Raw genomic sequence first — 69,497 nt, 5'->3', positions numbered from 1 at the left:
GACATGGTCATCTTTGTCCAATGCTAACAATTGGGTTTACAACCATTGAAAAAGTTAGCAGAACTGTTAACCTTCATTTAGGATGGCTATGAGAAAACCTTAAGCTCCTTTTGAGAAACAAGCAGCTAAAAAATAGTAGCCACCAAATGTCACATGCAGGGCTTGTCTACACAAGATGCTTTACTCAGAATTAGAACTAATTACTGCACACTCAGGATCACTGTCTACAAGTGCAGATACTTACTGTGCAGTAATTTGTTTGCATCCTGAGTAAATTTGCTACTTGTATTTACAAGAAGAAAATTTACACCCTATTGCTTAGTGCTCAGTAGCACACACAAACATCTGACAAGAAGAAAAAATGCTCTCAGTCTAGTGGGAGCTGCCTGCCCCAGGGATCTGCCTGCTGCCAGGTTGGGCTCTGACACCAGAAGCTAGGTGGAGACAATGTCCCCCTGCCCCAGCAGCAGGGAGCTCCTAGCCACTGCTTCAGGATCTTGATTGGAGGGAGGCTGGGAGATTCTTATCTCTCAGCTCTAGCCACACGATCACAGGGCTGGTGTTAGGAGATTCTGCTCTCTGAGTCCTAGCCCTGTGACTGCACAGCTGGTACTGAGAGAGAAGAATCTACCAACTCTAACCCTGCAACCACAGAGCTGTGCAGGTCCTGGGACTCTGTGGGAAAGCAGGAGATAAGTCTCCCCTCCACTTCCTGTGGAGTCTCAGGACGTGCACAGCAGGGGGTGGGGAAGGTAGCCAGCTCCATTGCATGGGGCTTCCTCTAGTGGTGTGCAAGTGCCAGGAGCTCCATGTGTGCCGCAGGGAGCCCCATGTGGTAGACATGGGCTGACCTGGCTGCACTTCTTGCCCTCGTGAAGCCCTTGCTGGAGCTGTGCACAGCTGGGTAGCAGCACCTGTGCAGGGCACAGGTTCCCTGAGTGCCCACCACCTGCTGTTGCCAGCAGCAGGGGCTGTGTAGCACAGGGGAGAGTGTGTGGGGGTTCCCCACATCCCCCACCCTCCCTCATGCCCCACAAATGCTGCACACCCACACCTTGCCCCAACCCCACAAGATATACACCCCAACATACCCTATTGCCCCCCCCACAGAGCCAGACACCTTCACAACCCCCCACACCCTACCAGACACACACATCAACCCCCAACCACATCCCACAAAATATACAAGAGTAAGATCTTATTTTTTACTTACTATGCTATCACAATCGCTGAATCTTTCCAAATCTTGGAATTGATTCGGATGGTTCTGATTTGATTCATGGAGATTAAAGGGTCCTCTGATTTCATTTGGATTTGGACACTCAGCCACTGAATCGGGCTGAATCTCCAACGAATTGAATGTTTCCATTAGGAACAGCACATTCTTAGCACTCATAAATTTGAGGGAGTTCTGTATGCACCAGAACTGTTATTATCACAATCCATGTGGAAAATCCAGCTGGGTACGCATATCAAGGACAATAAAAAGGTCCTTTTTCAGATATGTGGGGAGTCAAAAAAAAAAAAAAGCAAGGGTAACATTGGATCCCTGCTAAAGCAAATAGGACAACAAACAACTGACACCCAAGAAAAATTGAAAATTCAAATCAGCTGGTCTGGGTGATCTCCACCCTAGATTACTGAGGGAATTAGCTGAGGTCATTGCGGGACCCCTGGAACGGCTTTATGAGCACTCGTGGTGCTCTGGTGTGGTGCCAGAGGACTGGAAGAGGGCCAATGTGGTTCCCATATTCAAAAAGGGGAGGAAGGAGGACCCAGGAAACTATAGGTCAGTTAGTCTTACCTCAATCCTGGGTAAGCTTTTGCGAAAATTATTCTGGCACATATCCATGAGGGGCCAACAGGGGAGGTCATGCTTAGGGGCAAACAACATGGGTTCATTAGCGGCAGGTCCTGTCAGACCAACCTGGTGGCCTTCTATGATCAGATCACCAAATCATTAGATGCAGGGGTAGCAGTGCACATAGTCTTCTTGGACGTTTGGAAGGCCTTCGACACTGTCTCTCACCCTGTTCTCATTAAGAAACTGGGGGACTGTGGTGCCGACACCTACAGAGTCAATTGGGTTGCCAACTGGCTGGAGGACTGCACCCAGAGAGTGGTGGTGGATGGGTCATTTTCAACCTGGAGGGATGCGGGCAGTAGGGTTCTGCAGGGCTCGGTCCTGCACTGTTCAACATCTTCATGAGCGACCTGGATGAGGGAGTAAAAAGCACCCTGTTCAAATTTGCTGATGACTAAGATGTAGGGGGGATGTGGGCACACTAAAAGGGAGGAATAAGCTGCAATCAGACCTAGACAGGTTACAGGGGTGGGCAGATGAGAATAGGATGGGATTCAACACTGACAATTGCAAAGCGATGCACCTGGGGAGTAACAACTGCCACCATACCTACAGGCTGGGGAACTCCCTTCTCATCAGTACAGAGGCGGAAAAGGATCGTGGAATCATCATTGATGCCAAGATGAACATGGGCCGGCAGTGTGGGGATACAGTCAGGAAGGTCAACCTTACCTTGTCATGCATCCACAGATGCATCTCAAGCAGGTCCAAGGAGGTGATCCTCCCCCTCTATGCGGCACTGGTCAGGCCGCAGCTGGAGTACTGCACTCAGTTTTGGGCGCCACACTTCAAGAGGGATGTGGACAGCATGGAGAGGGTCCAGAGGAGGGCCACTTGCACAATCAGGGGACATCAGGGCAGGCCCTATGAGGAGAGGCTACAGGACCTGAACCTGTTCAGCCTCCAAAAGAGAAGGCTGAGGGGGGATCTTGTGGCCTGTTACAAACTAGTCAGGGGGGATCCGCAGGCATTGGGGGAGTCACTGTTCCCCTGAGCACTGCCAGGAGTGACCAGGAATAACGGTCACAAGCTGGCAGAGGGTAAATTCAGATTAGATATCAGGAGGCCCTACTTCATGGTCAGGGAGGCTAGGATCTGGAACCAACTTCCAAGAGAAGTGGTGCTGGCTCCTACCCTGGGGGTCTTTAAGAGGAGGCTAGATCTACACCTTGCTGGGGTCATTTGACCCCAGTACTTTTACCTGCCATGGCAGGGGGTTCGACTAGATGATCTGCTCAGGTCCCTTCTGACTCTATAAACTATGAAACTGTAGGGGTCGGACTTGATGATCTGCTCAGGTCCCTTCCAAACAAATTAACTATGAATCTATGAAAAAACCAACCTACTTAATGGGTGCTGTAACAGAGGGCCTGCTCAGGGCTGATCTCTGTCTGGCCCACCCACCACACCTTGATCTTAATGAATTAATTAGTTGTTAATTAAGTGGGAGGCTTCCCATTTTCTGCCCCCATGCCAGGGGGCACTATCTCCTCCCCTACACTGCAGCCCAAGCCTCACAGATGGCATCTAGTTGTTCTCATTATCACCAGCCATACACTGGGCCACAGAATCCTTCTGATTGAACCCCAAACTGGAGTCCTCTTATCAGGCTGCCTCATCCACCTTCATACAGGCTATGTGGCTCCCTGAAGCCATTTTTCCCTCTCAGGTGTGGTCCCCCCGGGTCCTTTGGTTACCAGCCCTGGCCCACCTCCAGGCCAGTCAGAACCTCTGGCTCTCAGCTCTCGGGTGTCCCTTGAGGCAGGCCCCTGGCCCTTTTGACCGGTTTGGTCCTGGCCCCAGCATGGGTCAGTCAAGGGTACTCTCTTGATCAGTATTGAGCCTCTAGCCCCTCACTCTCTCTAGGGTTCCACCCCCTGGGCCCTATGCATAAAGGAGTAACCCACCTGGTGGTGGGGGCTAGGGGTTAAGGTGCCCCAACCTGACTTTCACCGGGGTGATCACTGGCCTGGCATTTCCTGGGGGCTCCTGTGCCACTAAGAGCCCCACCAGGCCACCCACGCCTGGCAGGGTACAGGTTTAGGTCATGCCCAGGACCAGAAGCCTCCTACCATCCCCTACAGCTCCTCACTTACCCCCCAGATAAAGCTCAGCAGTCTTCTAGCCAGGCAGTATTATTACCTGACCTCCAGCAGCCAAACTGCCTTGTTTATATAGGCAGCCCTGAACCTAAAATGGCTGCCCTCATTAGGCACCTGGAGGCTCCAGGGCCTTAAAGTGGCAGGCACACATTGTGTCCTGCCACAGGTACTTTGCATTGGTTTTTTATCAGCTCAAAGGGACTGCCCTGCCTAGCATGATGGGGTACAGCCAGGATGAGGGTGAATTTATACCCAGCATTGATGTAGACCTTGTAAAGGAACACCTTGAGAGGCTGGACACCTTCAAGTCATCTGGTCCTAACAGATTGCACCCCAGCATACTTAAGGAGCTGGCAGGCATCACAGATTAGCCATTGGCAAAGATATTAAAAAACTCATGGTGCTCAGAAATACCTGAAGATTGGAAGAAGGCCAATGTGGTGCTCATCTTCAAGAAAGGGAGTAAAGTAGATCCTGGGAACTACTGGCCAATCACCTTGACCTCAATCCCTGGAAAGATTCTGGAAAAAAATCATCAAAGAAACCATTCTTGACAAGTTGGATGATGGTAACATCCTGAGGGACAGCCGACACAGGTTTATTGCGGGTAGGTCTTGCCTGACCCATCTCATCTCTTTCCATGACCATGTGACATATCAGCTGGACAAGGGACAAGAGATTGTAATCATATATTTGGACTTTAAAAAAGCTTTTGATCTGGTTTCCCATGATCTCCATGGAAAAATTGGCCAACTGTGGCCCCGGCTACATCACAGTCTGATGGCTGGAGAATTAACTCCGAGGCCAGACCCAGTGGTAGTTAATGGAACTGAATCATCATAGTGCTCTGTGACCAGTGGTGTCCTCCAAGGCTCCATCCTTGGAATTGTTTTCTTTAACATCTTTATTAATGATGTGAACACTGGTGTCAGAAGTGGACTGGCCAAGTTTGCTGATGACAATAAACTTTGGGGTAGAGCATCCACACCTGAGGATAGGCTGGTGATCCAGGCTGACCTGGATAGGCTTAGAAAGTGGGTGGATATAAACCTGATGACCTAAATACTGACAAATGCAAGGTGCTCCACGTTGGGGGGAAAAAAACCCCACAGCACCCTTATAGGCTTGGCAGTGCTAGCACTTGCTAGCACCACAGCCGAAAAAGACTCGGGGGTCATGATTAACCACAAGATGAACATGAGCCACAAATGTGATGTCGCAACTGGTAAAGCAAACAAAACTCTGGCTTGCATCCGTAGATGCTTCTGAAGTAAATCTCAGGATGTAATCCTCTCGCTGTATGCAGCCTTGGTGAGTCCAGAGCTGGAGTACTGCATCCAATTCTGGGCTCCACAATTCAAGAAGGATGCAGAGAAGTTTGAGAAAGTCCAGAGGATAGCCACGCACGTGGTCAGAGGGCAAGAGAACAGGCCATATGAAGAGAGACTGAGAGCCATGGGACGATTCAACCTGCAAAAGTGCAGGCTTGGGGGTAACCTGGTGGCAGCCTATAAGTACACAAGGGGTGTGCATCAAGATCTGGGAGAACACCTGTTCACTACAGTGCCCCAAGACATGACAAGGTCATAGAATCATAGAATCATAGAAGTAGGTTTGGAAGGGACCTTATAGATCTTCAAATCCGACCCCCTGCCACGGCAGGAAAAAAACCAAAAACAAATTGGACTCAAATGATCCCAGCTAGGTAGGCATCAAGCCTCCTCTTAAAGACCCCCAGGGTAGGAGCCAGCACCACTTCCCTTGGAAGTTGGTTCCAGATCCTAGCCACCCTAACTGTGAAGTAGTTCTTGCGGATGTCTAATCTAAAGCTACTTTCCAACAACTTGTGGCCGTTATTCATTGTTATGCCAGGGGGCGCTAGGTGAAACAAGGTATCTCCCAAACCTTTCTGGTCCCCCCTAGTGAGTTTATAGACTGTCACCAGGTCCCCCTTCAGCCTTCTCTTGTGAAGGCTGAACAGGTTCAGGTTCCACAGTCTTTCATTGTAGGGTCTGCCCTGTTGTACCCGGATCATGCGGGTGGCCCTTCTCTGGACCCTCTCAATGTTGTCTACATCCCTCCTGAAGTGGGGCACACAGAACTGGACACAGTACTCCAGCTGTGGCCTGACCAGTGTTGCATAGAGGGGGAAGATCACCTCCTTGGACCTGCTTGTGATGCATCTGTGGATGCACGACAAGGTCCGGTTAGCCCTGTCAACCGTGACCTCGCATTGTCGGCCCATGTTCATCTTGGAGTCAATAATGACTCCAAGATCCCTTTCTGCCTCCGTGCTCTCAAGAAGGGAGTTTCCCATCTTATAAGTGTGCTGCTGGTTGCTACTACCCAAGTGCAGCACCCTGCACTTGTCAGTGTTGAAGTGCATCCTGTTTTTGCTAGTCCACCGCTGTAACCTATCCAAGTCTTGCTGCAGTCTTTCCCTCCCTACTCGTGTGCTCACCTCACCCCCAATTTTGGTATCATCAGCGAATTTAAACAGGGTGCTTTTCACCCCATCGTCCAAATTGCTGATAAAGAGATTGAATAGCGTGGGCCCAAGGACCGAGCCCTGGGGGACTCCGCTGCCCACTTCTCCCTAGGTTGAATATGACCCATCCACCACCACCCTCTGAGTATGACCCTTCAGCCAATCTGCAATCCATCTGACTGTGTAGGCATCAATGCCACAGTCACCCAATTTCTTAATGAGAATGGGGTGGGAGATGATGTCAAAGGCCTTGCTGAAATCCAGAAAGACTACTTCCACAGCAACACCTGCATCTAAGGCTTTTGTGACCTGAACATAAAAGGCAATCAGGTTGGTCTGACATGACCTCCCCCTAATGCTGGTTGCTCTCGAGCATCATCTCTGAGGCCAGCCCATCACAGATGTGCTCCATGATGATCTTCTCAAAGAGTTTCCCTAGGATTGAGGTAAGACTGATGGGCCTATAGTTGCCTGGGTCCTCCCTCTTCCCTTTTTTAAAGATGGGGACCACGTTGGCTACCTTCCAATCATTCGGCACCTGGCCCGAGCACCACGAGCGCTCGTAGAGCCGTGCCAGGGGCCCTGCAATAACCCCTGCTAGCTCCCTCAACACCCTGGGGTGGAGAGCATCTAGACCCACTGTTTTGAACACATCCAGCCCCTCCAGAAGCTCTCTAACCTGGTCCTCCCCAACCTGAGGTCTGGAGGCGTTCCCCTCGAGTCCGTCTTGCATCACGGTGGGGAAGTCCCAGTCCCTGCCCAAGAAAACAGAGGTGAAGAATTGGTTAACAAGGTCTGCTTTCTCCTCTGGCGCAACCACCAGATTGCCCAGAGGATCTGGCAGAGGCCCCACATTTCCCAGTGCTTTCTTCATTCTCCCTATGTATTTGAAAAAGGACTTTTTGTTATCTTTGATTTTGGACGCAAGTCCTAGCTGTATGTCTGCCTCAGCTTTCCTGACAGCCCCCCTACAGGCCCAAGCAGAGGAGGTATACTCCTCTTTGGAGATAGCACACCCCTTCCACTGGGTGTACACCACCTTTTTGGCGATCAGGCATTCCCAGACACCCTTGGTGAGCCAGGGGGGCTTTTGGGCACTCTGCCCCCCTTGCTTTTTGTTGGGATGGTTACCCCTTGGGCCCTGAGTATCGTCTCCTTAAGGAACGACCACTCAACTTGGGCACTGAGTTCCCCTGCTCTCGAGACCCCAGTGCCTCTCCCACTAATCTCAACTTGTTGAAGTTGGCCCTCTTGAAGTCTAGGGCTACTGCTTTGCTGCTAGCCCTTGACACCCTGCATTGGATGGTAAACTCCAGCAAGCAATGATCGTTATCACCCAGGTGGTCAAGAACCTGGAGGCCCCTTACCAGGTTGTCGCCTGTGGCCAGGACCAGGTCCAACAGAGCATTTCCTCTGGTGGGACTGTGTACCTCCTGAATTAAGTGGAGGTCCTGTAACTTAGCCAGGAACCTCCTGGAACAGTCTGACCTGGCTGATTGTTCTTCCCAGCAGATGTCCAGGTAATTGGAGTCACCCATGACAACTACATACCTTGCCTTAAGTGCCTCTGCAAGCTGGCCTGAAAATTCCCGGTCCAGCTCCTCCCCTTGGTTGGGGGGTCTGTAGTAGACCCCCACCGTTAAATCCCTCTCCCCATGGCACCCTTGTATCTTGACCCAGAGCACTTCAGCTTGCCCCTTCTCTGACCCCATTTTGCTGGCAGAGGATGTGTACTGCTCCTTGACATAGAGCACCACACCCCCGCCTTTCCTTCCTTCTCTATCCCACCCGTAAAGCCTATAGCCGCTAATGCTAACTTCCCAGTTGTGGGATGAATCCCACCAAGTTTCTGTTATCCCTATTATGTCTGGGTCTGAACTGGCTATTCTGAGGGCAAGTTCCTCCTGCTTATTCCCCATACTAGGAGCATTGGTATATAGGCATATAAGGCCCTGCCTAGCTGCATGTGCCACCCCCCAATTTGGGAGACTGTCTGGACCCCTGTTTCTTACCTGGGCACTCCTAGCATTTGTTACTCGTCTTGCTCGGGTGGTGTCGCCTCGTCTTCCTGTGGCCCCCTCCCCCAGTGATGGTAGTTTAAAGCTCGCTGTATGAGATCAGCCAACCTGGAAGAGAAGACACGCTTGCCTTTAGGAGAGAGATGAAGCCCATCCCACCCCAGCAAGCCCCCCCGCCTGAACACATGGGTCATTATCAAAGAACCCAAGGCCTGCCTGGCAGCACCAACTGTGTAAGTGCCGGTCGACCTCACCAATGCAGGCCTCATGTTGCCATCCCCACCTACGCACTGGAAGAAGAGAGGAGAATACCACTTGTGCCCCCGTCTCTTTAAGCTTGTCACCCAGAGCCTTGAAATCCTTCATAATGCGGTCAGGGTTACCCCTGGCTGCGGCATTCGTCCCCACATGGATGACAACCATGGGGTACTGGTCAAATGGTCATAACCTCCTCCAAGACCATTTTAGGCTGGACATAAGGAAAAACTTCTTTATTGTCCTAGCCTCCAAGACCTGCAATAGATTCCCTCTGGAGGTGGTGCAAGCACCTACTCTGGACTTGTTTAAGAAACGTTTTGTTGCTTATCTTGCTGGGATCCTTTGACCCTACCTGACTTCTTGCCCCTGGGGCAGGAGACTGGACTCAATGATCTTCTGAGGTCCCTTCTAGCCCTAATGTCTGTGCAATCTATAAGGCTTTTGTGACCTTCACTAACTTAACTGTTTTGTCACTTTCCTACAGCAATTTATCCCAAATGGCCCTCAATCTGCCTTCCTCTCTATGAGAACTTCATCTTGACTTTAATGTAACAGGGGCTTAGGCAGGAGCCATGTTACTAAGGCACAGTTGGACAGGGTTGACTTGACAATGCACCCTGCCAGGTGAGGGAAATTACACACCTGATACAGGATCAGGTGATTAGCCCACCAAAACTTGCATAAATCCAGCAGGGAGCATTTACTTGTTGCCTTCGGGCATGGAGACAGAAATGAGAAGCATTCAGAGACTCAGATGGATAAGAACCTGAGGAATCCACCTGATAGACAGAAAGAGGTGCTGGGACTGTGGGATCCTAGACAGAGAACTCATTCAGGCAAGTTACCTACCTTGAAGTTTCAGTGACTCCGGTGAGTGAGGGGAGAGTTGAGGCAAGACAGAAACACACAGAATAGTATCCCAGTGGGAAGAGGGTGGCCCACGGGTGGAAGACGATGGGTGAGCAAGAAGACCCTACACCAACAAGAATCCCCAGCCCCTAAAGGGACACAGCTGTTGAGAGGGGCAATATGAGAAGCAGGAAAGCCTCCGGGATGGTCCTGGTATGAGGCTTGCATCGAGAGATGCTAACAAGATAATTACTGCTCTGAATGCCGAGCGTTACATTGCTTCTTGAACACAGCCTGTGTTAAGAGGACTGCTTGGCATTACTGGGAGGCTTTGTCAATGAAGTAATTGGTGAGGCTACAGTTGTAGTAATCTCTTACTTTAAAAAAATAAACTAGTACTCTGAGCAAGTGACACCTGGGTAAGGCTTATTAATCACTAACATTTAAAGACCACTGATCTCCTTTATTTTCTTTCTAATCCAATCATGGCAGGCGAGTATAGAGGAGCAATGGAGTTAGGATCACCCAACCTGCTCACGTTTAACAAGATGAAGACCATCAGTCAATGGGATTTTAATAAACTAGTTAATCTGGAAATTCTTTACCTAAGTAGAAACTGTCCAAGACTAAGTACAAACATTCAAAAAGCCCAAAGTGGAATTGATTCAAGTTACACAGTTTTCTGCACCCTTTGTGAGGATGGGGTCCTGGACTGGGTTCCACTTGTGGCTGTGAGAAGCCCCCACAGGCACCAAGGAGGCTAGGGGAAGCCTCAAGAGCCCGTATGGGGAACAAACAGGCCCCTCACACCCCAGAAAACTTACCTTTTAGAGAGTGGCTGAAGCTGGAACCCGAGCTGTGGCTGTGTGAGCTGGCATTATGCTGGCTCTTTAATCAGCTGCTCCCGAGGCAGGGGAGTGCCAGGCTGATTGTGGCAGCTGGAGACACTGCTGTGGGAAACTTAAAAACCCTGCCAGAAGCTGGCAGGGGAGGAGAGCGGGAGAGAGAGCCAGTTGGGAGCATGCCAGGCAGGCAGTGATTCCTGAGGCTGGCAGGATCGTAGCTGCAGGCACTGCGCCTGCACTTGGGGCAGGGGGAGCAGCATCCCGGAATTAGGTTGGGGAAGACTGACCCCTGGATGCCTGAATTTCAGATTCCATAGGAACAACTCTCTCTCTGAGAGAAAGACACAAGACCATGGGAGCCCAGCCCTCTGGCACCAGGGTCTGGGGGTCCAGTTGCCCTAACATCCAGGCAACTGACTGGTGCTGAAGCTGACACCTGACCCCTTAGTAAAGGGGTTAACAGGGGATGGTGGAACAATGGAAGCAACACCCAAGCAGTTGGTGAGTGGATGGGGTGTAGGGGACGTGAAGCCCGGAAGAACTTTGCAGCACGAACGTGAGTACCCTCGACACTGGGTCACCTGAGAAGAACACCACTGAACCCCTCCTTTCACCCAGTAACAGCAAGTCATGGCAGGTGAGCTGAGGGGGTGCTCAGGTAAAGGGGGACAGGATGGTACTTACCATGCCCACTAGAGACACCATGCCACTATTTTTAAACCAGTCTATGTGTGCCGAACTTCTGTTCTGTTACAGGTATAGACTGGTTTTGTGTGCCAAACTTCTGTTCTGTTATTGGTATAGATAATTTTCTGATAACTTATACCATTTAAAAGTGAAATGTCTATACCTGGCCCAAGATAGTATAATGCTCCTTTTCCTGGAAACTCTTCCATTTAAAATAGACTTTACTGCTTTCAAGAATCTTTACAAATTAAAGACTTTGGTTTTTATTTTTACCAGCATCTCACTGACTAGTGTATCTGCCGTCTGGTTTTAAAAAAAACAGATTAGTTAAAGGCACTTCATGTTTCATTTAATCACTTATAGAATGAAAACTTCTGGGGAGTTCTTCCAGAATTTGATTTCTTCAGAACAACTTGAGTTATCCTTCAATTTTGAGAGAGAAAAATATTTAGACTATCTGAACCTCTGCTAATATTTTTCTTCATTAGTATCCTTAAAACAATTATATCTAAGAGACTAAGTTTTTAAGCACTTATGTGAACAGCACTGGAAACCCCTATTAGCTCTTGAGAAACTCAATCCTTAATTTTTGGGATAAATTTTATTAAACAAATTAATCTTGCTGCGCATGTCTACCAGAGATGCTGGCTGAGCAGTACCTGAATAATACTGTGCAGTAGCATACCACAGCACTAACAGTGCTAATATGCTACTGTGCTGTATTATTAAGATTCTGCAGAATAGTGTCACTTAAAAGGTGTTTGCTGGCACTACTGCACAGTAACTCTGGTTACTGCACATTTATTTAGTACTTGATTATACAAGTACTAAATAAATGCACAGTAACCACTGCACAGTAGCATCTCATGTCGATGCGTCCACTGTTAGGGGTATAGGTTGTAGCTATGTTAGTTTAAGGACATAGGCAGACAAGTTTCTTTGGGTAAATCTGGTAACTTTTATTGCGACAAATGAGTCAATAAATACACTGTCAAAGTAGGTGTGGCTTCTACTATTTTCCCATGAACTGGAGCAAACCACAAGCTGACTTCTCTTGTCACTGCAGTTGCCCATTTGGGGAAGTTAGTCAAAGATCTTTCACCATTTCTGCTGTCTGCTGCTTGCAGCTATTGATTCATTTTAAAAACACTTCAGTGGAATGGCATCGTTTATGGGGGAAGAATAAAGAAAGTGAGTGTTTTTATTTTCTAAAAGCATATTCCTACAGCCATGAATTTATGACATGGAAAAAAGATTCAGAACATGTTAATCTTATTTTTTTAAATAGGTATGCTTAATTAGAGAACTTATATTTTAATTAAATACTTATTTTTTCTGTGTTAGCAACATATTATAGAAATTTGTCTCCTTAGTTACAGATCATTCTTAGATGTGAATGCTTTTAGGCATAGAATCTTAAAAAAATGGGGTTGGAAGAGACCTTGGGAAGTCAGCTAGTCCAACCCCCTGCTCAAAGCAGCATTTTACTATGTTAAATATGCTTTTAGTAGGTCTTTGAACTTTTACTAGAACTTAAAATATGTGTTTATATAGAGAATGTGCTTATCATAAGTGCAGAGTCTTATCATATAAATGCCTCATATAATATAGTATTTAAACAATGAAGACTTTCTTATTATGGTCTCCTTGACTTATCTTCCTTCTTCCTTATGACAATTTCATTCTTCCTATTGATACTTTTATCTGAGTGTTTTGCTTTCACCTTTTCAGCAGCCTCCTCCTAGCATTTAATTTTTTTTCTATAAGTCTTTTTGCACTTCAGTTCTTTTTTTTCTAACTCCCTTCATATTTTATCCTAACCATTTTTTGATACTTTATCCCCCTTCCCATGCAGCATAAAAACCCCAAAAAATAAAGCTAGCTAATGGTTGATTTAATGATTCTGACCCAACAAACATTTGCATAGTGAGTGTTTTAATGTGCGCATGCAGTTCTACTGATTTTATTAAGATTATTATTGTGTGCACAAGTTATTCATTGGCTATTTATTTGCTGGATCTGGGCCTGAGTTTGCAGTAAGAACCTAAATCAGCTTGATAGATAATGTTCAATTAACTGTATTGAAAGCAAGGTTAACCAACTTTGGCTTGTAGGATTTTTACTAAACCACAGCTGGATTAGGCCTGTTCATGGATCCTGTAAAATAAAAGAGGATATTTACCTAGCAATATCACTAAGAGGGGGCAACCAGGACACCAACCCCACCTCCAGCCAGGATTGCCAAAATAGCACCCCACCACCCATGCTGCTGAACTAGCTGCCACTGGCAGCCCAGCTGCAGCTGCTGCCCCATGCACCATGTCTGTTCAGAGTCCAGAACTACCCAGTTACACCTGTTTTCACCACAGAGTCCAATGGGAGGAGGATCAGAGTTCAACATAAGTCTCTGAGGTCAAGAGTTTCTAACTGCTAAGAACAGCTTTCATGAGGGGATCTCACACCAAACCTCCTATTGAGACAATCACTCAGAAAAAATACAAAAGGATGTATCTTTTCAATAAAGGTATCGTCAAAAGAAGTCTTAAAGGTCCGATCCAAGCCTACTTAAGTAATTACGAACTTAAATAGGCTTTGGTTCATTTCTTGCATCCAGTATACCTGAAAAAGTAAAATATAGCAGTACAAAAGTAGCAAAATACAGTCTAGTTAACAGTTCTTTTCTGCTTTTCTGAAATTACAGAACTATTCTAAATGCTTGTTTTCTGCCTGCAATATACAACATTTCATGACTCCTGTACATGTAATTAGGCCCTATGAAAGGATTAGATGATAAAATGCATAGCAATGTCTTAGGAATGTGGTTGAGTTATTCCTTCTACCAAAGACACTTCCACTTCTTTTCAGAACTAAAAAGTTTAAGGAAACTGTGAAATTGGGCATCAACTTGGTTGCATAGAAAATTCACTTGCATTCTTTTCCCACCTGTATTTTTCTATACGAATTTACCAAGATTGATTGAAGCTGTCACATGTACATGGACTGTAGCTGTGGAATACGTGAGTGCCCCTTCATTGTAGTCTTACTCATCTATGTGAGGCATGAATTTGACCCCAAATCCTCTACCATCTTTTAAAACTGGAAAATGGGGAAAGGAATGAGAGGGCTTAATGAAACTGGTGCAATGAGAAGGAAAGCCCATGCCTTGATCCAGATCCTACACTTGTGGCCTGATGAAGTTGGTCTATACATCAGTGGTAGGTACCAGGCAGGATCAGGTCGACATGTGCCTGCAGGCATCCTCCAAACTTTGCAGGTAAGGCTGTTCAGGGGTCATCCCTAGCAGCCATTTTCAACAGCTTTTGCCAACTCTTCAGACAGAAGATCAGGGCCCTTGGCCTAGCCTCACCAGTGAACTTTCAGGACTATAATGCACCTAAGGGCTCAGGTAAACAGTGTGTGCGTGGGGCCTGGCTGGGCCATGCTGATGCTGTTGTGTAGATTAGCCAGTGACAGTCATGCTGCATTGATGGGAAGAAAATGATGGCAGTTTTTAAAACTGACTTCCTTCTTTCTTCTTCTTCCTCATCTCTTCCCCCCTCCCTCCTATTGCATTTGTTGAAATATATAGATATATATTTGCCATATTTCACTCTGTTACGCAATTTTAGGAATAAAATGTAGAACATTTTGAAAATGAAGTCCAGCTATTTAACTGTCAGAACTTTCAAAATTCCAGAAAAGAAATACAACTGAGAAAAGTGTTTTGTGTGAGATACTGAAATGGCTGGGGCTGCTTACTCCTCAGCAAGCTCTAGTTTTACAGCCTAAGCAGGTAGGTTTACAGCCTAAGCAGATCTTTCTCTTGCCCCTACCATGAGAACTGAAATCTGGTGCTGTGCAAGGGAGCTGATTGCATAATGACTCTCTCATGTCTCTGTAACAAGATGTTGGTTTACACAATACAGTCTTTTTATTTCCCTTTTATTTCTAAACTTGCCCCCTAGGACACAGCATAAACCAAACAGATACATAAACTGTTGTCTTAAACCTTATGATCTTTTACCAAACCCTGAGAAAGTACTTTGACTCAGTACCACAGTCTTCCTTCTCCCCTACCCCTGTCTTTCCCTTGGGAGCTATTAATTTCCTCTGGACCAGCCAGTTATTCTCCACAGCTGGCCCAGTCCTCATAGGCAAGCCTACAATCATATGCTTACCACCTGCATCTCGGCTGCAACCCCTGAAAGCATGCAGCCTGCTACAGTTTCACTATCATTCTGTTCCCCCTATCATCTCATTTTTCTGTAATGTTGCCTAGGCAGCATGGAAGAGAAGGAAGACTCCTCCTGATTTGAATCCAGAGGTACCAGGAGATGTGTGGGGCAGTGTTTGGAGAATATTACAAGTGTTGCGGAGGAGCAGGAATTGTGACTGATTGGAGAAGAAAGAAACAGGATAGATGGACAAGGGGACAAGTGAGAGTACAAAAGTAAGAAAGGGAGAATGCTGGAGAGAGAGAAGCAAAAGATTTTACCCTCCAGAACCTGCTTCCCAGATCAGGGATGGGACCCAAAGTTCCTGCATCCCAACTTTTTCCATTGTTTAACAAAGAGCTATAAAATGCACCAATGAAGGTATGTCATCATCTTGGAATGGTCATCTCGCCAGAGAGGAAAACACCCTACTGATGCTCCCACTTCATATGGTCATGCATGGACCATCAGGCAGAAAAGTAAATGATGCTCACAGAGTTCTTTATTTGCAAACCAATAAAAGCACTAGACATATGTACCTAGACTGTGCTTATTATGTACATTCAACAAACATGGCTATTTGGACCATATGGGGTTTTATGCAGTTTCTTCAAACTATTACTTTTGTGTAAAAGTTGTCTGCAAATGATAAAGCAGGGATCAGTGCTGTGGACCTAAAGTTTTTAACAATCTGATGACCCATGGAGCAGTTGATTTGGTTCTACAAGATGGAAAATTCCACTTTCCTGTTTCTGGTTTTTGTTTTTTGTTTTTTTTAGAACATAGAAAATTAAACACATAGAAATACAATATATTAAAAGGAGTGCCATAATTGTTGATCCATGCAATCTGAATTCAGTTCAACTTTGTATAAGTATTATGATGCAATTTTATCTCCAGGATACCTTTTTTAATGTGTGTACAAGCCAGAAGATGCCAAGACACTTGTAATGCTTTCATAAAGGATATCTATACATCATAGCAGCACTGAAACTAAATGTTCTGATTGGGTCTGCAATGAGCAGGGAGAAGAAAGCAAACAAAAAAATCTTTAAAACCATGGCTATGATGTATAAAAATCCATAGTGGTTTTTGGAAGCTTGGTTTTGAGGTGGTCAAGTTAAGAAAGCCTGATATTCAGAAACCGCTGAGCAACTTTCTTAGGAAGAATATATCATTTTCAAGGGTGTAGGTTGTAGCCGTGTTGGTCTAAGGACATAGGCAGACACGGTTCTTTGTGTGAATCTGATATCTTTTACAAAGCGCTTTACATGTAACATCCAGATCTCAGACACCCAAAATCATTGGTCTCTGTTGCAAATCTTGGCTCATGAATTAATGAACTTAAGATGTTGCTTTTAAGAATGCTATGCTGTTGCTGAGTATTTATTATTATTAAAAGCTTTCTCTTTCTCTCTTTTTTTTTTTTTGTAAGGGAAACATGAACCCCCCAATTCGAAGTTTGATATGCCTTCTTCTTCTGGTCTACAATATTTCAGGTGTCCTTGCTGAGACCAAGTACCCTAGAACACTGCCATGTGATATTACAAAGAATAATTCCTCTGTGATTTTTGACTGCAGTTCCCGTCGATTGAAATATGTGCCTGCTGGTACGTATAGTGATGTAACAGAAATCAAGCTCTCAGGCAACCTTATAAAGAAGATTTCTAAAGAATCTTTTCAGGGCCTGAATAACCTGATGAAAATAAATCTAAACAAGAATCATTATTCAAAGGCCATGGACAAGGCTGTTGACCCATGTGAAAAAGGAATGGTAATTGAAGATGGAGCTTTTGCTAACATGACCAAGCTGATAGAATTATTAGCAGATGAAACCCATTTATGTAAAATACCAGCTGGGATGCCATTGTCCTTAACCTCACTGAGTCTGAGATTTAATAGCTTTTTTTCTTTCAGCCAGCAAAATTTTTCAGAACTCACACAACTGAAAGAGCTCTACTTGGATAGAAACTGTTTTTCCGGCAATCCCTGTGACAGAATTTTCCACATAGAGCCCAGGGCTTTTTCAGACCTCTCTGCTTTGACTGTGCTGTCACTCTCTCTCAACAACCTATCCCAAGTTCCAAGCCAGCTACCCTCATCACTAAAAGAACTTTATCTCAGCAGCAATAAGATACAAACCATTAAGTATTATGATTTTCAAAACCTGTCCAATATAGAAGTCCTTGACCTAAGTGGAAACTGCCCAAGGTGCTTCAATGCCCCCTTTCCATGTGACCCTTGCCCTGGAGATTCCTCCATTCAAATACACCCTCTTGCTTTCCAGTACCTGGTAAACTTACAGAACCTAAGTCTCTCCTGCACCTCCCTCACTCATATACCCGCCAGCTGGTTTTATAACACGTCACAGTTAAAGGTTTTGAATCTTGGTTTTAACTACTTGCTAAAGGAAATAGCTTTAGGAGAATTTTTAGTCCAACTACCTCACTTGGAGGTGCTTGACTTATCCTTTAATTATGCAAGACAAGCATACCCCAAGTATCTAAATATTTCTGACAATTTTGCTAACTTGGTCCGTCTCCAACAACTGCATATACGAGGTTATGTATTCCAGGTCCTTACACGTGAACACCTGCAGCCTCTTACAAAACTTACAAATCTACACACCCTCAATTTTGGGGTCAACTTTATCAAGCAGATTGACCTCAGGGTATTCCAGCTCTTTATTAATCTGACTTTGATTTCTTTATCTGACAACAGAATATCACCATTATCAGACAGCAGCAACAACAGTGACATTCATGGGACATCATTAGGAAATCATGTACTTCGACGTCGTTCAACAGATACTTATCTTGACCCATCAGCAAATAACATGCTAGAATCTGGAGATACATCCAGTAGTCATATGTCTGCTCCTATTTTTCCTTTAATCAAACCTCAGTGCAGCATGTATGGTAAAGCACTAGATTTAAGTTTGAACAGTGTTTTCTTCATTGCCCAACAACAATTTAAAGGTTTCCATGATGTAGCCTGTTTGAATTTGTCTTCAAATGGCATTGGCCAAGCTTTGAATGGCACGGAATTTATTTTCCTCCCTAATCTCAGATATTTAGATTTGTCTTTTAATAAACTTGATTTGGCTTATAGTTATGCATTTAATGAATTACATAATTTAGAGGTACTGGACCTCAGCTATAATAAACACTATTTTATTGTGTCAGGGATAACCCATAGACTGGTATTTCTTCAAAATCTTATGCATCTAAAAGTTTTAAACTTAAGTTACAATGAAATTTCCACACTAACAGAACCTAATCTAATCAGCAGTTCATTGGAAGAATTGGTGTTCAAAGGAAATCGCCTTGATATTTTATGGAAAAATGGAGACAATAGATATATACACTTTTTTAAAGAACTTAGCAAACTGACTCATCTTGATATATCCCACAACAGACTTAAAGGTATTCCTATCAAAGCATTCCTTTGCCTTCCACAGAGCCTAATTGAACTACGCATAAACAATAATGGATTACAGCGCTTTGACTGGAAAGCCCTGAAACAATTTCCAAATCTCAAATTACTAGATTTGAGCAAAAACTTATTGTCTTTTATAACTGACAGCCTTGCCAACCTCACATCCTCTCTTCAGACACTTCTGCTTCGATATAATAAGATTGCTCATCTAGCTGATGGATTTCTTTATAAAGCCAGCAGCCTTTTACATCTGGATTTAAGTTACAACAGACTTCATTCCATAAACCAATCAACATTTCTGTCAAATGATTTAAATTATTTAGTCTTGTTGAACTTACAGGGGAACCCTTTTGAATGCACTTGTGCAATTGTTGGTTTCACTAACTGGATACATTTAAATATTAATGTCAGTATACCACGACTGGCAACAGACGTCATTTGTGCAACACCTGGAGATCAAACAGGAAACAGCATTATAAGTTTAGATCAACATGCCTGTACTTTGGATATAGCTGCACTAATATGCTTTTCATTATCGTTCATTATTATTTTCACTGTTATGATAATGGCTATTACAAAACATTTATTTTATTGGGATGCTTGGTACACATACTATTATTGTGCTGCCAGACTAAAAGGGTACAGGTCCATAATCACAGAAAAAGCTCTTTATGATGCTTACATTGCCTATGATACTAAGGATGTAGCAGTAACTGACTGGGTAATAAATGAATTACGAGTTCACTTAGAAGAAAGTAAGGACAAGCAAGTTCTGCTTTGTTTGGAGGAAAGAGACTGGGAGCCAGGAAAAGCTGTCATTGACAACCTTGCACAGAGCATCCAGTGCAGCAGGAAGACAATATTTGTCCTGACAGAAAGGTATGTAAAGAATGGGAACTTCAGAACAGCTTTTTACATTGCCCTGCAGAGACTAATGGATGAGAACCTGGACGTGATTGTGTTTATTCTGCTAGAGCCAGTGTTACAGCACTCCCAGTACCTGCGGCTGAGGAGGAGGATTTGCAGGAGTTCAGTTCTTGAGTGGCCAAAGAATCCACAAGCTCAATGCCTTTTCTGGCAGAGCCTAAAAAATGTGTTGCTCACAGAAAATTATAACCGGTATAACAGACTGTACACAGACTCCATTAAATGATAGCATAGAGAAAAAAATATGCAAATATCTGTGTCTTTATCCAGAAATAATCAGTTTTCGAATCCAGTCAAAATAGCGCCATTGAAAGTGTTGGCTTTGAACTGAAGTGTCTGAGAAAGTTTGAAGACAGATGTTACCTACTTTAGCCTGGTTTACAAAAGGTATGGTATTACTAGACTCGGGGAAGATCATATAAAGAGAGTAATAATAATTTGCAGAAATGTTGTCTTCATATCTGTAAGTTGTTATCAAAAAAGTAGTTAGCTGCTATAGATTCTCTTTTTTACCTAACCGTGCTCGAATTTTCTACTGGGAACATGATTAATTAAAAACTATGATGTTCAAATTAGAATCCATAGTATCTAACTAGTTTAGTGATGCAAACTGACAAATATTGGGAGGCAATGAACATGCTTACCTCTGGCTACCTTTTGATGATTTTTTTTTTTTGTATTTAATTATTGATTTTGAGATGTTTGTTGAAAACTCAGTTACACTCCAGCTCAACAAACTACTGAGGCCTGTGCTTAACTGTAAGTATATCCTGAAACTGCTGTGTTCTCCTTTTTTGATTCATGAAGTATCTAACCAGTGGTCTAATTCTAGATTTTCACGAGTCATATTATTAGTCATATATTATATATTGTGAGTGACCTATGTTAAAACGAGAAAGATATAAATAACCCAAAGGAATGTTAGAGGGGGTGAAACCCTAGCTCTTTAAATGTTTCCTCTTTAATTTTCTGCTTCATTATATGAAGTATATAAACATAATATAAACTACATAAAAGAAGTACTAGCAAGCAGGATATTCATTTGCCTCCTCCACCAGATGGTGTTTGAACTCCTAAAATTAATCTTTCCTTTTTCCCTTGTTAGTACTAGAGCTAAACTCATGAGAAAATATTTCCAGGATAGATCAACTTGATTTATATTTGTCCTTTTAAACTTATTTGAGATCCTGCCACAGTTATGGTTGTACAGATAACTTAACCAAGGCATACTTTGTTAACTGGAATGTGTTTTGGGAGTCAAATTTAAATCCCATAATAACGTACTTAATAAAACTGGTTGCTTCTCAAGGGGCATACTTTTAAGTGTTCTTCTTTATGCATTTTGTTTTTGTGTTGAATTAGACTGCATGCTGCTTTAAAGGGTTGAAGTGATGCTGTTGCTGTGATGGTTCAGGAAATATGTGAACAAATTCTTGTGGATGATATCTTTTATTAACCAACTGCATGGTTGGGATAGATGCAAAGAAGCTTTCAGGTATCACTGTAACCTTTCTCAGGTCTCTGAGCAGTGAGAGCTGAAGAAAGCACAGAGATATACTTGAAAGTTTCTTTGTTTATCCCAACCATGCTGTTGGTTCAATAAAAATATCAACCACAAGAATTCTTGCTGATTTAAAATATTTTGTTTGGTTCCTCCATACTTGCTATACATCAGGAAATTGTATATGTTACAACCTCCCTGCCACTTACAGCTGTTAGTTTCCCCCACACACCAGAAAGCACTTTGTAGCCAGACACCCTGTAGTTTTCCTGGTTAAAAATACCAGGCAGGTGCAGACTCCAACCAACATGGACTTTTTGTAATATCTGGTCAGCTTTGTGCTTTTAAAATGTTAAACCAGAATTCCTCTGACTGGGTAAAAATGACCACTTACCACAGGCAATAAGATGTTTCTACTAGAAATTGCTCTAATAAACTGATTCACTAATAAGCTTCAGTGGAATCTGTTATAAAGGTAGAGATTTTCAAAGTTACCTAAAAGAGTTAGATGTCCAGTTCTCATGAAGGCTTGATTGCTTAAGTTCTGTAATAAAGTCAGAAGAAAAAAATGATGCAATAATAATATAATTAAGTTTGTACTAATAAACTTGTGAAAATGTAAAATTAGGACATGTGCAGCTCCAGTGAAGCCAAGGCATCAAAGAATGTGCTTTGCCCTACTAACTGAAAAGCACACACTGGGCAATAATTATTTTCCATTAGCGTCCTCCTGATAATTAGAGCTAGAAAGGAAATAGCTTTCTCGTGCTTTGAAAGTGTTCAAATTATCTAAAAAAAAAAAAAAATCTCAAACCAAATTGATCCAAAAAGTCAGAAACTTCCTGTGAACTGAAAATAACAACAAAAAAAGTTTTAGTCATGTAGTGCTTTGTTTTGATTTCAGTCTTTCAAAACCTCTTTTTAATCAACATTCTTTATATTTTAAAATGAAAAGAATTCCTGATTTAATAAATTATTTTGGTTTGAACATATAAAAAATGTACCATAATGAAATTTCAAACTCTTTTGCCAGTATATTTTTAGTTTAGGGCATTTATCAAAACTAACCCTATTTCACAAACAGTTTTTGTTTTAACAAGTTCCCATTTTTGGCATGCTATAGTTCACTGTGAAGTTCCTTACCAACTCTATTTTCTCCATCTCTTGACATTTGCAGAACAGCTTTGCCACCACTGATGATGGAAGCTGAGGGATAGATATATAGGTGGGTAATCAAATCAGGTGGTCACCTCAGACTAGTTTTTACTAACCTTCTAAGCTTAATGAAAAGCAAGTTTGAAATAGTACATGAAACTGACTTTTCTTAATTGAGGGAATTTCCATGAGCAGTTTCACATTTTACTTTCTTTTCTTTGCTATTGCAAAGATACCGAGAATATCATTACCAAGACACTCCCCGTTTATTCTAACATAGTTATGTTTTCTTCAGTCAGAAGACTAGGCACATCTGTTCTGAACTGTTGCTATCAATAACTGGAGGGGAGAGAGATTTTACTAAGGGGAAGTGGATGTGTATGTATATAGTTACAAATATTTTCACATCCAGATTGTGATCAGTGGGGTGTGGTAGCAAAGGACTGAAGGAGTTTTGTTTTGACTCTCAAGTCATAAATTTGAGCATCACTTTGGACTTGTGCTGAAGGTTAGTTCCATTCAAACATGCCAAAAATGTGTATGTGATCATTCAGGCTGAGAAGTCAGAGGTGACTGGGTACATTGCTCTCTTGTGTTCATTTGTCTATAGGAGCAAGTGAGACTGAATTGTACATGTTCAACAGGCCTTCTTGGCTAAACTGGGCCATGACAAAAAACTGCAACTCAATTCAACATCTAATGGGTTAGAATAATCAACACCACCCTCTACATTTGTTTAACTATTGACTTGGACCCATTACAAAGATTTGAAAAATTAAGATTACTGCCTAAAAAGTTGAAAAACAACACTCCATAAGAGATTTTTAGTTTTTTGTTTTTAAATGACAATATAATAATTGTTCTCACTTCTAAGGCAATAACAATTCACTTTATTACTAGCAGGAGCACTTCTAATCCCCAGTTTTACTGCAAGGACATATCTACTTTTGCCAAGTCATGCAAGGCTAGACATTGAATTGAATCCCACTCATTTAGTCATGTTAGTTGACCTTACTTGGAAAGTGTGGGCAGCATTTGTCCCATGGTGCCATTTAATCATAGAATCCAAAAAAATCAGAAATGACAGTAACTTGTTACATCATTTTGCCAATGCCTCAACCCCTTTGCCAACACAAGGTTTTTGCAGGGATTGCCCAGTCTTTCAACTTTCACAAACTATTCACCATCTTTCTTATGAAAATGAGCCACCTACCCTTGACAGTTTAATTCTCAGAAATTTCTTCCATACTTTCATACTAGATTTACCTTTCTTAAAGTCTTCTCAGAATTACTAATTATACAAGGCCCTATTAAGCAAAACATGCTACTTAAAGCACGGGTGGTCCCAGGTTACTTGTTTGACTGGAACATGAAATACCATAAACCGATCATCTTCATAAGCCCTACTTATTCCTAAGAACTGATGTAAAGAGTTGCACAGAAGACATTTGCAGGTTGGAACATTTTTTTTTTATTAGTCGGAAAAGTAAAGAAACTCTGTTACATACTCCTAAGCACCATCAATGATAACAGGTATGCACTATGCTTACATGAGATTTTTTCAAAACAGCAGCAAAAATAGCTGTCCTTTCAATATTATTTTGAATAATTTTTAGATTTTGGTGTGGGAGAAAGTTTAATATACAACAAAGGTATGCTTATGCTTTCCATGCTATAATGCCACCATGCATTCACAGCTAATCGTATGTGAATATAGCATTTTAATTGTGGATTTCAGCAAGTGACAAGGACAAGGAAATGATGCTGAGAGATTTTTTCCAAAATAATTTTTTATAAACAAAATAAAAAAAAAAGAAAAAGGAATTAAGTGTCAGAAAACAGAAAAAACTAGTCCAACATCTGTCCTTCTCTTTTTTGCATTATCTAATTTGCCCCATAACTGCAGCTTCTCTGATTAAAAATAAGCTTCTAGCAAAGAGCTTTGCTAATAGCATGTTGGTTCCGTAGTAGCCAAGGGAAAAACAGACATTATAAATTCCACCAAAAGGCAAGAAGGTGCCATTAAAAAGTAATTTAAATAATAATAAATCCTTTAAATAGCAATAAGTCCAGACAATTAAGGGCGTGTGCACTTGCAGCAGTCAGTACAAATTGCCTCAGTGCACACCCCTGCAGGTGTGCTTTGTTGTGGGACAATTTGTGGACAAACTGCCTTGCCCAGCTCCTCACAGCTCTTCAGCCAGAGAGAGCTGGAGGCTGAGGCCAGTACCTGTGCTGGCCCCAGCAGTCTTACCTGGTGGCCTGTGGTGTGCTGGAGCAGCCTGGCCAACAGCCAGAGCATTGCTCTGGACTGCTTGGCCTTCATTTGTGCCAGTGGGTGTGCTTTGTGCTGCTTTTGTTTCCAGGGGGGTATTTTTGCTCATAGAAAATGCTGGTAACAAATTTTGCCATGTTTTAAAATGTTTATTGTGATCAGTTTGTGGCATCGCAAAGAGATTTCTGGTGCCACAATCTTCATGCCCCCAATCACCTGGATGTGGCCTTAGAGTCGAGCTGAATATTTCATGTATTGGTCTTATTACAATAAACACTTTCTTATCAGTCGTGTCAAGGTAAATGAAAGTGCAGACTGTATCAACACGTCATTATGTATACCTTGTATTTTTGCCTAAATATACTGTAATAAAAATGTACCAATTCTGTTTTCCTTGCTCACATTTTACTCAGGCAAACTAGCACTGATAACAGTGTAGGCCCAATTGATGGAAATTTTTCCAAGGACTACCTAAATGCTAATTTATGTCCTCATGTTTTAGGCCAATCATACACTTTTTTTCTTGTTAAGAAAGCATTATAAAAATTGCTAAGTCAACACACTAAAGTTAGAATATGCCCAAATAAAGCTGAATAAGTAACTTTAATTCCCTCCCGCTTATGTATATGTATTATGATTCAGCCTTTAGGACATGATCACATTCTCTTTATTTTTGCCCCAAAACAGCTCTCAGCCCCAAAACAGCTCCTGGGAAACTTATTGAGCATTAACAAATGTAAAAGGCCTCTAAACACAGAGGAGTGCACATGTCAGTTTTAGAAGTTATGTCATTGCTGTCCTATCCCCATTCTTGCATTGGTGTTTCTGGAGTATGAATAGTGTGGGATCTTATCACTCTGCCAAAATGAGATGGTCCGCAGTAGCTCCAGAACTTCTCCAGAACTTTATGGATGTTTGTGAGAATCTTGTCCCAACTTCCACTACGATAGCAGGGAAGCTGTGGGGTACAATGCATAATTCTGTCTTAAAAGTTTTTTCCCAGCAAGTTTTCAATGTTAGGAATGTGCCTGAATTAGTTGGTTAGAGAACACCTGTCCCAAACTGTGCTGGGGTTGCTAGTAGCACATTACGTGCTTGTAATTTGCCCTCCTTAAAGAACCAGCATGTATGTGACCTTCAGGGGACACAAATCCTTTGTTCTGCAGGGCTTAGTGTACTACTAGGGCACTATAATGAATAGCTATGTTGGGAGCTCAGGCAGTAGATGTGACATTGGGGTACTAAAGCAGTCTGATTTTTCATGCTGGAACAAGCTGTAACTTTGATCTGTCTAAATGACAAAGCTATCAGTAGCAGAGATGCCAACTGTTATTTAGCGGGAAAGCTGCCCATTTTCACCTGCCATGGAGAAATAGCTCTACTTGGATAATATAGGGCCACTGAGGCCATTCAGTGGCACTCTTTGCAGTTGAAGAATGAAACCTGAAGGCAAGATGGTGTTCCCTTTGAAATTGTTTGGATGCCAATGTTGCAAGTGTTGTGTGAATGAGAGTGGTCTACTGCAAACTGCAGGACATCTGTGAAGCCAGAGGCAAGCGTTTTCATATGGACAAGGCCCTGGACACTAATGGATTTCTTAGTGAACTCAAACAACTGAAAATACCCACCAAAGCTAGGGTTAGCATACATCTAGGTTTTCTCAGACTTGTCCTCTTTTTGGGTCCTCTCTTTTCTATCCAAGAGATTTTTTAAAATATCAACAAAAGTCCAGGATTCTGCTCTGCCTCTGCTCAGTATCAAAGCTTTTCCCTCAGCACTTCCCAGCTTGCCCTGGCAAGGAGCTACTTGGGGCTGGGGGAGTGGGGAAGGGCAATTGGAGGCAGGGGCATCGTGTGTCTGCTCAGGCCCCTGGCAGCTGCAGGCTGTGGGGGTCGGAGGGCCAGGTCCTCAGGACAGTTGAGAGGTATGTGTGTGAGGGGATGGGTGTGCAAGAGGGTGGGTGCCTGTTGGTGCTGGGGGAATCTGGCCACCAGGGCTTCAGAAAGGTGGGGAGGTGGGGGAGGCGCCTGGCCCTCCAGGCGGGGATGGGGGTGGAGGGGTTCTTCCGGGGCAGCAGGAAGCTGTATGTTGGGAGTAAGGGGCACCAGCAGGGCTGGGGGGATGGTTATGGGGTCAAGGGGCTGTGGATCAGGAGTGAGAGTACTGGCAGGGATGGGTGGGAGCTGTGGCTTGGGAGTTAGGGGCACCAGGAGGGTGGGGGACTGTGATTTGGGAATACAGGCAGGGCCAGGGGGCTGTGGATTGGGAGTCACGGGTATCAGCAGGGACTGGGAGGCTGCAGGTTTGGAATGAGGAGCACCAGCATGGCCTGGAGGGTGGGATACTGTGGGTCAGGCATGAGGGGCAGCAGCAGGGTTGGGGGGGTGTGGCTTGGGAGTGAGGGGCAAGGGTAGAGCACGGGCATATCACTGCCCCCATCTCCCCAAATCATATTACACACACACACACACACACACACACACACACACGTCCTCTTTCTTGAAACTGGAAATATAGTAACCCTACCTAGGCCAGATCTAGACAATCAGGGGAAAGTAGGGAGGCCATATGCCAGATGGGCCTTTTTAAATGTGTAATCAATTGCTAACGCACATTCTATTTTGTGGAGGATGAAATACCCTGGGGTATGCTGTGCTGATGCATTACATGGTTTTAAAGTGCCTGTTCTAGTTATATTTTCAAACACCCAAGGTTCAGATGCTGGTAATTTGTTGGAGTATTTTGTGCCTGATTAATTTAATGGATTGTGTTAGGGAGGCTTGATTTATTTGCCAAATAAAATATTAATTTAAATGTAACTCTCTCTGCTAGCTTAGGGCCAGTGCATGCCATTTTATTGGCTTGCCTAGGTTGTTTTTAACATATATCAATAAAATATTTTGACAGAGCTCAGGCTTCCCGGTTCCATACTAATTAAATGAACAACAACCAGGATATAAACATAGTATTTAGTAAACTTGCAAATAGATGTAAAGAAAACCTGCTTAGTGCTAATAAGAAGGGACTGTGCTTTTTGACTGTCAAGCAAGCTGCAATCTGGAAAACCGAAGTGCAAACTGAAACTTAAACTGTATCCTGTACAAATAAGTGAAAAAATGTAGCATTTCAATGTCGGTGACTGTCTGGTACTTGCAGTTACCTCCAGCTTTCTATTTCTCCTGTGTCTTTTCTACTATGTGTTATGCAGCATAGTGCAGGCCTCAAGTTAAGGGTGTTTTATCTTCTTCCCAAAGGTTTGTAGGGCTGCTTGAAACCCAGGATCCTCCAGAAATTCTATCCCTAACAGCCTGTGTGGACCTTGTGCTCTCGGGGCAGATGCAATGGTGTCTGATGTCTAAGACGGAGGCTGGCTCAGAAGCCCACACACATATGGCTGCATGGATGATTTGGGGATATTGGGTACCATTTGATACCTGTTGAGTACTATTTGATACAGGGGCCCCTTGAATGCTAAGATCCGCTCCTTTTTTGTAGTCTCATTTCAATGAATTATAGGATTGCTGGTGGAAGACTGCTTGGCAATCAGTAGAGGTTATGGATGATTGGAAAAGGGCAAACAGTGCCCATATTTAAGAAAGGGAAAAAGGAGGATCCAGGGAGCTACAGCCCAGTAAGCCTCACCTCAGTCCCTGGAAAAATCATGGAGCAGATCCTCAAGGAATCCATTTCTAAGGACTTGGATGAGAGAAGGGTGATTAAGAACAGTCCATGGATTCACCAGGGGCAAGTCATAATTGCCTTTTATGATAAGGTGACTAGCTCTGTGGATGTGGGGAGACTGCTGGATGCAGTGCACCTTGATTTTAACAAGGCTTTTGATACGGTCTCCCACAACATTCTTGCAAGCAAGCTAAGGAAGTATGGGCTGGAGGAATGGACCATTAGGTAGATAGAAAACTGGCTGGAGCGTCAGACTCAGAGAGTAGTAATCAATGGCTCAGTGTCTAGTTGGCAGCTGGTATCAAGTGGAGTGCCCCAAGGGTTGGTCCTGGGGCTGGTTTTCATAGTTTCATAGTAGCTAGAGTCGGAAGGGACCTAGGTAGATCATCTAGTCCGACCCCCTGCCTTAGCAGGAAAGAGCACCGGGGTCAGATGAGCCCGGCAAGGTGCTCATCTAACTTCCTTTTAAAAATCCCCAGGCTAGGAGCCTGCACCACTTCCCCTGGAAGCTGGTTCCAGGCCCTAGCCGCCCTGACTGTGAAGTAGCGTCTCCTAATATCTAATCTAAACTTACCCTCCGCCAGTTTGTGACCATTATTCCTGGTCACTCCTGGCAGCGCACGGGGGAACAGGGACTCCCCCAATACCTGCTGATCCCCCCTGACCAGTTTGTAGCAGGCCACAAGGTCCCCCCTTAACCTTCTCTTGTGGAGGCTAAACAGGTTCAGGTCCCGTAGCCTCTCCTCATAAGGCCTGCCTTGCTGACCCCTGATCATACGAGTGGCCCTCCTCTGAACTCTTTCCATATTGTCCACGTCCCTCTTGAAGTGTGGCGCCCAGAACTGGACGCAGTACTCCAGCTGCGGCCTGACCAGTGCCGCATAGAGGGGGAGGATCACCTCCCTGGACCTGCTCGAGATGCATCTGTGGATGCATGACAGGGTACGGTTGGCCTTCTTGACTGCCTCCCCACACTGCCGGCCCATGTTCATCGTGGAGTCAATGACGACTCCAAGATCCTTTTCCGTCTCCGTGCTGGCAAGAGGGGAGTTCCCCAACCTGTAAGTGTGGTGCCGGTTCTTCCTCCCCATGTGCAACACCTTGCACTTATCAGTGTTAAACCCCATCCTATTCTCATCCGCCCACCGTTGCAACCTGTCAAGGTCAGCTTGTAGCCTATTGCACCCTTCTAGTGCACCCACATCCCCCCACATCTTAGTGTCATCAGCAAACTTGAACAGGGTGCTTTCTACCCCCTCATCCAAGTCACTGATGAAGATGTTGAACAGTGCGGGCCCGAGGACCGAGCCCTGCGGAACCCCACTGCCCACGTCCTTCCAGGTGGAGAAGAACCCATCCACTACCACCCTCTGGGTGCGGCCCTCCAACCAGTTGGCGACCCATTTGACCGTGTGGGCATCGACACCACAGTCTCCCAGCTTTTTGATGAGGACAGGGTGAGAGACAGTGTCGAAAGCCTTCCGGAAGTCCAAAAAGACTACATCCACAGCAACCCCTGCGTCTAATGATTTGGTGACCTGATCGTAAAAGGCCACCAGGTTGGTCTGACAAGACCTGCCACTGATGAACCCATGTTGGTTGCCCCTGAGCATGCATTCCCCCGCAAGGCCCTCCTGGATGTGTGCCAGGATAATTTTTTCAAAGAGCTTACCCGGGATTGAGGTAAGACTAACTGGCCTGTAATTTCCCGGGTCCTCTTTTTTTCCCTTTTTGAAGATAGGGACCACATTGGCCCTCTTCCAGTCCTCCGGCACCTCGCCAGAGCACCACGAGTGCTCATAGAGCCGCGCCAGGGGTCCCGCAATGACCTCGGCCAGTTCCTGTAGAACCCTAGGGTGAAGACCGTCCGGACCAGCGGACTTGAACATGTCCAGCCTCTCCAGAAGTACCCTAACTAACTCCTCGCTAACCCCTGGCCCAGGCATGTCTCTCTCGGGGCCCGAGGGGGGCCCAGCAGGGAGGTGGCTGAACTGGTCCCTACTTAGGAAGACAGAGGCAAAGAAATCGTTAAATATGTTAGCTTTGTCATCTGGCGTGATGACTAAGTTGCCCATCGTGTCCTGCAGGGGCCCCACATTACCCGGGACCCTCTTTTTACCCCCTATGTATTTGAAGAAGGACTTCTTATTGTCCTTAATCCGGGAAGCTAGTCCTATCTCCAACTCTGCCTTGGCCCTCCTGACCACCCCCCTACATCCTCGGGCGACTGTAACATAGTCCTTCTTGGTGATGACCCCATCTCTCCATTGGGTATATGCCTCCCTTTTAGCAAGGAGGCATTCCCGGATGTTCAATATCTTCAGGAACAACCTGGAAGAGGGCATAGAGTGCACTCCCAGCAAGTTTGCAGGTGACACCAAGCTGGGGGGAGTAGTAGATACACTGGAGGGTAGGGCTAGGATTCAGAATGACCTAAACAAATTGGAAGATTGGGCCAAAAGGAATCTCACGAGGTTCAACAAGGACAAGTGCAAAGTCCTGCACTTAGGACAGAACAACCCCATGCATCAGTACGGTCTGGGGGGATGACTGGCTCTGCAGCAGCTCTGCAGAAAAGACCTGGAGGTTACAGTGGAATAAACTGAAGATGAGTCAGCAGTGTGCCCTAGTTTAGAAGGCTAAAGGCATGCTGGGCTGGGTCAGTAGATGTGTTGCCAGTAGGTCAACGGAAGTGATGATTCACCTCTATTCAGCACTGGCAAGACCACATCTGGAGTACTGTGTTCAATTTTGAACCCCCCACTACAAAAAGGATGTGGACAAATTGGAGACAGTCCAGTGGAGGGTGACAAAAATGGTGAGGGGGCTGGGGGACATGTCTTATGAGGAAAGAGTGGGGGAACTGGGCTTATTTAGTTTAGAGAAGAGAAGACTGAAAGGAGACTTAATAGCAGTCTTCAACTACCTGAGGGCATTCGAAAGAGGATGGAGCTAGGCTATTCTCAGTGGTGGCAGATGACAGAATAAGGAGCAACAGTTTCAAGTTACAGCAAGGGAGGTTTAAGTTATATATTAGAAACCCTATACCCTCACTAGGAGGGTAGTAAAACATTGGAACAGGTTACCCAGAGGGCTGGTGGAAGCTCCATCCTTGGGGGTTTTCAAAACCCAGCAAGACAAAGCTTTGGCTGGGGTGATCTAGGTGGGGATGGTCCTGCTTTGAGCAGGGGGTTGGACTAGATGGCCTCCTGAGGTCCTTTCCAACCCTAACTTTCTATGATTCTATGTGAGCCCAGTAGCTTGCTGCTTCACTGTATACTGAAGGCAAAAGACGGTGGATGGATGTGGAGTTGGCTGTCAGAGTTAGATATCTCAAAGTTTAGCAGAGCTTGTAGGTGCAGGCAGCAGGGCTTTGCAGTAGAGATGCTCTCATGGTTGGGGCAGGAATATGTCTGAAAACATGGATACATTGCTGGTTAACCATATCCTTGGCCTCTGCAAGGATGCTGCATGATCAGTTGTTGCACAAAGGAGTTGTGAGGGTACTGAACAAGCACCGAATCTTCCGAGGATTTAGCTGACAAGGTTTAATATGTGTACGTGACAGTTTTTCATAGGGTTAGAACTTGGCTGTATTTGGGTGGATTTTCACATACAGCTAATGATAGGCATCAGGGTGATTCCTGTGCCAGCTTTCATGTTTCTGTTGCATGACACTAAGGCTTGTCAACAAAACAGCTATAAGAATATTTTTTCAACACGTGGAGAACAATGTATTTTCCCCCTAACCTCATAATTGGCAGGACAGGTTTTCCTGAAACTTTAAAAATAAAAGTAATCTTAAGGCAGACCTCTGGCATAGACATTCTCTGCCTGACCAGGTAAAGCTTAGCAAAGCAACTGAAAACAAGGTCTTATAATGGAAAGCCCTGGGCAGCCTTAACAATTTTGCTAGTAGGACCACTTTCAGTGTACATATTTCTTGTATGACATGATACATAATAATGAATTAGATGCAAAGGTGTGCCAAGAAATTTGCAGCCTTCTGGGTACAATATTTTTTTACAATTTTCTCATGGATTATCTGCCAACAGACCTAATGTTTACTATAGACAAGTCTGCGAATAACAATAGCTGGCATGAGGGAAGTGGAGAAGAAAGAAGTTTTTCTTAAGAGTGTGGGCACAAAAATGTGTTGTAATCCAATGGCGAGGAGACAGATGGAGAGGCAGACCTAATGACAGATGGTAGGGTGAGCCATCTAGTGGCATGTTAGAAGCATTGAGACCTTCCAGTCGGTAACACGGTTGAAAGACAGTGGTGAGAGGAGAGAGAAACTACAAAAGCAAATTCCAGGTACTCGCTTTGTTGGTACAGAAGCAGGCCCCAGGTTCACTGCTAATCCTGTCCTGGGAGGTCAGTTCACTGGAGTATCATCTGGAAAATTACAAAGGACACATTTGAATTTTTCACTGAATTTTCTACCTCTAGAGAGCGGTATTTCCCTAATAATACATACACAAACCTCAGTAATGAAGTAATCAGAATCCCCCCTTTCTGCTTGATCTCATTTAAGGAACCATTAACATTCATTACATTTATCTGAAATTTGGTTCCTTTTATAATGTGCTTGCTTATCAGTGAAATTTATGTCTAAAGTTCCTACATGCATTACTCTAACAGTATCTATTATCTACTCACAGCAATATGCTTTCTAGCAGATTAAGCAGATGTTCACATTTAAGTATGGATATAGTTTGACTGATGTTCATGAAATGACTTGTATGGTTAAAGTACAGAGCTGTGCCCTTCCGGGACAAAAAATGGTTCACTTTATGACAGAAAGAACTAAATGAAGTGGTTGATGACTGTAGATGAAAATTGGGAGCAACATTATTGTCCAGAAAAGTGCAAGGAAAAGCTGATAGTGGTTGGAACCAAAGTAAAACTGTTCAGAAAGAAAATCATGTGTAAGCTATTTCTAAGTATCTGTCCCCTTGGTGTGCCTTTGGGTCCTTTACTCCAGTGTGGCTATATTATTATTATCAGTCATGTTTATTCATAGATTTCATAGATTTAATAGACATTAGGGCTGGAAGGGACTTCATGGTATCATCTGGTCCAGCTTTTTGCCCAAGAGGCAGAGAATCAGCTGGGGTCAGATGACCTCATTAAGATAAACATCCAACGGTTTCTGAAAGGTACCTAGAGTTGGTGCAGATGGTAAAGAAGTTTTTCCTTAAAAGTTCAGGTTCCACTGAGATTTGAACTCAGATCACTGGATTCAGAGTCCAGAGTGCTAACCATTACACCATGGAACCATCCTTGCTGAGGCTCAAATGGTCTTCCAGTAATATGTGACTGTAAGCAGTTTGTCACTGGAAGTTAAGGTGGCACCTAACAGTAAAAGGTACCTACCATTGTGCCAGTCACCACATGAACACAAGTGTAGTAGCTAGAAGCACAAGCTCTGCAAACAGAGGAAGAATCCTGCCAATTAGACATACAATCAAAAGGGAGAATGAAACAGATGGTATTGTGTGAAAAAGCCTGGGAAAGACAGACAAATGAGACCAAAAGAAGTATCAAGAGGAAAAGATAAGATTGCTGTCTATTTGTTTTTATCCAACATAAAACAAGTTATATCATAGCATTGTAGTGCATCATAATGTTGCAACCTTTGTCTCTTAAGAGCCTGACATTTGCTGTGAGTTCAGGGGTTTTCATTGTTTTCCTAGGACAAGAAGAGTTAAATTTTCTTTAGAGTTATATTGCTGTCAATTCCAAAGTAACTTTTAAAACTCTACAATAATATCTTAAAAGGTCTAAGAATCCAACAAGACACCTGAAACTTTGTTTGTGAACTGTATGTACATTTGTAGTTGCAGAAAGCTACAAAAAGATCTTCATTTTCCACCTATTGATGAATTCCTGCAAATCAGATTAATACAATAGGCATATGTGGCTTTTCATCACATTAGCTTGATTTTTACAGTAGGAAATACCTAAAAAGCACTGCAAGGTAGAATAGCTTATTCTTAAACAGAAGGCAAAGTAGATTTGCATCTTTATAGACAACCTATGTCAGATACAGCTCTGATATACCAGGAATTAGTTTGTAAGGTGCTATGTACAGACAGTCAAAAAGCCCAAGGCCGAATTGATTCTATCTTTGAAGGTTAGTCTAAGCTGCATAGATTGAACCAATAAGCAAGTGAACAGACATTCACTTTTGATTCCAGAAATGCAGCCTCATGCCTCCAGTGGCTTGGGACACAAGCTAAGGGGTGCTAGAACACACCGCCCTGCTCAGCTGAAGCAGACAGCTTGGGGCAAGTCTAGACTGCCCAAGGGAGGGTTTGCCAGGGAGGTACAAAGCATCCAGGGATGCTGGGGGATCATGGGTAAACTTGTATCTAGAGGGAACTGAGGAAGAAGTTCAGTAAACCAATTTTTCCTAAACAGGTTAAGTCTGATTTTTACATCCATCCAGGTTTATCTTAAATTGGTTTCAGCCATTTTGAAAGCAGTTTATATGCATCGAACTTCTGGGCTGCATGATGAGATGTGTGACGGGCTAGCTGGCAGTGACTTAGCCCAGGGGTTTTGAAAGGGCAAAAGATGATTGGAGGACTTGGGATTCCCTTTCCTCACCAATCAGACCCCAGAGACTCACCCTTCATGTCCCCTGATTGGCCCCTTGGGTCACCTGGAGGAGGATAAAAGGGGCAGTGCAGCTGGCTCATGAGAGACCAGTGAGGGACCACAAGGAAGGAGCTTCAAAGAGCTGGGCCAGTGGGGTGGGAGTAGTTGCCCCAGAAGAGCCTGAAGGAGCAGGACCTGCAGGCAGCAGTTGGGACCCTCAGCAGCGCGGCATGCGGCCGGCAGGAGAGGCTCCCCACTGGGCTCCAGGACCCCCTGGGAGAGGCTGCAGCCAGCAGGAGAGGCTCCCCAGCTCCAGCAAGGATCTGAGCAGTGACCTGAGGGGTTCCCAGCTCTGCTTCCAGCTCCTCCAGTCAGAGGCCAGGCAGCTCAATGGGGGGCCGGGCTCTGGGAAGGCTGAGATCCCTAACAGACTAGAGCAGTGCTACTAGGGGTGGCTGTGTGGCAGCGTGTTTGTTTGCTACAGGGGAGATCTCAGTTCAAGTCCCAGCTGGGGAGATTTAGGGTGAGTGAGCCAGCAAGAAGTGAATCTTCTTGTAGTGGAAAGGGGCCGTTATGTTTCTCCTCCTCCAGGTACCTCAGCCCTATATTTCCCTTGTCATTTGACATTTTGTATTTTGTGCCTTTTTTATATTTCACCAACCAGTGTTGTTTGCTCTGCTGTTTGTGTTTTATATTTTGTTAACCCTGTCTTTTGTCAATAATTTTAAGTGTTTAACCTTTGTTGAATCCTGCCCTCTTGGGGCATTGTAGTGTCCACTATACCCTCTGATTTAAGCCTTTTATGTTCCCAGTATTAAAAGGTATATGGTTAAATTCCCATTAGTGGTCTGGCTCTGCTCTGTAGGGGGAGGAGAGTCCCTACACCTCCCACAGCGCTTGTGCACCTGCTTTGATCCCTTCAATTGGAGATGGGGTACCTCTTGGAGTATCACCCAGGTTACAGATGTGTGGTATGTGGGTCTGCAGACCTGTCTGTGGTGCTGCACATTGAACATGCAGGCATTCCCTGCACTGCTACTTTGAACCATAAGGGGGAGGGATTTTGGCCCCAAGAGATCCTGTGGTCAAAAAAACCCACACGAGAAAGTGGGGGGGCACACATGCTGCCCAAAACTGGAGCCTGGCCAGCCAGAGCCACACTTCATCTGCCAGCTGGGCTACCTGCTGCCAGTGCACCATGGTAGCAGCTCCTGGAGGCCCCCAGTGCCCCAGGTAAGGCCCCTGGGGCCAGCACTGTGCTGGCCCCAGCCTCCTCTACCCCACCTGGGGTAACTTGCAGTATGCCAGAGCACATGGGGCATGGGCATTCCCTGGGGACAAGTAGCAGCAGCACAAAGTGTGCCACTGCTACTTATCCTGAGGAAAATGCATGTTCCCACTTGTTTGGATGCAGCCCTGTTGTGTTACAGATTTGAACTAGTTTCCAATCACTTATAACAGTTTATGTGTAATTTCTGTCCCTAGCCCAAAGGTACAAATCTACCTTGCATTCTGCCTGACTTCAGACTAACTGAAGGCTAACTACCTGTCTTTACTCTTAAATAAATTAACTAAATCAGAGAGATATAGCATAAGCTTTCATGAGCTTGAGCTCAGTTTATCAGATGCTGATCAGTTTAAACTTATACTTATGCTAATCATCAGCTTATGCGGGATAGCTTTGATTTAGCTAGTTCATAAAGTGAAAATCAGCTTTCTGCCTGATTTCAGACTGACACAGCTAACTACCTCTCTTTACTCTTAAATAGACAATAGTCTCACTTAAGTGTCTGGAGCTTTGGGTGGCTCTAGCAGGCAGAATCTGTCCCTTTGCTTGAGCTCATCCTTTTGCCTTTAATTATTCTTATATCTAGATAGGATTGTGTGGAATATAGAAACACACAAAAAACATTTGCTTTCCTATTGCAGACTGCTTGAGACTTTTGAAATGGAACAATCTTCATACTGTTTCCTTAAAATACCTTTTCTCTGTGTTGGCAAATGCTTGTCACAATAGACAGGAGTATACATATAATTATTTGAAGATGTGGTTAGTAAGCACAAAATATTGATTAGGTGAAGAAAAGGTGTAGTAACTGCTGATTTATTGTACCTAATCTATAAGGCTCCTGTCATGTTTGTATCTGACAACAGATGTTGATACAGACTGAATATTTTTGATCATCAGGGATCCTGGTTTTTTCTAATGTAAAAAAAATCCCCAATTTTCAGTTAAAAAAAGTAATCCCAAATCCACATTTTCCATGATTAAAATGAAACATCACTATACATGCACACACACATGCATGCGCACGCACACACAGACAAAACTTTATAAAAGTGGCATTTCATTTAATACATGAAAAAATGTGGATTTGGGGTTACTTTTTTTAACTGAAAATTGGTTGCTTTTTTTTTTTAAATCGGAGAAAACCAGGGTCTGTGTTTATTATGCTGTCCTGCATATTATAATTTCTGTACTATACTAATTGGCTTATTAGCTTGCAAGATGTCTGAAATCAGTAATAAGTAGGTATCCAGGTTTTTTGTTTCCTGTGGGAAAACATGGAAAACTGGATTTTCCCCTTTTATAGGAAGCCCCCCCCCCGAGACTTTCCGCTTTGAAATGAGAAACCGCAGATCTCCCCTTGCAGGTTCAAAGAGTTCAGGCCTGCAATGAGCCGCTTGGGGCAGGGGGGGAACAGGGGGAAGGCAATTGGAGGCAGAGGGTGCTACATGCATGTGCCTGAACACATATGCAGCCAGCAACACAGCTGGGCAGGGTGGGAGATGCAGTCCCGGCAGCTGCATACAGGTAAATCTATGGGACTCTGGTGGGTTGAGGGGGCAGGGAGTTGGAGAGCCAGGGCTTGGGGACCATCTGGCTATGCTTTGGTGATGCATCAGGGATGGGGGTGGAGGAGCATGTGCACCTCCAGACTTCTGCACCAACAGCGTGGAATGGGACATGCGGGCTGCAGTCTAGCTGGACCGGCACCAGGCAGGAGCTCCTTCCATGGCCCAAGGGGTGGGACCCGACATACGAGGGCAGAGTGGGACAGGGAGATTTGGTGTAGCTGCCACCACTACCACCACCGGGAGCCCTGTACCAGCCAGACTGCCACAGCCGCCAAGCTGAGGTACCCCCTGCCCACCCAGTAGCACCAGGGGTGCACAGATAGTACAGGTATCTAGCAGTGATAACGTGGAGTTGTGCTCCCCATTGTGGCAGCAGGTAGGGGGCACCTCACCCTGATGGCCACGGTGGCACGGTTGGTGTGGGGCTTCTGGCACTGGTGGCAGAAGTGGCAGCACCAAGACTCCTCACCTTGCTCTGCCCTCCTATGCTGGGGCCAACTGTTGGGCCATAGAGGCAGCTCCTGCCTGGTGCTGGTCTGGCTAGGCTGCAGGCCTGGGTCCCATACCTCACTGTTGGTGTGGAAATTTGGGGGGAGGTACCTGTTCCTCCATGCCTCTCTAATGCATCACCACTTGCGTCACTTATACCCACATATCCCTGTTCCACACACCCACCCCTGCCCTGTTCATACACCTTCTTCCCCACACACTGAGGGACTGGGGCCTGGGGGCAGCTGGGGCATTGGCAGGGTTATGGCATTCAGGGAGCTGCAGGATGGGAATGAGATGAATTAGCAGGGTTTTCTCCCCAGCTCACTGCCTCCTCCTGCGCCCCCACCTGAGCTGAGGTCAGGCTCTGCCCTGGGATGCCCCCCCTCAGCGCCCTGGGTGGTTGCACTTGCTGCCCACCTTTAAGTCAGCTTTGCCTACAGGTCATGCCAGCAGGGCTGGGGATGGCAGGGCAGAGGAGTGTGGGTCATGCTGGCAGGGCTGGGGAGCAGGGGGAACTTTGTCACCCCCTGGGCCCAGAAGGAGGTGGCACTAGCCCCCTAACCCATCCCCCAAAACCAGAGAAGCCTGCCCCAAACCTTCTGTTCCCTTCACAGCTCCTGTGGACATACCCCCAACCTCCCATCACTCCACAGACCCTAGGAGCCTGCCTGCCCCTCCCTCTCTACATCCTACATTTTATGACTGCATAAAGTGTTAAGCAAGCTTTGGAAATGGGCATTTGGAACTAGCTGACCTGAAACGTAAGCAGCTGTAAGAATAAGAATCAGAATAAGAATCCACTAACTGAAGAAGCAGCAGTTTTTATTTACAGCTGTTTACCTACATTTAACTCCATTCTCTGTGAATCATATAGACTAAAGGAGCCAAAGAGAAAAAAAGTGTGATAGAAATTGCATGTTCAGAGAAAATCCTGAGGATTCATGATAGAGTGGTGAGGCATGTCTTAGTGGTAGCTGTGTCATTTTATCTTTGTGCGTCTTCACAAGAGCCAGTGGTTTTTATAGTTAAAAAAATGTTATTTGAAGCTTTAATGAAGACTGAAGCAGTCACCTTACTCTGACTGGCAGAGGTAATTGGTGACCCCCATGTAGCCAGTAACCCCAGTCTAACTGTTGGATAAAAGACTAACGTGTGGGTTCAGCAACCAAGATCTTTATGGAGTGACACACATAGATTAAGTGGGCAAAAGCAATGTTTTATCTAAAACCATACATACAGGCCAATCCACTGGTGCTCAGGTTCAGTCACCGTGGCCAGTTGCAGTGCCTCTGGACACAATGATCTTATGGGAGGCATGCCAGTAGTTTTTCCCTGAGTTGATGTGGATGGCATACAATGTCATCGGGGCCAGATCTTCACTGCCATTTTATCCAGACAGAGTGCTGCAGTGCCTCTGACAACATGCTCAGCCAATCACCTTGTTGCTGTTGAAATGAGTTGCTGAGTTGACTTAATCAAAATTCACAGACTTTTGGTCACATATGTCATGGCTTAGGCATGCAGATGGATGGTGAGGAATCGCTTGTTTTACAACCTCCTGAGACAGCAAGACAGGGAGGCTGCTCTTGTTCTTATCTTCTTGTAGATGGTGTATTTGTTCTTCTTATCTTCCTGTTCTCAAGGCTGTTTTTTCAGTGGACTGGGTATGCTTGAAACCATATTCATTCACTCACTCATGCATTCATCTAAAATTAGTTTTTGATTATATTCTCAACATAACCAGTGACACAAGCCTAACTGGTGACTCAGTGATTTTTGCAGTGTGGTTCCTGTTGCAGTTCAGTAGGACAGGGCAATTGATGGTTTGGTTCTGATTCAGGTTCAAGTCAGAATGCCAGTTCAAGCAAGTTCTTAGGCTCTAGTTCAATCCCAGTTTGACTCCCAGTAGAGCAGGGGGCAGTGCAACAGACATTCGGGGAAGCTGTGAACCCTTCAGTACTGGAGGCAGTTAAGAAGAGGTTGGTCAGCCACTGGTCAGGGATGTGCCAATGCTCAAGTTGAGACTCAGCCCTGTAGGGTCGGAGCTCCAGGGTCTTTCCCCTCCAGCCCAGGGTCAGACTGATGCTCCACTGGGGTCAGGAATGAATTTTCTTCTGTCAGATTGGTACAGACTGGGGGCTGGTTTGTCTTTCTCCACAGTGGGGCACAGCCTCGGCCTGGGATCTTGCAGCAGCTGCTGAGGAGCTGCAATGGGGCAAGCCCTGCAGGAAGTGCCAGCTGGCACTCAGGAGCCTGGCAGTCCTGTGTTACCCCCAGACCACCGCACCATGTTCCAAGGCTCTGGTAGGGCTAGCTGCAATTTTCTTTCCCACTTTTATTGCTTGGAATCAGGAAACCCAATAAGATCACTGGGCCTGCTTGCTTTTTTCCATGTAATACGTATGAATTTGTGCTTTCCGTGAAAAAAATGTAATTGTGAATCAAGTCATCCTCTATGTACAGTGGCTCTTGTTTTGATGCAGCTCCAATTTTACTTCAGCCTCCAGACATTGCATTAAAATCTAGAAAAGATGCCAAAGAGTACACATGTCAGCCTTAAAGACCATCTTGCTCAGTTTGGCAAGGATAAATTTCAGACTGCGGTACTGTGTGGTTCTGGGTGCAGCAAGGCTGTAGATCAGGTTCAGAAGAGATGACTGTAGAGCACAGGGAAAGTGCTAAGCATAAACAGAATAAAAAGAGATGAAGAGAAGACACTGAATCAGTAGGGCCATCAGCAACAATAAAAAAAAGTGCATTGTGATTGCAGCATTCCAGCGCTCTACAGTTGCCAAAGATCCCTGTGACACCATCGCTTTGGCTTTTATTCAAATGTGTTTAAAAGCAGACATTCCTCTAGATAAAATGGATTTACCTGTTGTCAGGGATTTTTTGGGCAAGCACCTTAGGGGAGGTGGTGGCATTCCCAAGTCAAGCCAAACCAATTGTTTTCCCACCTACCAGCTGTTTTTGAAAGGAAAAACAGCACTTTCTTAATGACTTTGAGTTAAACTTTATTGATGTGATTGCCAATGAATCAACTGATTTCCAAAATACACTGGTTTTCAACATTTTATTTCAGGTGCTCTAGGTATGTCCTCCTAGGCATGCTACAGGGGGGTAGGTTGTAGTCGTGTTGGTCTAAGGACGTAGGCAGACAAGGTTTTTTGTGTGAATCTGATATCTTTTATTAGACCAACTTAAATAGTTGGAAAATACTGGAAATCTATCAAAGACAGGAATACTCAATTACTTGTGGGGGCACATTTCTCACATGAAAACCACTCTCTCTCCAATCTCTCAGTCTTGATCCTCAAAGGAAACTTACAAAACACTCCCCAGAGACGAGCCTATGAACTCCACTTCTTCAGACTCCTGGACACTAAAAATCAAGGACTAAATATAGACATTGGATTTATGACACATTATAACCTGCCTGACTTAAGACTCCCCAGGTCTCTCTCCACTATTCATTCCCCTTCTCTTTCTCCCCCCTGCACCCAGCCTGTCTCTCACCCATTGACTCCTCAATCTACATTTTCACTGGCTACCTGTCTCGTATGCAAACCAGCCCAGCCTCTGGCTTCTTTACTTTTCATTCCATCCAGGAAGAGCACACGCCAACTGCTGAAACTTCCTTAGCCTGACAAAGAGTTTTTGAACTCAAAAGCTCGCTTAATAATTGTTTTCCAACTATTTAAGTTGGTGTAATAAAAGATATCAGATTCACCCAAAGAACCTTGTCTGCCTAGGCATGCTGACATTCCTGCACCACAGCTGGTAAAAACAGTGTGCCTGGGGAAAGTTAATCATGTCACCATTTCATAAGCAGACAGTGTGAGCTATATGGTGAAGGCTTGGAATGATGTGCTTTCCAATCTGTGGTTACATTGTGTACATATATGTTGCTATGAACATGTAGTTGCTCTGGCAGGAAATACTTCGTAAGATACCTTCAAACAAGTGGATCACTTTATTGCTCTGATGAAGTCACTTTTAGTTAAAGCTGCAGCTCGTCGTGCATGGTTCTTGAGATATCTGAAGCAACACCTTGATTCACCAACACTTCCAACTAAACCACGTGGAATAAGTGGTTCAATTGTGTAAAGTACCATGTACAATATTACCAGCTTTATCATGGGTTTGTGGAGCATGAACAAATGGAACAAGGGGATACATCTGTTCTATGGGAACTAGCCAGCCTGTTAGCAGTAGACGCCTGGTACACTTATCTGAAGTACATTTCAGAGAACTGTGGATATTTGGTGACAGCACTGTACATGTTACAGTCCCCAAAATGCCAAATACACAAAGTATACAATGCTGTCCTGGATTTAATTCCATGGCTAGAGTATCTTGTGTGATCAGCTGATAATGAGAAAGAGTCCACAGCTCACAAAGTACTGCTGATAGACAGTACCATGTAAAAAGCAAACAGCCAGCCATTGATTTTCTCTGTGCTGTTCATGCACTGAATCCTACACAAATTGGTGTTGTTTACACAGATTATGAAACTGAAACCAGATTCATCTAGCTTCCTCTTAAAGACCCCCAGGGTAGGAGCCAGCTCCACTTCTCTTGGAAGTTGGTTCCAGACCCTAGCTGCCCTGACCGTGAAGTAACGCCTCCTGATATCTAACCTAAACCTACCCTCTGCCAGCTTGTGATGATTATTTCTAGTCACTCCTGGCAGTGCTCGGGGGAAAACGGGACTCCCCCAATGCCTGCCGGTCCCCTCTGACTAGTTTGTGACAGGCCACTAGATCCCCCTCAGCTTTCTCTTGTGGAGGCTGAACAGGTTCAGGTCCCGTAGCCTCTCCTTGCAGGGCCTGCCCTGCTGCCCCCGATCATGCGAGTGGCCCTCCTCTGGACCCTCTCCATATTGTCCACATCCCTCTTGAAGTGCAATGCCCAGAACTGGATGCAGTACTCCAGCTGCATAGAGGGGGAGGATCACCTCCTTGGACCTGCTCGAGATGCATCTGTGGATGCATGACAAGGTGCGGTTGGCCTTCCTGACCGCATCCCCACACTGTCAGCCCATGTTCATCTTAGCATCAATGATGACTCCAAGATCCTTTTCTGCCTCTTCACTGATGAGAAGGGAGTTCCCCAGCCTGTAGGTATGGTGCTGGTTCTTCCTCCCCAGGTGCAGCACCTTGCACTTGTCAGTGTTGAATCCCATCCTATTCTCATCCGCCCACCCCTGTAACCTGTCTAGGCCTGATTGCAGCCTATTCCTCCCTTCTAGCATGCCCACATCTCCCCTACATCTTAGTGTCAACAGCAAATTTGAACAGGGTGCTTTTTACCCCCTCGTCCAAGTCACTGACGAATATGTTGAACAGTGCGGGCCTGAGGACCGAGCCCTGAGGGACCCCACTGCCCACGTCCTTCCAGGTCGAAAATGACCCATCCACCACCACCCTCTGGGTGCGGCCCTCCAGCCAGTTAGTGACTCACCTGTGTAGGAGTCGACACCACAGCCCCCCAGTTTTTTAATGAGAATGGGGTGAGAGACAGTGTCAAAGGCCTTCCTAAAGTCCAGAAAGTCCACTGCTACCCCTGCATCTAAGGATTTGGTGACCTGGTCATAGAAGGCCAGCAGGTTGGTTTGATAGGACCTGCCTTTAATGAACCCATGTTAGTTGCTCCTAAGCATAATCTTCCCGTCTGGCCCCTCATGGACATGCGTCAGGATAATTCTCTCAAAAAGCTCGAGGTACCAGGATCGAGGTAAGACTAACTGGCCTATAGTTTCCTGGGTCCTCCTCCCTCCCTTTTTTGAAAATGGGAACCACATTGGCCGTCTTCCAGTCCTCTGGCACTGCACCAGAGCACCACAAGTGCTTGTAAAGCCGTGCCAGGGGTCCCGCAATGACCTCTGCTAATTCCCTCAGCACTGTGGGGTGTAGATTTAAAACTTGCCAATGAAGGCAACATGGAATGGCCAGTGTAGGGGCAGTCCTCAACTTACAATGTTTCGAGTTACAATGTTTTGCCCTTACAATGTTTATAAATTGACACTCTGTTTCAACTTTATGATGTCAGTTTCAACTTTACAATGCTTGATCCGATGAGACGCCATGCTAGCAAACAACTTTGCTGCATTGCTCATCTCCCCGGAGAACATCTGTCCAAACTTCCTTGGACACTTTCTTTAAGAAAGCAGACAAGACTTCAGAAAAACCTACAGCCAAGACTCCTGAAAGGGTCAAGAACCCTTAAAAAAGTCCAACCAAGAGCCTTTCAAAAAGTCCAGCCAAGTGACCTCAAAGAAGTCCTTCCAAATCAATTTGATTGCTATTTACAATATAAATACATTAATGTAGCTATATTACTCATCTATAATTGATCAAGTACAAAATTCTGAGCTATGTCTGGTGAAAATAGGGTGTTGGGCCTTGGTTCAGGAACTAATACCCCATTTATAACATTGTTTCTTATGAGAAAATTGGTTCCAAGTTACAGCATTTTGACTTAAGATGTGGTTTTCAGAAACCAATTGTGTTGTAAGTCTGAGGGCTGCCTGTATTTAGGAATTGCAAAATGGATTTGCAGACATTGAAGATCCCATTAAGTTCTGAATGGCCATTGAAGATAGCATTCCCAACCTGGCAAAACATGTGGTGGTTCTGCTCCAACTAACTAAAAATTCAGCTGATGTGGAAAGATGTTTCAGCAAACTTGGGGGTCTTTTCAGTGCTCAGTGCCAATGCCTGGAAGATGAAAATGCAGATGGAATACTGCAAATCTATTTTAATATCCCAGACTAACTCAGAGAGTGATTCAACTGTCTACATTAAAGAAAAACCAATTTAGCTAGCATTTGGGCTAGCCTGAGGACTTTCTGTTTATTTAAGAGGGAGCATAACTTACAGGTATTAGTCCATATACCTGAAAGGCCCAGACAGTGAGTTTATTCTGCAGTCTTTTATCCTACTCAAAATAGTTTGTCGACTAGGACTAGGAATTTGGGGTGCAGCAACTGGCAGAGGTTAGCAGCCACCCCCACAGCCACCAGCTGGGAGTGAGGACCAGTGTATCCCAGCAACTCACTGTGGGCCCCCCAGGAGCAGCTTACATTGCAGCAAGGAACAGCGCACTCCATCAGCTCACTGAGGAACAGGGACCCCTCAGGAGCAGATTATATCACAGCACAATGCAGCAGTTCACCTCAGTAGCTCACTGAGAGGCTGCTCCCCAGAGCAGCTCACAGGGCTCCCAGCTTACAGGGCTCTCCTATCTGGCCAGTTAGGGTGAGGCAGGTATAGGGTGGTGGGGCCCAGGGCTCCCCCACTTGGATGGACCTCCCTGGTCCAGACTGCCTGGGCTTGGCAGAAGCTCCCCAAGGGCTGGGGTGTGGCAGGGCATTTTGGGCACCTGCCACTTTAGTAGTGACTCAGGAGCCAGGCTCCAGGGGAGCAGTTTGCAATCAGATTGGTCACGTGTCCCAATAGAGGTGGGGCTAGCAGTCTGTGAGCCCCAGGCAGGAGGCAGAGCAGGTGGTCTGCTGCTGGCCAGGTAACATCTGGTGGAATGTGGATGGGACTGTAAGGGAGATGGAGGTCCCAGCAGGCCCAGGAAGCCCGGGCCAAGGGACCCTGGATGAGTGAGTGGCCCCAGGAGGGCTGAGGAGAGTGGGGAGCTCAGGTGGGCTGGACTGCAGAATTTAAGCCTTAGAGTTTAAAAGTGCTTTAAGCTGTTCTTTGTGTGTTCTTCCTCCTTTGTCCTATAATAAATCTGGCTTCTGTTGGTACATTGCCTGCAAGGGAGCAGTTTGTTTATTCAGGACACCCCAGTTTAAATCTCATTGTTCCAGGTTTCTGGGTGGGGGCTCAAGCTGAAGCTAAACTTGTTTTGGACCTCTCCCCCCCCAAAAAACAAAAAAACAACAAACAAACCTTGAACCCAGCCCTTATTGCTGCCAACAGGCACAGGGAGCAGAACCACAGGGGCTGGCACTGCTCAGAGCCACAAAGCAGCAGGGTGATAGCTGTAGCTGGACCCATGTCCTGGTGCAGGGGGAGAGCTGCTGCCAGAAGGGAGTGAGTGGCAGGCAGGCAGGGGTTGGTGGTTGGGAGTGAGGGGCACTGGCAGGGCTTGGGGCGGGGGCTGTGGCTTGGGAGTGAGGGGCAATGGCAGGGGAAGGGGCTAGGTCATGACATGTCAGGGCTACTCAGCACCACAAAGCAGCAGCTGTGGGGAGACAGGCACAGTTGGACCTACATCCTGGTGCAAGTGGGCAGCTGCAAGCAGTGGGTCAAGGGCTGCAGGTCAGGAGTGACGGGCGCCAGCATGTCAGGGATGCTCAGCACCACAAAACAGTGAGAGGGACAGCTGCAGCTGGATCTGCATCCTGGTGAGTGAAGGGACAGGGGGAACTCTGATTTTCCATGATAAAAATATATAGGTATTTAGAATGTATTTTATTATTATAATTGAGGCACTAGTAGGCTTCAAAATTGCTTTAAAATTGTAAATATATCAATAAAACAATGTGTTCAACTGATACCTATGGATATAGTGGCATTTCATTTTATTTGTGTAAAAACACAGATTTGGGAGTTTTTAATCAGAGGATTTTGGATTTTTTATCAGACAATTTTGGATTTTTTTAACAGAGGAAACCAGGATCCCTGGTCATTATGCAGGGTAAATTTGCATCTTATAGACTAACTACATCAGAGATCTACAGCACACACTTTCATAAACAATGGACTTACTTCATCACTTAAGGTCAGACTCTCACAGTAACAGTGGACAAATCAAGTTTTCACTCTCCTGTGCTTATTTTATCACTGCAGGAGTTGTGTATGCTCCACTGGGGAGAGTGCAGGACTTGCAGTAGTGTTAGATCATCTGAACTGGTGATCAGAGCAGTAGGTAGAAGCTGCAAGAGAAAGCTGCCTGAAGTGAAGACAAAAACCTTTGAAGACACTTTAACTGGGTTTCAACAGAAGGGAGTTTCCCACCTAGTGCAGAGTTTTTTATGGTAACAAGACAATCATCAGCAGAGCAGTCAATCCCACCACTTGATCAACAAGCCTCCTGTATCCAATTACGTCAACCTCAGGAACTATCTTTTGTCTTCAGTGCTATTAAGGTAGGCTGATGGAGAGTGTATGATGTCCTAGACTAATAAAAGTACTTTAATCCTGGCTGGCTCCTGTGAGGAGATTGAATGCATAAGATCGTAAGCAATAATTAACAGCAGTTGCTGCTGTGAAGTTGTGGTTTGCTGTGAGGGAGGGAAGGGCAAATTTTCTCCATTGTTAAATTTAATTAGGTGTATTGTATGCTCCATTACTGAATCCCAAACTGTATCATAGAAAGTAATAGCAGGAAGTGTTTCTGTTTTCCATTTCCTAGCTAACAAGGATATGTGTATTCTCATATATCATGGATAAAGATACTATGGATTTATACTATCAACTGAGGCACCCTTCAGGGATTTCTCTCCATGGGGCCATGAAGAAGTGGCAGAGCTCTTCTGTCACTAATGCAGAACCCCCAAAACTTTTGCTTTCTGTACCACTGTTATAGGAATTACTAATGGATCTCTGCAGCCTCTACTTCAACCTCAGCATCCTTTCCACATGCAAGCTGACCTAAGGGGCACTGAAGTCGGTGGGAGTCTTTTCCTTTACTACTGCCTGCTTTAAATCAGGCCCAGATCACAGAAACTTGCTGCCATTGTACCCAGTAGAACAGGTTGCACTTTAACAATAGCTTCGTATTCCTTCAGTACAGCTAATGGTCATCAAGGTCAAGGTCAAGTATCCACCTAGAGCTAGTAACTCCTCCAGCCAGTATGGGCAAAATACTCCAGTCTCTCTAAATAATTGTAGTGTTGTTGTAGCCATGATGGTTTAGGGCAGAGGTTCCTAGACATTTTCTTATTGTGCACTCCCTTCCAGATTTACCACCTGCCCACGTTCCCTTACCAGCATACACTTTATATTTTAACCTCTTAAGTCCTAATTATTATTGTAGCCCAGGCAACTTGGGTATATACTCCCCTTCTCCAACTGAAGGGGATTGTTAGCTGGCAGGTGTGCTGTGGGGTGGGAACTGCAGACCACTCAGTTTCCCTCCATCCCTATAGAACCAGGGCAGGACAGTCAGGGGACATAACTATATACACATTTATTTACATTAACTTATCACAAGGAAAAGAAACATGGATATAAATGTACAGTATATATTTTTATAAGATATTTAAACATATAACGTAAACAATACCCTCTGGGTAAATGCCATAAAACCTTATACCAGTGCTCCAGATACAGGTAAGTCACAGGTAAGTATCTGATCTGAAACAGACAAACCCCAAAATAAACATAGATAGCCAACAGATAAACTCTAGATTAGTATGGATGAACAATAAATAAGCCACAAATACATACAAATAAACAACAGATGAAATAATAGCAACAGGGGCTCTTTTCCCTTCAACTCACAGCTCCCAGGCCTAGAAGGTGGCCCTTGTCCTCTGCACCAGGCTGCTCTCTCGCCTGCAGTGGGCTTCGGGCTGGTTGCTGTCTCCTGGAACATGGCTCCACTATGCAGGGCTTCTGGGGCCTCTGGCTCGGCCTGGTCTGCTGGCTCAGTAGCCTGATCACTGTCTGGCTCCCTGGACTCAACCTTTTGCTATGTGTGGGAGGCATGGGCTGCCTCGTGCAGCACCAGGCTCGGTCCACTCCCAGACCCTCCGTACAGCACCTCCTGCACCGAGCTCCCAGCCTTGTTCTGGGGGTTGAGGACCTGAGCTGCCCAAGTGCTCCAAACTCTACTCTATGCACTGTCCTGTGCACCATGTCTCTGGCTGCACTCCAGAAGCTGCAGACTCGAGCCGCCTCACACAGCTCCCAGGGTCTGGACGCTGTGTGCTGTGCTGCACACCAAGAGCTTAGCTGCTGGAGCCATCTGCTGTTTCCCATTGATGGAAGTCTTCAGGAGTGCTTCTGGGCTACTGCTTCACCCTGCTGAGCAGCTCTCCTCAGCTCTTCTAAGCCTCGCTCTTCTCTCTTCTTTGTCCCGGATGTGTTCCGTCATGCTGGGCACACAGCTCCTTTTATACTCTCCAGGGCTCCACCCCTGAAGTCTTCTGGACCTGCATGCTTAGGGCTATTGGCTGTACAGGAGGGACAGGATGGGAAGGAGAGGTGGGGGCATGGCACTCTATATTAAGGAGGAATACACATCCTCGTCAATTAGCAAGGAGTCAGGGGAGGGGCACTCTGAAGTGCTTTGGTTAGAGTACAAGGCAGTCAAGGGGACAGAGACTTAAAGGTGGGAGTCTACTACAGACCTCCCAACCAGGGAGAAGAGCTTGAACAGGAATTCTTGGGTCAGCTCACAGAGGTAGTGAAGGCTAAGGATGTGGTAGTCATGGGGGACCTGAACTTCCCAGACATCTGCTGGGAAGAGCAGTCAGACAGGTCTGACCGCTCACGTAGGTTCTTGGCCAGAATGCAGGACCTCCATCTAACCCAGGAGGTGCACAGCCCCACCAGGGGAGATGCCTTGTTGGACCTAGTGCTGGCCACGGGTGATGACCTGGTGAGGGGGCTGCGGGTGTTTGACCACCTGGGTGACAGCGATCATCGCCTGCTGGAATTCACCATCCAGTGCAAGGTGGCAAAGGCATGCAGTAAGGCAGCGGCCCTAGATTTTAGAAGGGCAGACTTCAATGGCTAAAGAGGATAGTTGGAGAAGCGCTGAGGTCCCAGAGGGGAGGGGAGCCAGGTGTCCAAGGAGAGTGGTCGCTCCTTAAGGAGATGATCCTCCAAGCCCAAAGGAAGGTAATCCCAACGAGGATCAAAGGGAGCAGGAGAGCACAAAAGCCTCCGTGGCTCACCAAAAGCATCCGGGAATGTCTGCTTGCTAAAAAGGAGGCTTACGCCCAATGGAAAGAAGGGGTCATCACCAGGGAGGACTATTCTGTAGTTGCTCGGGGATGTAAGGGGGTAGTTAGGAAGGCCAAGGCAGAGATGGAACTGGGAGTAGCTTCCCAGATTAAGGACAATAAGAAGTCATTTTTTAAATACATACAGGGTAAAAAGAAGTTCCCGGGTAATGTGGGGCCCTTGCAGGACAACATGGGAAACTTGATTGTCACACCAGATGTCAAAGCTAACATGTTTAACAATTTCTTTGTTTCCGTCTTCCTAAGTAGGGACCAGAACAGCCACCTCCCTGCTGGGCCCTCCTCGGGCCCCGGGGGAGGCACACCTGGACCACGGGTTAGCGAGGATTTAGTTAGGGAGCTTCTGGAGGGGTTGGACATATTCAAGTCAGCCGGCCCGGATGATCTCCACCCTAGAGTTCTAAAGGAACTGGCCGAGGTCATTGCAAGTCCCCTGGCACAACTTTATGAGCACTCGTGGTGCTCTGGTGAGGTACCAGAGGACTGGAAGAGGGCCAACGTGGTCCCCATCTTCAAAACAGGCAGGAAGGAGGACCCAGGAAACTATAGGCCGATTAGTCTTACCTCAATCCTAGGCAAGCTGTTTGAGAAAATTATGCTGGCACACATCCAGGAGGGGCCAGCAGGGGACTGCATGCTTAGGGGCAACCAGCACGGGTTCATCAGTGGCAGGTCCTGTCAGACCAACCTGATGGCCTTTTATGATCAGATCACCAGATCATTAGATGCAGGGGTAGCAGTGGATATAATCTTCCTGGACTTCCAGAAGGCTTTTGACACTCTCTCTCACCCTGTTCTCATTAAGAAACTGGGGGACTGTGGTGTAGACACCCACACAGTCAAATGGGTCGCCAACTGGCTGGAGGGCCGCACCCAGAGGGTGGTAGTGGATGGGTCCTTCTCAACCTGGAAGGACGTGGGCAGTGGGGTTCTGCAGGGCTCGGTCCTCAGGCCCGCACTGTTCAACATCTTCATCAGTGACTTGGACGAGGGGGTAAAAAGCACCCTGTTCAAATTTGCTGATGACACTAAGATGTGGGGGGACGTGGGCACACTGGAAGGATGCAACAGGCTACAATCAGACCTAGACAGGTTACAAGGGTGGGCAGATGAGAATAGGATGGGTTTCAACACAGACAAGTGCAAGGTGCTGCACCTTGGGAGGAAAAACTGGCACCATACCTACAGGTTAGGGAACACCCCTCTGGTCAGCACGGAGGCGGAAAAGGATCTTGGAGTCATCATTGAGTCCAAAATGAACATGGGCCGGCAGTCTGGGGAGGCAGTCTGGAAGGCCAACCGCACCTTGGCATGCATCCGCATATGCATCTCGAGAAGGTCCAAGGAGGTGATCCTCCCGCTCTATGCGGCACTGGTCAGGCTGAAGTTGGAGTACTGCATCCAGTTCTGGGCACCACTCTTCAAGAGGGATGTCGACAGCATGGAGAGGGTCCAGAGGAGGGCCACTCGCATGATCAGGGGGCAGCAGGGCAGGCCCATTGAGGAGAGGCTACGGGACCTGAACCTGTTCAGCCTCCAAAAGAGAAGGCTGAGGGGGGATCTTGTGGCCTGTTATAAACTAGTCAGGGGGGATCAGCAGGCATTGGGGGAGTCACTGTTCCTCCAAGCACTGCAAGGAGTGACCAGGAATAACCGTCACAAGCTGGCAGAGAGCAGGTTTAGGTTAGATATCAGGAGGCGCTACTTCAAGGTCAGGGCGGCTAGGGTCTGGAATCAACTTCCAAGAGAAGTGGTGCTGGCTCCTATCCTGGGGGTTTTTAAGAGGAGGTTAGATGAACATCTTGCTGGGGTCGTTTGACCCCAGTATTCTTTTCTACCATGGCAGGGGGTCGGACTAGATGATCTACTCAGGTCCCTTCCGACCTTAGAAACTATGAAACTATGAAACCTGAGTGTTGCAGTCTTCAGTCAGGTCTGGGGAGGGAGGGGGATTCCTCTCCCCCTCCCCTCAGGAAAGGGGCATGACTTCTCTTGCTGCCTCCTGATTGGCAGAAAGGCTCCACCAATCAAAACAGCAAGATTTCAAGCCTGGGACTGAACCGAAGCTCCGAAAGACAAGCTTGCTACACTATTATAATACAAATTAAATCCACCATTACACAATTTCTCCTGTGTACCTCCCAGAGATATTTTTCATACCCTGATCTAGGGAATGTGTGAGATGGAAGATTTGTTCTGTATTATATATATAATATCCAATTATATTTTACTAGACCACTTTTACAGTTGGTATTTAGCTTAGGGTGTATCTACTTCTTTCTCAGAGTTGAAGAAGGGCATTTTGTGCCTGAAAGATTGTTTGATATATGTACAATATAGTCATAGTTGGTCCAATAAAAGACACTGCCAATCAGCTGTTCTCTGTAGCAAGGAGAATACAAGGGAGTTATACAAAGAAGCCACCTTTGGCTCCGCAGCCTGAATGACCTGGTCACCTTCTACAGTTGGGTTGAGTAAAGGGAGACACTGGTCACATCTACATGAGATGATGACTGTGCAGTAGCTCATTACTACTGTGCAGTAGCATTGCGTGGCAGGAAGTGTGATGTGATGCTACTGCACAGTAGTAAGTGTCACCTAAAAGCTGTTCAGCAATACTACTGCACAGTAATTCCCATTACTGCACAGTCATCTAGTACTTGTTTATACAAGTACTAAATAACCGTGAAGTAATGATTGCGCAGTCAGCATCTCATGTAAACATGACCACTGAGGGGGGTGGCACCTCAATGCTACGTATCTCTCATACCTCTATTATGGTATAAAACTTGTCAAACCTAGTGCCAATTGGTGAGTTGTCTTGAAAGCATTAACACTTGACTGCACCTCCCTCCCCTCACCACACCTTTGCCTCTGGGAAGGCACAGAGAAGTTGTCAGTCATCTTGCAATACAATATCTTTATTCTTTCTGTGTCTCCATGAAAAGAAAATCAGCTTCCTCACTTCAAATATGCACCCCAATTTTGGAGGACCATTTTTGGGAAAAGAGTGTGTACTGTATGTGGGAAAACATGGAACTTAGTGTCTCAATGCAGACAGTATGGTTATTCAAAGCATAATTTCCATATGGGCCTCACTGAGATCCAGAGAGTTGCTGGGTGATGCCCACACCCCACCAAAGTTCCCAGAGAGAGACAATCAGCTATGTGTGCTTGGGGCATGCTGAATGGCCTTTTGCCACTAGCTGTAGCTACCTGGGACAGTCTTTTCCAGAGATATGTACAGAAGAAATAGCAGACCCCTCCTTATCATTTAGGGACACCTGCAGCCAACAATGTGGTGCAAGGGAAACATTAACTGAAGCAATAGAGTGCAATAGCCACAGAATATGAAACAGGCATATGTAAAGGGTTTCAGATATCTCTATGTTATGTTATGCTACTTTATTAGGGAATGTTACACTATCTTATTAGGGACAAGGAGCGGATTTGAAGAAGAAAGGGTTAAAATGGAACTTAAAGAGGCACAGAGTTAGGAAAAGGCTGGAAATCTGGGGTAGAGTGTTTGGGGGAAACACTGATGTCAGAGTATCAGACTAGGGAGCATGATGAGTATTTTGTGGGTGGGATGGATGTTAGGAACATCAGAGAACAAACTTGACCATTCTCCGTAATAATACTGTTGTGTTGCTGTGCTATTGGCTGCACAAAGAGCGGGGTCTTGGACCCCATGGCCAGTCCCACAGACTGAGCTCCAGGCACCATATGCCTATCACCCACATGTACATTTTGGGGGTTCTAATTGAGCAATTACTCCTACAGAGATATCATTTCACCCCGACTCTTCCTCACTCTCCTTCACCTCTTTGACAGATGTTGGAACTGCCTAAAGCCATGTGCTATGCAAACTGGTTCTGGTCTTTCTCTGTCCTGGTCAAGTCACTTTCACCACAGATATTCTGGCTTCAGAGTTCTTCCAGAAGCTTATTGCTGAGACTAGGGGCATCAGACAGTGCAGTTCAGGCAAACTTCACACAGTATTGGAATAAGGACCATGCTTGAATTTCATCAGATCATGGACTTCCTAAATTTCTAGGTGTGGTGGATGGAACATAGGTTAACTCACTGGAAAAAAAAGAGACTAACCCCCATGATTGTGTCAGTCAGCGCAGAACCTATACGATGGACATGATGGTAGTCTACAGTGCCCACTTGAAAGTCATCTATATAGTTACTGTGTACCTGGGTTTAGCTACAGCTTCTGCTTGTGAGCCCAGTCTGGTACCTGAATTCTTTTCTGCTATATGGACTGGAGTTCCATCATTGGTGGCTCTTGCTAAGCATGTTTTCTCATTGTGTCTCCTCTCACCTCCGTTGATGAGCTTTTCCTAATCCAGTGCCCCTGCAATTGTCTAATTCTCTTTGGCTGTCCCCCTTAGCCAGTGTTCCTCAGAATCTGCCTCTGTGTTTCTATAAGACTCATTATTGGTCCCACTGATTTTGGTATCTGTCTGTGAGTAATCCATCCAACTCTGAATACTAAGTCCTTTAGTGAACCCAGAAAATGATGCAGAGCAGCACTGCAACCATGGATGCAAGCTTATTGGATCAACAGCAGAAACAGGCATTGTGAAAGTATATGGTGGGGCCTCAGTCCAGCTGGTGACACATTGCCAAATGGCAGCAAAAATGGTGAATTGGATTTTCTTGGCATGCTGCATTTTGCAAAATATAAACATGCAACATGGAGTTTATACGCCTGAATGGATAGACAATGAGGAATAAGGGTGATGGATGCAGAGGGAGAAGAGGATGAAGTAGAGTTAGCTGCTGAAGGAAAACATGTTAAGGAGTGCACCTGCTGGGCCTCGATTACGCGGTCCCTTGCCACCCTGCCCAGGAGCCAGGTGGTAACCTTCCGCTCAGTCTCTTAAGGGAGGAGTCCTCAGTCTTCCACTTCAGGCGTACTCCCCCTCCATACCCCGCCTGCCACAACTTCAATGAAATTTCAGTGGTGGAGGGGATGGCCACTTGACGCTGGCTACCTCCCCAAGGTTGAAGCGTGATGTTCTTCGCGAGGCTCCACCTCCCCTGCACCTCGCCCTAGACCCCGCCTCAGCAGCGTGCTATAGGTGTTGCTGCCGGCTGGCCCTCCGCTCGATGAGGGACCCTACTGGGTACCAGCTAGGCTCACGCAGGGGCCCCGGAAGTCCTGGTTCCTTCTCGGCCAATCTAATCTGTGGGATCCTAGCTTCCCCTTAACTCAATAGCCCAGAACACTAATACAGAGATCCTGGCCAACACAAACAAGCCATACTAGTAGTGAAAGGAAAAAAACTTGTTAATTTAATCACAAGGCTAAAGGGACCACCTTCCCCACAAAATAAGCTATGTTCCCTATCAAGGGATTATTTGGCTCACGAATTTTGGTTGAGGTCCTATATCCCCACCGTCATGTCTCAGTCCCTCTCTCCTTCAAGGATTCCTTCTTAACTTCAATGTCCGTTGTCCTCTGGGCAAATGAAGCCTTCAACTTCGGCTCTCCTCGTGCCCCAAAGTTATATGCAGGCGAGACACCTGGGTCTTGTCAAGCCCGACGACAGCGTCTTCCCCTGGGCAGGATTCAGATTCTCCCCGTGAGGCTGCAGCACCGTTCTCCAGGTCCTCCACCTTCCTGGTGGACTCTGGAGATCTTCTCCCCACGCTTTCTTGCCTCCTCTCCTCCCCTCCTGCCTACTCGCTCTCCCTTCTTATTCTCTCCCGCTGGTTCTCCTCCCCCTCTTCCCCAGCTGTTGCCCCTTTAAGTAAACCGCGGCTAACGAGCCGCGCGGGGCCCGGCGCCGCTTTTCGCTCTACTGTGATCCCCGCTGTGCTTCCTGCCGCCGGTAAGTTGTTTTTGTTTAGTTTCTCTTCTCCTTTCGTTGCCCTGTGGTGTGCTGCCCCCCAGGGCCTCCCTTGGACCCTTCGGGGTTCATACCCTCGCCGTGCCCCGGGACAAGGAGGATTCACGGGTACTTCACACCAAGGTGTTTTCTGCTCCCAGTGGGAGCTCCCCAACAGCCCTCAATAGATGTCAGTGGAAGAGTACCATGGGACAGACACAACAGCAATGTGTTCCCTACAAAAGAAACCGGAGTACAAGATAAGCACAGAAAGATGCAAGGTGGAATAAAAGGTTATACCTTTGTATTTTTGGAATATGGGCATGAAAAGACATCCAAATATATGCCCTTTTCATGCTTCGTGGTCCTACCCACTTATTTCCTTCACAATGTGTCAAGCAGAAGATGCCCGATGGAGATGGGCACAGAGATCACCAACCACATGGAAATCACTAATGTGATTATCAAATACCAAGGGAGGCCTGCAACCAAAGTCTTTGTTCAGCAAGTCCGGATTGCTGAGCTATGAGTGTGTTTCAATGTTCCTCCTCCACAAGCACATGACCATCGCACCTGTCTGGAATTAGAGGCTCTTAGTTTTCTTGGAGCTGCACAGTGATTGACTATTCCTGTGCCTTTTTCCTATTACAGGCTGACTGTAGTAGAAGTCAGCATTTACTTAGTAGAACTGAATATGAACAATCAGTTTTATCGGAAAATCCTGCAAGTTCTGTCCTAGCTCTTCTGCCATGAAACACAACTCTCTCCTTCCAAGTTATAAAGAGCCATGGAGGAGACTAACCATTTGAATAGCTCTATGGTAAGGATCAGCAACCTATAGGACCATTTTAGGCAGCCTGTGGAGCCAAGGAGATTCTGCAGCATATTGGCAGAGGACGGCTTTCTTGGGCAGTCAGGAGAAGCAGTGGTGGCACTGTGGAGAAGGAGTGGTGATGGCAGCTCCAGCTCCAGCTCCAGCTCTAGTTCCAGCGGCAGTGGCATGGGGTGGGTTGAAAGTAACCCACGCTTGGAGCTAAGCTTTCCCTATGTATCATTCTCAAGGACACAGCATAAGGCACTCTTTGGTAGGGTTTGAATTACAGTTCAATTCTTGGGGGGGTGGTCTGTGGTGGTGGCAGCTGGAAGGCAACCTGGGCTGCTTAGAAAGGCATGGGCGGGATGGGGGCTGACCGACCTGCGGGGATGGGGGTGGGAGTGTTCTCATCTCTTATGGGAGCTCTCATCACTTATGGGGGGGCTCAACTCCCCCAGGCTCCCCATAATTCCTGCTCCTTGGGCATGGTTATATGGCTACCCTTCTGACCACATATTCATCACAGATAAAACAAGCTCCACCCACCCACTGCTTCTCAGGACAAGCAATTAGATAAAAGCAATCAGGTACAGGACAAAAACTTTTATGACCTTATTTCTTAATCATCATTTTCACTATATTTTAAGACTGAATCTTAGGTGGTTGGGAATGAGAGGAGAGTCATATTTCAAAACAAACTAATGCTGAATGACCCCCCGCCAGAGAGGACTAAGTATATAATGCTGCTGATATAGTCCCAGAATCTCAGAAGAATACCATTCTAAGCGAGAATGACAAGAGTGCAATATATCAAATGAAAGGTGACATACTTATATAAACTCTTTAAGAAGCTAGTGGAAAAAATTGATCCAAAATTCACATTTACACCTGGTCATTTTACAATGTCTCTTGGGCCTGTGCCAGAAAAATGCTTGGGGCAAAATTTGTGATGGGAAAGAAACAATCTATTCTAACACATACTGATCACTCTCACTTTATACCTCATTCTTTCTGTGTTGCAAAACCTCTCTCCTCTCATTTTCTTCCATTGTATATTAATTGAAAACATATAGTATCTTTCTTTCCTAAATATAATGTTGACAGCAAGTGACAAAAGCTGTCTTTCATTCACATGCATATAGGATCATCTCATTTCAGGCTTTCAGTTCTCTGACCAATACAATGGGAGCGGGGGGGGGGAAGAAGGGTGCTTGGTCAGTAGCCCACACCTACTTTGGCACAAGACAAAAGCTAAGATAATAGAACAATAGTTTAATACTATCAACTGTATAGTCTTTGCATGTCCATATGAGAAATAATAAATACTGTTAAGGTTTTAGATTAAACTGAAACTACTACTGAAGCTGGATATGAATTTAATGCAATTTTATAAATACTTTAAAGGGAACTACTCAAATTACATAAAAAATCTGAGATGACCTTTATTGTGTAATGGTTTTTCACAAAATGGACTTCAGAAAATAAAAAAGCCATCCATGCTACAGTCAGTATAATTAATTAGTTCAATTTATTCACAGCTTACTTCAGCCTTCCTCAGCAAAATACTACATTATGCAACTATCTATGTGCCCTTTTTATAGATGCTGGTTTTTTTTCCTTCTGTAACTAGTTCCTTCCCTGCTAGCTGTTACTTTTTAGATCACTGCTATCGGAAATAAAAGTCAACCTGAATAAATTCAAGGTTTAAGTTTAGGCAGCCTGTCACCTACATTAATGTGTTCTAAATTACCTGTAATACTCAGGAAAAAGACATCCAGTAGTCTCTGATATCACTGGATACTGAGCTTCAACACCTGGATATTAACTATTTGTAACCCTAAGGGCATATATGCACCAGAACCAATAATCATAAGGAGCAGGGATTTACATCTGCACATCATCTGCCTTGTGGTGACTGCCCATATTCATGCTCTTAGGCTGTGGAAGGTAAAAGCTAAACCACTGTAGATTGTACAATGGTGAAAAAATGAGGGGTAAGAATGTGCACATGGATCGTTACTATGGTATAGCCAAGACATGGTAAATCATGGCCCCTTTCATTTTGCAGAAACTGGTTCATGTACACATCTCCAAACTCATATTGGGAAACTGGTATCAGGAGATGCAGTTCAGTCTCTTTCCAGCACCTCAGTAGAGAACTCCACTTAATGTTCTATGGCAGTCAAAAAAAGAAGAATGTATCAAGAATAGGATAAAAATATCCTGAAATCAAAATTCCATTATGTAAATCACTCACATGCCTTCAGCTGGGATATTGATGTTAGCACCCAGTAACCTTCAGGCCCCTTTTACACTAGCCTTACAATGTAAATGTGGCATAAAGGAAGGATTTTGTTTAACAAAATGTCGATGTCTATACTATTTTCTGGTCACCACATCTCAAATCCAGGAAAGATCTCCATGTGAAGAGAGCCTAAAGAGACCAGGACATCTAGTTTAGCATGAAGATGCCTTCATAGATTTCATAGACGTTAGGGCTGGAAGGGACCTCGGAAGATCTTCAAGTTCAGCCTCCTGCCCCAGGGGCAGGAAGTCAGCAGGGGTCATAGGATCCCAGCAAGATAAAAGTCCAAATTTCTCTTGAAGGTGTTCAAAGTAGGTGCTTGAACTACTTCTGGCAACCGTCTATTCCAAACCTTGGGGGCTTGGACAGCCTGAAATGGTCATGGAGGCGTTTGAGACCATTCAATCTTGTCATCCCTTGGGGCGCTCTGGTGAACAGACATTCCCTCAGATCCTGGTTCACCCCTGATAAACTTATAGGCACCCACCAGATCACCCCTCAGCCTGCACTTTTCCAGGCTGAAGAGTCACATAGCTCTCAGCCTCTCATCATAACGTCTGTTTTCCTGACCTCTGATCATTCATGTGGCTCTTCTCTGGACTCTCTCAAGCTTCTCCACATCCTTTTTTAATTGTGTCACCCAAAACTGTACGCAGTACTCCAGCTGCGGCCTCACCAAGGCCGAGTACAAGGGGAGAATGATGTCCTGGGATGTGCTTGAGAAGCATCTATGGTTGCAAGCCAGCATTTTGCTCGCTTTACTAGCTGCAGCATCACACTGATGGCTCATGTCCATCTTGTGGTCAATCATGACTCCCAAGTCCCTCCCTTTAACAGGACTTAATAGGACCATGGTAGAGATGCAAAAATGAAGAATGATATAGAAGAAGTAATCATGGATTTTTATTTACTTGTTTTCATCATGCCAGGAGAAGGGGGACATACAATGACAAAAGAGAGGTAAGACTTTTTTATACAAGGCACAAGTTGTGGAAATCATTGGTGTAGTTATTGATATACAGGGAACAAAGTAGTCACAGTCCAGGCTAAGTTAAAGTGTTTGCTTTAGTTTAACCTAATAATATTAAGGTATTAGACTACTTGAGAGTGAAGTGGGCAGTTATCACTCATGCAGCTAAGAGAATTTAAGAGAGGAAGAAGGAAGTTGTAATGAACCATAAAACCAATGTCTATGAATTTATGAATCTGCATGGCTTCATCATCTCATTTTTTGTTTGGCTTGTGTGCAGCAGGTAGGAAGGGAATGTTTGAGATTGGTGCCCCTGGGAATGCCAGGACAGCAATACAGACATTCCCTAAGACGCTATTCAGTGAATGGAGAGAGTCAGACATGTAGTAAGAATGGATTTACAAAGCTAGTATGGTGATAAGGAGACTTTTAGGTTTACCAATAGAAAATGCTGATGAAAGGGATTATCTGAAATCCTACCTCTCCTGGATTTGGTACCTACTTGCAGGTCAAAGTTAGACACATGAGCAAGACTAGGATTCATGATCTAAAACCTCCTCCTGCACTTGGGTACCTGAGGCTGTTGCACTACAAACCCCACAATTGACTGGAGACCAAAGGTTTGAGAGTGGGCATAGAGGAACTCAGAACAGCCTCACTGATGTATTTCTGAATTTGGAGGCTGTCAGCAGATGTGGATGAGATGGACAAGTGTGTCCCTGTCTTTATCAGGACCTTCTGCCACCACAGTATAGACAAGCCTAGAGCGGTCTTTCTGAAGACACAAAACTGGCTCACTCTTTGCTTTAAGATGTGGCCATTGGTTGTGCTAATGCCTAACTTTTAAATAATAGCCTTGTGGGCACAACACTCATTCAGGAAATGGGAATTCTAGGTTCAGTATCATTCTCTCATTAGCAACCTACATCAACCCTACATCTCAACCCTGCATGAATATTAGCAAAATCTTAGGGTGCTGGCAGATGTGGAGCTTACCACAAAGTGCCATGAGTTACAGTGAAACCCACAACCCAACAGATGTTTGCTGTTTGGTCAGGAGGGAGGGGAGGGGGGAGACCAGGTGTGATCAAGCTCCACCATGGAGTCAGTCCAGGGGACAGAGGCTGTGTGTTTCTAGCTTCTCCCTCCCCCTGCTCTAGTGCTGTCTTCAGGATGGGATGGGGGGAAGAGAGTAGAGGGAGATCCATCTGGGGTTTGACCAGTCTGCATTGAAAGATGGAGTGGGTGCATTGGAGCCCCCCCCCTCCTCCCCAGGATGTGGGGCTCCAATTCACCCACCTGGCCCTCCAGTGTAGGCTGGGCAAAGCCCAGATGGAGCTCCTTCTCCTTCCTTCCCCACTCCCTTTCTGAAGACAGCACTGGGGGTGGGGCTGAACTGAGGCAGCCCAGCCCTGTTCCCAGGCAGGGACAAACAGAAGTTAATGAAGGCCCTCCACTTTGGTGCACCTTTATCTGAACCTTCATTAAATGAGAGTTAATTTGTTCTGTGATTGGGCACTTTTAAAGTGCTCTTCAGCTGTGCACTTCTGTCACAGCACAACTATACAGCACTTTCAAGCGGCTGATTGCACAACAAACATAACTTCTGTCTGCGCCCTTAGGTACTACAGACTCCAACACCTGCATCTTTGGGTAGAATTGGAGAACTCATTTAGATTTAAGTGACTCAGGATGTTTTTACATGTGCTCCGGGGGGCGGGGGAGAAGGGGTGCTTTAATTACAGCATCCCTGATCTTAAAAATGGTGGCTGGGGTGCTTTAACTAAAGCTCATCAAACAAGCTTTAGTTAAAGCACCCCCGTCACCATTTTGAAGTAGCCATGCTGATACATGAGATATGGAGGCTAGTGGAGCATGAAGCAAACTCAATTAATTGAGTTTGCTCTAAGGCACTATAATTACAGCATGTCAGAGCAGCCTCCATGCATGCATACAGACATCCTAAGTTCTTGTTTTGATCGGGCACTAAGGTAATCTCTTCTTTTTTAGGAAGTTTTTTGTGGTATTACTAATCTCCAAAGATTTAATAGAATATGCTTCTCTTGCTGGTTAATACAATAAGTTTCTGTACTGTTTAAAATCTCACTTTATCCCTAGACCCTGATATGAGTATTAGGTTTTTTTGGACAGAATTAAAAGAAGAGCTTCAGAATCTTACACATTATTAGTAATTATGTGTATCATCATAGTGTTAGGGGCCCTAGGCATAGGATAGGAATCCATTATGTTGGGTACTGTGTGAATTAAAATAAAACAAAAAAAATGAAACTCTCTTATATAGCTCTTACCACTTACAAAGCCCCAAAGTTTTATGAATACTGAATCCAGTTCAGGTAATGTAAGAGTGATGTTGTTGCTATGGTGGTCCAGAAATTATAAGAGACACAAGGATTCCTTAGGGTGATCTGTTTTACTGGATCAGCTATGAGATTGGGATAAAGTTAATGAGCTTTTACATGCAAGACATTCTTTCTCAGGTCTCAGTTCAGTGATTCTCAACTAAGTGCCAGGGTACCATGAGGTGCTGTAAGATCTTTTGAAGGTTGCTTCAGGTGTGAGAAGATAAGCCAGTTGTGAGGATATAAGCAGATAAACTCAGACTCAGATAAGCTCAGACTGAGACTTCTGTCTGCCTGGCCATTACTTGTCCAACGCTGCCTGGTCTCTCTGTAGGGAGGCAAGCACTGTAATAAATAAGTTAGTTTCTTCATTGAGGTACCCCTCAATTCATAAAAGTTATAGAGGGGTGCCTCAAGTCTAATGAGAAGTGCTTTGAGCGTAAAAAAGTTGAGAATCATTGATATGTTGCCCAGATCCCATGGCACATGGGGTTTGCTGCCTGCCTGGAGCTCAGATTTGGGACATCATAGCAATGATCCTGGACCTGATCTGGTCCTCTGATCACTACCCCTTGGTCCTCATCCATGGGGGCACTAATGATATGGCCAGGAGTAGTCCGGACTGTGTCATGAGAGACTACAAGGCTCTGGGGTCCAAGCTTAGGGAGACAGAAGCACAGGTGGTTTTCCCATCTGTTCTTCTGGCAAGTAGATATGGACGATGCCATGAGGACTGCATTGGAGAGGTCAACCAGCGACTTTGGAGCTGGTATTACTGGGCTGGTTTCAGATTCTTCAACCACAACCTGCGCTTCCACACAGGAGACATGCTAGGGCAGGATGGGCTACATCTCTCCCCGACAGGTAAGTGTGTTTTCTCTTCCAGGTTGGCTGATCTTATATGGCAAGCTTTAAACTAGGTTCATTGGGAGATGGGGATGCAGAAGTATGAGAGGACACTTGATGACGTGAGCAGGCCAGGTGACGTGAGCAGAAACAACTCACCCAAATAAGCGCAAGGTACCTGGGCAAGCTTAGGAACAAGAGGGCAGCATAGACACCCATAGGAGGTCTCAATTGCCTCTACACAAATGCTAGAAGTATGGGGAATAAGCAGGAGGACCTTGCCCCCCTGCTAGCTAACAAAAACCCAGACCTGGTTGAGCTTACAGAAACCTGGTGGGATTCTGCCCATGACTGGACAGTAAACATTGAGGGCTATAAGTTGTATAGATGAGATAGAGTAGGGAGAAAGAGGCGGGGTGTAGCACTCTATGTTAATGAGCAGTACACATCCTCAATGATCAGGATGGGTTCAGAAGAGGGGCAAACTGAGGCACTCTGGATTAGAATGCAAGGGAGTCATGGGGAAAGGGACTTGATAGTGGGTGTCTACTACAGACCACCTCACCAGGGGGATGAGCTGGACCTGGAATTTTCAGGTCAGGTCATGGAGGCTGTAAGAACAAGGAATGTGATTGTCATGGGTGACCTAAACTACCCAGACATCTGCTGGGAGGATCAGTCAACTAGATATGAATGCTCATGTAGGTTTTTAGGCTGCATATAGGACCTCCACCTAACCCAGGAGGTACATAATCCCACCAGAGGAAATGCCTTGCTGGACTTGGTTCTTGCCATGGGCAATGACCCGGTGAGGGATCTGCGGGTGCTTGACTACCTAGGTGTTAGTGACCATCATCTGCTGGAATTTACTATCTGGTTCAGGGTGGTGAGAGCAAGCAGTAAGGCAAAAGTCCTTGAATTCAGGAGGGCCGACTTCAATGAGCTAAGGAGATTAGTAAGGGAGACACTGGGGACTTGGAGCCTTAATGAGATGGGAGTCCAGGATGGGTGGTTGTTCCTCAAAGAGATGATCCTCCAAGCTCAGAGGGAATCAGTCCCAACGTGAACCCAAGGGGAGGGCAAGAGTGCTAAAAATCCCCCTTGGCATCCAGGAGGGCCTGAGGGTATCTAGGAGGGCCTGAGGGCAAAACAGGTGGCATAAAATTAGTGGAAGCAAGGGGCAATCACCAAGAAGGATTACACCTCCATTGCTTGTAATTGCAGGGAGGTGATAAGGAAGGCCAAGGCAGAGATGGAACTAGGGCTAGTGACCAGAAAGGATCATAGAAAGTCCTTTTTCAAATACATAGGGAGTAAGAAGAAGGCACCAGGTAACACGGGGCCCCTCCAGGACAGGTTTGGCAATCTGGTGATTGCAGCAAAGGAAAAAGCCGATCTCTTCAACAAGTTCTTTGCCTCCATATTTCTGAGCAGAGACCGGGACAACTCCCCCACTAAGACTATGGACAGGCTCAGGGGATATGATACCATGCCTAGGGTTAGGGACAATCTAGTTAGGGAACTCTTAGAGGGGCTGGACATGTATAAATCAGTAGGTTGGATGCTTTTCATCGGAGGATACTGAGGGAATTGGTGGAGGTCATACCAGGGCCCCTTGCATGGCTATATGAGCACTCGTGGTGCTCTGGCCAGGTCCCACAGGACTGGAAAAGGGCCAATGTTGTCCCCATTTACAAGAAGGGGAGAAAGGAGGACCTGTGTGATTTTAGGCCCCATCCTTGGGAAGACCTTTGAAAAAATCATCAAGGAACATATCTGCGGGAGCCAAGCATAGGAGGTAATGCTCAGGGGTAACCAACACAGGTTAATTATGGCTATATTGTGCCTGACTAACCTTTTTTCCTTTTATGACCAGGTCATAACGTCCTTGGATGCAGGTGTTGAGGTGGTTGTCATCTACCTGGACTTCAAGAAGGCCTTTGACACTGTTTCTCACCCCATTCTCATAAAAAAAACTAAGTGACTATGGCGTTGATGCCTAACTAGTCAGATGGGTGGCAAATTGCCTCAATGGTCACACCCAGAGAGTGGTAGCGGATGGGTCATTTTTGACCTGGAGGGCTTGGTCCTTGGGCCTGTGCTATTCAACATCTTTATCAGTAACTTGGAGGTGGGCATGGAAAGCATGCTGTCTAAATTCTCTGATAACACAAAGATGTGGGGAGAAGTGGGCACACTGGAGGGGAGGGACAGAAACCAGCTAGATCTAGACAGGTTACAGAGGTGGGCGGATGAGAATAGGATGGAATTCAACACAGACAAGTGCAAGGTGCTGCATCTAGGGAGAAAGAACCTGCAACACACCTATAGGCTGGGGAACACCCTTTTTTATGCTGCATGTGTCCAGGGTCTGGAACAAACTCCCCCTAGAGGTGGTGCAAGCACCTACTCTGGACTCCTTCAAAAAGCAGCTAGATTTATTTCTTGCTGGGGTCACTTGTTCCCAGCTGACTTCCCACCAATGGTGGGGGGCTGGACCTGATGATTTAACAAGGTCCCTTCCAGTCCCTAATGTCTAGGTAATCTATGTAAAACATACCTATAAGCTGGGAAACACCTTTCTCAACAACATAGTGACTGAAAGGGATCTTGGAGTCATTGTTGAATCCAGGATGGACATAGGCCGGCAATGCGAGGAAGCAGTCAGTAAGGCTAACTGCACCTTGCCGTGCATCTACAGATACATCACAAGCAGGTGATCCTTCCCCTCTATGCAGCGCTGGTCAGTCCACAGTTGGAGTACTGCATCCAGTTCTAGGCACCGCACTTCAAGAGGGATGTGGCTAACTTTGAGAGGGTCACTCCAGAGGAGGGCCACTTGCATGGTCAGGGGACAGCAGGCCAGGCCCTACGAAGATAGACTAAAGGGCCTGAACCTATTCAGCCTCCACAAAAGAAGACTGAGAGGGAATCTGGTGGCCGTCTATAAACTCACCAGGAGGGACCAGCGGAAAATAGGTGAGGCTCTGTTCCCTCGGGCACCACCTGGGATAACAAGAAAGAACGGCCACAAATTGATTGAGAGCAGGCTCAGGCTTGATATCAGGAGGCATTACTTTATGGATAGGGCTGTCAGGCTCCCAAGGGAGGTGTCAGGCTCCCAAGGGAATGGGTTCCCGAGGGAGGTGGTGCTCTCCCCTACCTTGGGGGGTCTTCAAAAGGAGGTTGGGTAGTTATCTGGCTGGGGTATTATGATCCCAGCACTCATTCCTGCCCAGAGCAGGGGGCCGGACTTGATGATCTTTTCGGGTCCCTTCCGACCCTAGAACTAGGAAACTATGAAAGTATAATACAGTTCTTGGAACTGCTTTTCCAAATAGCAGCTGTGGGAAACTACTGAGAATAGCATAAAACATTTTTCCTCTCAAAATAAATCTAAGATCAGCTCTGCACATGCAATATCTCTTGTGTCATACAGGTTAACTCAGGTTATCAACATGCAGTATTTCCTTAAGTGCCTTCTAGACCAGATGAACCTCCAACAAAGTTTTGATTTTTCCACAACAATATGAATATAGCTGAATACAATTTAAATAAATAACTGGTACAGAAGACCATTTGACTAGTACATGACTTGCTTTGTTTCCCTTTTTGTTTGTTCTGTTTTGTTTGTTTTGTTTTTGACAAGAGAAATGGCTCTAGTAAAACTTCTTATCATTAAAACAAGCTGGAAACTGCCTAAATGTCACTGAAATGTGTGTCTTCTCCATACGGAAGAAACCATTTAACAGCTTCTGCATACAAATTAAATAAAACCAAGTTTATTTGTTTCTGAGCAGTTGTCCACTGCTAATTAGCTCCAGGATAAGAGAAAGCTACACTGCCCTGTTTTAACATTTCTGAAATCCAGGGGCACCGGGTGAGATTCAGAAACAAGTTTAATTACCAGAAGTCTCTGCACTGTATTTTGATGATACTGACCTAATAAGGTGGACTGCATAGGTGGCTGAAGGCTGGGGCTAATGGGGATTAGCCCTCATGAACACTGCTGCTGCCTCAGAAGTGTTGCAGTGCCATGTGCCTGCTGCTGCCAGGCTGCACCTTGTGCCCTTCCCATCTGGCACATGGCATCGTGTGGCTCTCAAGGCAAAGGCAGCAGGACACTGAGCCCCAGTGCACAGAAGCAGCCTGCCCTCACCCTGTGCACAGATCAGGGGGGCGTATGCCCTCCAGGCCTTCGCTGAGGTGTGCTCAGTGGCAGGAGCTGCCCCATGCCCCTGGATGAGCCACCTAGGCTCCAAGCATCCCACCACCTACCCTGGGGTGCCAGTCACCCCAGCCCGTGTCCCTGTCTCTGCCCCACTCCGCCATTCACTTACCTGCTGGAGAGGGTGGTGTGCAGTAATGCATGTGCTAAGCACTCCCAAATAATATTTTCTTTCTCTGCCTATGGTGAACAGTAACCCTTCAGCATAAAATTAGCCAAATATGTGAAAAGCATGGATTTTTCTTTAATCAACACTAGTTAGAGACACTGGGGACATGGCTACACAAGATACATTACTGTGCATTAGCCTAGATAGGCATCTGGCTGGGATCATCTAAACCCAGCACTCTTTCCTGCCTATGCAGGGAGTCAGACTTGATCTACTGAGGGCCTTTCCGACCCTAACAGCTATGAATCTATGAATTTACTGCACAATACAGGTGCATGTCTACACATGTATGTCCTTACTGTGCAGTAAAATTGGTTAATTATGACTAAATGTGATACCTGCAAATGGAGGTATCACATTTAGGCATGATTAGGTAAAGCACATTAATGCACTTGTAGACTCGGCACTAACTTTAGTGTTGGTTCTGTCTAGTGACTAGAGGGCCATCCCGAGGTCAGCTCCAGGGCTCCTCACTGGCCGCCTCTCCTGCTCCAGGGCTCAGCTGCTCTGTGGCAGCCTCTAGCTGCACTCTATAAAAGCCTCCAGCCATTTTGTGCCCTGGGGCGCACACACCAGGACCTTGGAGCACTGCAGGCCCCATGTGCCCCTTGGACAGGACCTAGGCAGCCTCTGCCAGTCCTGTCCCCTAGCCAGAGCTCCTGCTTGGTCATAGCTGAGTGTTGCAAAGGGCTGCAGCCTTCTACTCTTGCTGCCCAGCCCTGATATGTCCCCAGGGCTGCTGCCTGGCTGCCTCTGGCATCAGGACCAGCACTTACTCCCTGCTGCTGCTCACCCCCAGCACTGTTACCTGTGTTTGCAGGCACTGTAGCACATTTGCCTCTGCCATGCAGCTCCCAGTCCCTGGCTGTGCCTTTCTGTGAGCACTGCTGGCCAGTTTGCAGGGCCAGCCACACAGGGACAGCTGTGCGGGGGCCCAGAGAGCCAGCATGGGATGCATCAGCACCATGTCCTCCACATCCTACCCATCCAGGAGCAGCCCTGCCCACATAGGCATGCCTGAACCTTCCACCTGGAGGAGTCAGGAGGAGGTTAGCAACTTGAACACCCATATTTATAAGGCCCTGTTGAGCAGGATGCATGAGCAAGTGAGAGCATTCCCAGATGGTGTGGCAGTGCTGCATAAAGATCAAGGGCTTGCAGGAACAGTGGGTGCCCATAACCAAAAACAATCTTTGTTCCGGTTGTGCCTGCAAGATCATGCCCTTGTGCAGACTAAAATATGCCCAACCCACTATGCCCTACTGCTGCTGCTGGCCACAATGCCCCTGGTGTACCTGGCATGGGACCCTGAGCTTTGACGGTGTGGCGAGCAAGCCTATGCTGTCCTGGAACCTCTGCCATCACCTGGAGGGCTATCTCTGGCTGGGCTACACATCCCTGCACCCCACTGCTGAGGAGGACACCACCGCTGGCATCAACATGTTCCTCGGCATGTGAGTGGTCTGTGCTTGTCTAGCTGTGCAATGATGGCAGTGGGCTCTTTGGGTGGCGGGATGCAGCATGCAGGTGCCTGGACAGGCTCCACCCTGGGAAGAAGCTGGTGCTACTGGCAGCTGGCAGTGATATGGTTGGCCATGCCTCACAGCAGGGGCTGAAGTCTCAGAGCTGTCAGGGCAGGTGCTGGCCCAGGCTCTTTTAATTCCTGGTGGAGATTGGGAGTTGGCTTACTCAGCATGCTGAGCATACTGAGCTTGGCACCACTGTTAAAGTCAGCATGTATCTGTCTGGAGCCAGCCAATAGGGAAATGCT

The 69,497-nt window shown here is 45.8% G+C and overlaps 1 protein-coding gene and 1 non-coding gene across 2 annotated transcripts; one reads left to right on the top strand and one right to left on the bottom strand.

Moving 5' to 3' along the window:
• Positions 1 to 16,766: 16,766 nt before the first annotated feature.
• On the top strand, positions 16,767 to 21,070 carry TLR8 (toll like receptor 8). The gene has a single exon (XM_090031655.1). The coding sequence runs from the start codon at positions 16,767 to 16,769 to the stop codon at positions 19,914 to 19,916; it is 3,150 nt and encodes a 1,049-aa protein (XP_089887781.1). The 3' UTR covers positions 19,917 to 21,070.
• Positions 21,071 to 33,512: 12,442 nt separating this feature from the next.
• On the bottom strand, positions 33,513 to 33,584 carry TRNAQ-CUG (transfer RNA glutamine (anticodon CUG)). The gene has a single exon. It is a non-coding gene; the product is annotated as a tRNA-Gln (tRNA).
• Between the last annotated feature and the right edge of the window lie 35,913 nt (positions 33,585 to 69,497).

Source organism: Crocodylus siamensis, chromosome 1, assembly GCF_052110815.1.
Source record: "Crocodylus siamensis isolate JL-2025a chromosome 1, ASM5211081v1, whole genome shotgun sequence".
NCBI classification, from domain to species: domain Eukaryota; kingdom Metazoa; phylum Chordata; order Crocodylia; family Crocodylidae; genus Crocodylus; species Crocodylus siamensis.
The sequence above is the reverse complement of the archived record's forward strand: the minus strand, read 5'-3'. Positions and strand labels throughout refer to the sequence as shown.

What these genes read in the sequence shown, in the direction of transcription:
- TLR8 (XM_090031655.1), top strand. Translation starts at nt 16,767, where the DNA reads ATGAACCCCCCAATTCGAAGTTTGATATGCCTTCTTCTTCTGGTCTAC.